We start from the raw sequence: 72,089 nt of genomic DNA on the forward strand, positions 1-72,089 counted from the left end.
TGTGGTTGTCTCCCTTTGAGCTTTCTTTATTGTTTCTATTTCCATTTTCAGATCCTGAATGTTTTTGTTTAATTCCTTCTTTGTGTCTTCTTGCAGTTCTTTAAGGGATTTCTGTGATTCCTCTTTTAGGTCTTCTACCTGTTTACTTGTACTCTCCTGTATTTCTTTAAAGCAGTTACTTATGTCCTTCTTATAATCCTCTATCATCATCATGAGAAGTGATTTTAATTCTGAATCCTGCTTTTCCGGTGTGATGGGGTGACCAGGGCTTGCTATATTGGGAGAACTGGGTACTGATGATGCCAAGAAACTTTGGTTTCTGTTGCTTATGATCTTCCGCTTGCCTTTCGCCATCTGGTTAACTCTAGTGATACCTGCCCTCACTGTGTAAGACTGGAGTCTGTATTTCCAGTTATCTTGCTTGTTGCAGAGCTCCTCAGAGTCTAGATGTCTCTGTGGTCTTATGATCCTAATCCCCTGAGTGGAAGAACTCTTGGGTCTCAGGCCACCTCTTGGATCTGGAAATCCTTCTGCTCTGGGTGCAGTGGTTCCTCTTGGATGGCTCAGGATATGATGTCTCCCAAGTGCAAACCACCTTGATGTCTGCTGCTCTGAGTGTAGTGGCTCCTCTAGGGTGGTTTAGGATTCAGTATCTCCACAGGAGCAGACCAACTCTGTGTCTGCCCCAGCCCAAAAGACCAGGCAGGGGCGGAAGGGAAGTTGAATTCCAGAGGGGCGGGATTTGGGTAGCTGGTGTGTCCTGAATGTCCCTGGCTCCCAGATGTATCTCTGGGGCTTAGGGAGTGAGATGGAATTCTTACCAGCTGCTCTGAGTGCAGTGGCTACTCTAGGATGGCTCAGGATTCAGTATCTCCACAGGAGCCGACCAATTCTGTGTCTGCCCCAGCCCAAAGGACCAGGCAGGGGCAGAAGGGAAGTGGAATTCCGGAGGGGTGGAATTTGGGTAGCTGGTGTGTCCTGAATGTCCCTGGCTCCAAGATGTATCTCTGGGGCTTAGGGAGTGAGATGGAATTCTTACCAGCTGCTCTGAGTGCTGTGGCTCCTCTAGGATGGCTCAGGATTCAGTATCTCCACAGGAGCGGACGAACTCTGTGTCTGCTCCAGCCCAAAAGGCTCCTTAGTATCTCTTAACATCAATGGACTCAATTCCATAATAAAAAGACACAGACTAATGGACTGGACACATAAACAGGACCCAGCATTTTGCTGCAAACAGGAAATGCCCCTCAGTGACAAAGACAGACAGTACCTCAGTGTAAAAGGCTGGAAAATAATTTTCCAAGCAAATGATCCAAAGAAATAAGCTGGAGTAGCCATTCTAATATCAAATAAAAGAGACTTTGAGTCAAAAGTTATCAAAACAGATAAGGAAGGACATTTCATACTCATCAAAGAAAAAATCTACCAAGATGAATTCTCAATTCTGAATATCTATGCTCCAAATACAAGGGCACCCACATTCATAACAGAAACTTTTCTAAAGCTCAAAACACACATTGCACCTCACACAATAATAGTTGGAGAATTCAATACCCTACTCTCATCAATGGGCAGATCATGGAAACAGAAACAAACAGAGACACAGTGAAACTAAGAGAAGTAATGAACCAAAAAGATTTAAGAGATATCTATAGAACATTTCATCCAAAAATCAAAAGAATATATCTTCTTCTCAGTACCTCATGGTACGTTCTATAAAATTGACCGTATAATTGGTCACAAAACAGGCCTCGACAGATACAAGAATGAAATAATCCTATGCATCCTATCAGATCCACAGATTAAGGCTGGTCTTCAGTAACAACAAAAACAACAGAAAGCCCACATACATATGGAAACTAAATAAAGCTTGACTGAATGATAATTTGGTCAAGGAAAAAAATTAATTAATTAAAGACTTTTTAGAACTCAATGGAAATGAGTGCATATCATAACAAAACTTATGGGACACAATGAAACCAGGGCTAAAAGGAAACTCATGGCTCTAGTTGCCTAAAAAAAGAAACTGGAGAGAGCAAACACTAGCAGCTTGACAGCACACCTGAAAGCTCTAGAACAAAAAGAAGCAAATTCAGCCAAGAGGAGAAGACAGCAGAAAATATTCAAACTCGGGGCTTAAATCAACCCAGTAGAAACAAAAAGAACTATACAAAGAATCAACAAAACCAGGAGCTGATTCTTTGAGAAAAACAAAATGATAGATAAACCCTTAGTCAGACTAACCAGAGAGCACAGAGACAGCATACAAATTAATAAAATCATAACTGAAAAGAAAGACATAACAGAAACAGGAAATTCAAAAAATCATCAGATCCTACTACAAAAGCCTATACTCAACCAAACTGGAAAATCTGGAGGAAATGGACAATTTTCTAGACAGATATCAGTTACCAATGTTAAATCAAGATCAGATTTACCACCTAAACCGTCCCATAACACCTAAAGAAATAGCAGCACTCATTAAAAATCTCCCCACCAAAAAAAAAAAAAAAAAGCCCAGGACTAGATGGATTTAGTACAGAATTCTATCAGACCTTCCAAGAAGACCTAATACCAATACTCTTCAAACTATTCCACAAAATAGAAACAGAAGGAATACTACCCAATTCATTCTATGACGCCACAATTACACTCTTACCTAAGCCACACAAAGACCAAACAAAGAAAGAGTGCTTCAGAAAAATCTCCTTTATGAATATCAATGCAAAAATATTCATTAAAATAATCGCAAACCTCATCTAAGATCATATAAAATCAAACATTCATCAAGATCAAGTAGGCTTCATCCCAGGAATGCAGGGATGGTACAGTATATGGAAATCCATCTATGTAGTTCACTATTCAATCACACTCAAAGAGAAAAAAACACATGGTCATCTCACTAGGTGGTGAGAAAATATTTGACAAAATTCAACATCCCTTCATGGTAAAGTCTTGGAAAGATCAGGAATTCAAGTCCCATACCGAAACACAGTAAAAGCAATGCACAGCAAACCTGTAGTCACCATCAAACTAAATGGAGAGAAACTTGAAGCAATTTCACTAAAATCAGGGACTAGGCAAGGTTGTCTGTGGGATCCTGAAGGATAGCTTGGTTCCTGGTTGAGCACAGGCCTCGAACCCTGGAGCCTAATGGGACGGTGGTAGGTGTTTGGCCTTACTCCCAGATCCCAGACTCCTGACACATGATCTAAGACCTCCATTGGTCAGGGCCTTTCAGTCATATAGGGCAACACCCCTACCAGCCCCTCCACAGGTAGAGGGAATGACTACAAACCTCATTCTTGAGAGATTTCCATATTAATGAGATACTTAAAGGCCAGAGGGCTTAGACAATTAAGCATTCCTTCTTAGACCCTCCTCCCTCCTCCCTCCCTGTTTAACTCAGGTCTGCCCTGAGTTTGGGGGGGGGGCTACAACAAGATATACTTTATGCCATGACAATAAACCTTATAAAACCATAGACATCCTCATGTCTTTGGGGCCTGTAGTGGAGAAACGTGGAGGGGGCCTTAGACTACTGAGCCTCTGTTTAATCTCCCGCTGAGGACTTCTCTATGTTCCCACCACGGAGGCCACCAATGCAACCAAGCTAGCCAAGCCAGCCAAGCGAGTGCCGCTGTAACCAAGAGTCTCTACCTACAGGGTGCTGCCTTTCCTCACGGTTGTGAGTTGGTCCAGCCCGTATGCCTCATGTCTCAGTTCTTCTGTGACTCCCAACAGCATCTGGGAGTCCAAGAACAAAGATTACCTGTCTCCCCAGTCAGCCACATCAGCACAGAGACCCTCACTCAGGAGGCTTGCCCCCGTGGGACTTCAGGCTGAGACCTCTCCACACCCGGGTGAAGCCCAAGTGTCTTTTCAGCCCAGCATCTGCCCAGTGATGCATGTAGTGAACTGAATCAAATTCCCGTGCTTCTGCCTCCCTAAGCCACGGCAGACACATGGGATCGACAACACTGCCCAATAGCCCATGCCCATGCGCGAGCTAACAGTCCCCCAGCTGTCCACTTTCTCACTACCTAGTCAATATAGTACTTAACATCCTAGCTAGAGCAATTCAACAACAAAAGGAAGTCAAAAGGATATAAATTGGAAAAGGAGAAGTCAAAATATCACTATTTGCAGATGATATGATAACATATTTAAGTGACCCCAAAACTTCCACCAGAGAACTCCTAAATCTGATAAACAACTTCAGCAAAGTGACTGGATATAAAATTAACTCAAACAAATCAATAACCTTCCTGTACTCAAAGGATAAACAGGCTGAGAAAGAAATTAGGTAAATAACCCCCTTCACAATAGTCACAAGTAATATAAAGTACCATGGTGTGCATCTAACCAAGCTAATGAAATAAATGTATGACAAGAACTTCACACCTCTGAATAAAGAAATTGAACAAGACCAGATGAAAAGATCTCCCATGCTCATAGATTGGCATGATTAATAGAGTGAAAATAGCTATCTTCCCGAAAGAAATCTACAGATTCAATGTAATCCCCATGAAAATTCCAACTCAATTCTTCATAGAGTTAGAAAGAGCAGGTTGCAAATTCATGTGGAATAACAAAAAAAAAAAACAGGATAGCAAAAACTATTCTCAACAATAAAACAACTTCTGGGTTAATCACCATCCCTGATCTCAAGCTGTATTACAGAGCAATAGTGAAAAAACTACATAGTATTTATACAGAGATAGGCAGGAAGATCAATGCAATAGAATTTAAGACCCAGAAATGAACCCACATATCCATGGTCACTGATCTTTGAAAAATGAACTAAAACCATTCAGTGGAAAAAAGACAGGATTTTCAACGAATGGTGCTGTTCAACTGGAGGTCAGCATGTAGAAGAATGCCAATCAATCCATTCTTATCTTCTTGTAGAAAGCTCAAGTCCAAGTGTATCAAGGACCTCCACATGAAACCAGAAACACTAAAACTAATAGAAGAGTAAGTGGGGAAGAACCTCGAACACATGGGCACAGGGGAAAAGTTTCTGAGGACAGCCAGGGCTATACAGAGAAACCCTGTCTCAAAAAAAAAAAAAAGAATTGACAAATAGGACCTCATGAAATTGTAAAGTTTTTGTAAGACAAAGGACACTGTCAATGACAGCCAACAGATTGGGAAATTATCTTTACAAATTCTACATCTGATAAAGGGCTAATATCCACTATATACAAAGAACTCAGACATTAGATTCCAGAGAATCAAATAACTCTATTAACAATGGGTTACAGAGCTAAATGAAGAATTCTCAACTGAGGAAACTCAAATGATCAAAAAGAACCTAAGAAAATGTTCAACATCTTTAGTCATCAGGGAAATGCAAATTAAAACAACCCTGAGATTCCACCTCACAACAGTCAGAATGGCTAAGATCAAAAACACAGGTGATAGCAGATGCTGGTGAGGATGTGGAGAAAGAGGAACACTCATCCATTGTTGGTATGACTGCAAGCTGCTACAATCACTCTGGAAATCTGTCTGGCAGTTCCCCAGAAAATTGGACATAGTATTACCTTAGGACCCAGTTATGCCACTACTGGGCAAATACCCAAAAGATGCTCCAACATATAACAAGGACACATGCTCTACTATGTTCATAGCAGCCTTATTTATAATAACCAGAAGCTTAAAATAATCCATATGCCCTTCAGCAGAGGAATGGATACAGAAAATATGGTACATTTAGACAATGGAATACTATTCAGCTATTAAAAACAATGACTTCATGAAATTCTTTGGCAAATGGATGGAGCTGGAAAATATCATCTTGAGTAAGGTGACCCAATCACAAAAGAACATACATGGCATACACTCACTGATAAGTGGATATTAGCACAAAAACTCAGAATACTCAAGATACAACTCACAGATAACATGAAGCACAAGAAGAAGGAAGATCAAAATGTGGGTTCTTCAGTCCAAGGACATTTTTATGGATGTCAGGAAATGTATACTGACAGGAGTCTGATATTCCAGTATCCTGAGAGTCTCTGCCAGCATCTGACATACACAGATGTGGATGCTCACAGCTAACTGATCATGGGGTCCTCAATGGAGGAGATAGAGAGAAGACTGAAGGAGCTGAAGGGGCTTGTGGCTCCAGGGGGAGAACAACAATACAATCAGAGCTCCCAGTGTCTAAACCACCAGCCTGGCAACATGCATGGAGGGACCAATGGCTTCAACTGTATATGTAGTGGAAGATGGCCTTGTTGGGAGAGGAGAGTCTTGGTCCTTTGAAGGCTGGTTGCCCCAGTGTAGGGGAATTCAAGGGCAGGGAGGACAGAATTGGTAGATGGGTAGGGGCACACCCTCATTGAAGTAGGAAGAGGTTGGATGGGATAAGGGGTTTTGGGCAAGGGGAGCAGAATGGGGAAATGGATAACATCTTAAAGGTAAATAAATAAAACATCCAATAATAATAATAATAATAATAATAATAATAATAATAATAACAGATAGATAATGGAACTGGCTATTACAGTCGAACATTTGAGACGTTTTGTCAACAATTTAATATTACCCATATTACTGGGATTCCTTATAATCCTCCAGGACAAGGTATTGCGGAAGGGGCCCATGGAACTTTAAAACAATATCTTCATAAATTAAAAAAGGAGGAGGCATATCCCTGCGCACTACAAATTTATTTAAATCGCATTCATTTTATTTTAATTTTTTTAAAAAAATTAGATGCCAAGGAACTTTCTGCTGAGTGTCTATGTCACTCTACAACTAGGCATACTTATGCCTAGGTGAAAAGGAAGGATCCACTTACTGTCATATGGCATGATCGCAATCAGGTATCTAATAAGGGGAAGAGGGCATGTTTATGTTTTTTTCTTCAGGATGCTGAAGGAACATGGTTGCTGCCAGAGTGATTGGTGAGACATGCTGATGCTGGGACAAAGAATGATACTGAACAAGTAAGCTTACTCTATGACCTGGCAAAGGTGACTGGGAAACTGTATTGGACATATGTACCTGACCCACCTTTGCTTGCCTGTATCCAGATGGGACGAGCTGCCTTGCCTCAAGTGACATTGTGGCACAGAGAATCCAAAAGAGAAGTTATAATGACTCTTGTATTTTCCTTAAATATGGCCAGTTACTCAGACTCAATCATGAACTTGTCTGGAAATCAATCCAATATTGGAAATAACAGTCTTCATTTGGAAGGATGGATCTGGACATTTTCAGAGCATATTTTGGAGTTAGCTGCAGTTCTCTATGATGTTATGTTAGCAAGAAAAAAATTTGGGGCAGGATCTGGATTTCAAACAAGTGTTACTGCATGTGTTAAGTCTCTTTTAATTGTCAAGTTAAAATTACTTTTGTTCCTTCTACACTATTTAATGTAAGTTGCACTGATTGTACACTTTCTAATTGTGTTATTGTGTTGAAACCTGGCATGTCTGTTACAGGGGTCTATCAATCAGCTTTTATTTTATTGTCCTGAGTAATCCAGAATCTTGGTTTTCTGAAAGAAGTTTGCAAATACTGGAATAAGTGTGAGTTAGGCTTTAAGCAGAAGCAAAAGGGTAGTGGGCATGATTATTACTGTTATAACAGCTCTAATTATGTTAATTGCTAGCATCAATGCTTCTGCAATTAGTGTGACACAAGAAGTTAGAACAGTTACTTTTGTTAATCATTTAGCAAAAAATGTTACTAATGTGTTGAGTATACAAGAGGATTTAGATAGGTATTTGTAACATTAGATTGATGCTCTTTATCTTATTCAAATTATTGGAAGAACGTTCAGAGTTTAAGAGTAAGAAGTCATCTAGAGTGTCATCCCAAATATTATTGAATTCCTGTTAGTTCTAAAATTTACAGTGGTAGTCATTATAATTAGAAAAAATTTTAAAGACACGTGCAGAGTATTTGGCATAATTCTAACATGTTTCTGGATATTCTAACTTTGCATAGTGAGCTTATGAATTTCAAGAATGCTGCTCTGCTGAGCTTGATGGGGCAGATACTGCTGATAAAATTACCCATGGCACGAGGTCAGTATTTCTATTTTGGTCAAGCTTCAAGAATGGCATCTATAGCTTGATCAGGCTAGCCCTTTTTGTCCTGGGAATACTTTTAATCCTGCCCATCATGCTAAAGCTTGTGTTTAACAACATCAACATGTTGGCAGCCAAAGTACATGGCTTGAAACTGAAAATGGACTCCCAGACAGAGTTATTAATTTAACAGCCTGGCAAGCCAAGGATGTGTAAGAGTCTGCACAGAGCCTTACCATCCTAAGTGCATTGCTTTTGATAATGCATATTCCACGATGGGTAAGAAAGGCATTCCTGGCAGAATGACCTAAGACAGGCTCATTCTTATTTATGAAATAAAAAATGGGGGGAGATGTGGAGAGCTTTTAGGGCTGCTTGGCAGGAATTTGACATTGGCCAATGACAAGAAAATGAGCTTCAGGCAGGAATCTGACATTAGGCTAGAATAAAGAAGTAATATCAGGCAGTAATATAAATCTTAGGCTAGAACAAAGAAGTAATTTCAGGCAGAAATCTAAATCTTATGCTAGAACCAAGAAGTGGGCTTCAGGCATGAAAATAACTTTGGACTAGGACAGAAAAGTAGGCTCAGATATTTTGGTCATCCTGATAAGCCCTTAGACACAGTAATCACGGGAGTGACCGTGGAACTTTATTGCCTTGCTTGTTCTTTGACTATTTGTGTTTATTGTCTTGCTTGTTCCATGACTATTTGAATCTATTGAATTGCTAGTTCCTCAACCTAGAATTGCCCTAATACTTGTATATAATTAAAATGGTATAAATGCAAAAAGGAGAAGGGGGGATGGGATAACGGGATTCTGCGTTGGGGGAATGGGCAAAGGGGATAACATCTGAAATGTAAATAAATAAAATGTCAAAAACAAGAAATTCTAATAAAATGAAAAAGGTCATTCTGTCGTTGATTTTCACAATTTTCACAGGTTTTTAAAAACAATAATCTGAATTCTGTTGTTCATATAACCATTTTCTATTCTCTTTCTACTGTTTTTACAACACTGACACATGCTGGAGATAACCATTTGTTTCAGTCCACATAGATTTAAAATGTAAAGATAATACTTTTTTAGGTAGTTTACAATTTGAATGATGAATACTTTTCCTATATGTATTCCTTTTTAAGCATGAAAATTATATATTTTTATGTTTAACTGGTCTCTCTGCTTTATTTGTGCACTATATGGTTTTCACAGATAACTGTAGTCTAATTGGCTTAAATCAGGAAACTGACACAAATATGCAAATACAGTCAGAATAGAAAATATTTCTACATTAATTCATTTATCCACAATTGATTAAAATATAACCTCTTAAAAATAAATCTTTGGAACTAATCACTTCAAATAGTTTATAATTACATCCACTCTCTACATTCACAGTCATCTACAGTCATCTACATTCAGAAACATGACACTAACAAAGAAGAATGAGTAACCAAGTACATTTATTCAGGACACTAACAACTATATAAAAACATTAAGCTTGTCATTATTTGTATTTGGTAGCACAATATCAGCATGTCGCTCAATAAAACTGTTGATAAAGATGTACTGTTAGATGACCAAATTCTATGCTTTTAGTCTAATGTTACATTACATTCTTGGTAAAGTTTTTATTTTTAAAGAAACTGTTCAATAATTGTAGAACAAATTTTCTTTCCATTTATGTGGCTTTTTTTCTATTTGGTTTTTACAGAAAACCAAATGCCATTGTATTAATTAAGATCTCTAGCTGATTTCATCCCTAAGTTATTTTCTATTATTTTTTCTGTCTGACCTTCCACAATCTGTTCACATTAAATATGAGGTGGACCATGTCATCAGTGAACATATTTTTAGTTGAAAGATTGCCAGTAAAGCCTTCTGGTGTTCCTTTGATTAGCTTAAAAGTATTGATGACACACTACTCTTCTCTCTTTTTTCTTTCTTTGCTTTTACATAGTTAATGCCTTTCATGAATTGTGAATTATTCTTCATCATTCTCAAATTTAATCTCTAAAGTTCCCCTTTCACTGTGAACTATACCTATTATATATTTTAAAACATTTTGCTTGATACTAACCTCAGAGTCTAATTTTCACACACAGACACACACTCACACAGACACCCAGACACACAAACACACATACACATTATCTCTATCTCTCTCCCTCTCTCTTTCTGTCTCTCATAAAGCATGATGAAAGTGAAAATTTTAATAAATGCATTTTCTTCATTCATGTGCCTCTCCAAAATACATAGTGCAAGGACAGATATATACAGTGTAGTTAATCAAATGCAGGCTGTTAGTCTGGTATAAACACAGAATGTTGAAAAATAATGCATCCTATAAGCCAATTTCCCCCTCCCAAAAAACTGCATGATCTCTGGCTACTATAGCTGTACTAGAGGATATTTTCCTTAGGAAACTGAGATATCATTGAAAAAGCAATCTTCTAGTAGTCAGCTAATTGACTTGTTCATAATTATGGAATTATTATATTGTGTCTAGAATTTCAAAAACAAAATTATAGCTTGCAAAGTCTTGCTGGCTACCTTTATTCTTCATATTGATGAACATGTAAAGCACCTACTAATTTAATTTGAAAGAGTCCTCTGGTGAACAATAAGGTCAGTGAATTTATTCTTTATTTAAAATTAGTCCAACAATGGAGCACAAAGATCAGCATAGTCTGAAAGCAAATAAGTAAAATACATTACTTGAGTTAATTGCTTCAATGTTTTTAGTGATGTTGGGAGGATATGGTAACATGGTTTTGATAATATTAATTGATTATAATGGCTGTGAGTTGTTATACAATCTAAAGAGCAAAAATTATCCCACTATTAAGGTCTAGATGTCTTTTTCTCTTTGAGGAAAGTACAGCATTTTTTTTTTCTTTCAGAGAACTGAAAAAATCTGCCAATATTTTTTGTTAACAATGAATCCCTTCTTAATTTTACTTTTTATCTAGGCATTTTTCTCTAAGGTTGGTAATTCTTTCCAAGACAAGAATTCAATAATCAAGATAAAATAAGAATACTGAAAATGTTTCTAAAAAATAAGGTTTCTTTTTATTTTCTGCTTAGAAAATTGACATTATTGAGATGTAATTTTTTCTATAACTTTTTTATTTATTCATTGATGTGAGCATCTCACTACTTCACTACTCACAAATAGTTATGTACACACTGAAACATGTGCATACAGATGTCACAATATATATCTGAGGCATTCACTCCTTTTGAACTGGTTGAGAATCCGATCAGTAGAAGCTGAATTAATGTTATTTGACACAAAATCCAGATGGAGGAGTAGGCAAAGGTTTTGTGTACTGATCCTACATACAGGGGATAATCTTTCTTCCTTCCTTCCTTCCTTCCTTCCTTTCTTTCTTTCTTTCTTTCTTTCTTTCTTTCTTTCTTTCTTTCTTTCTTCCTTTTCCTTTCTTTTCTTTTCTTTTTTGTTTGTTTTTTGCCAAGATACACTTTGATATCTCACTGGGTAATCTGATGAAATTCTGAATCTTCACATTCCAGCTGAGACTTGCACATCTGTGACTTACCTTCAGGCCAAGATTCACTTGTGTTTTTTATCCTAGTCAGAGAAAAATTATGTAGGTTCCTTCTTCCTCTGGGACATGTTTTTACACTAAGTCTGTCCCTTGACAATATTCTATGTACTGCTTTTCATTAAGAAAGCAAAATGAATGTAACTATTTCTTTACCTAAAAGAAACCATTGCCACAATGGCAAATGATATGTTTGTAAAATGTAACCCAGGAAGTATGTCATGCATAGCATACATAAACATAAAGACCCCCATGCAGACCATAGCTAATTGGTGTGAATTATAAACTATTGTTCATAAGTAACTGAAAGGAAAAAATGGAAAATAGAAATGAATGTAAAACATTAAATGCTGCATTATAAATCAATGAATACTTGTAATAATGACTTTCCAATCAAATATAAGTATTTCTAAGATATCTAATGCATTTTCAATATTTATTGAAATGTTTACAAATTACCACAATGAAGTATGTGCTACATTGTTCTTGATGTTTGTTGCTGTTACTATTATTATTATCATGGAAACAATATCAACAGATAGTATTATCCAAATACTGGGAATGGAGGTTTGTTACCCATTTGTAAGGCTAGTGAGCAATCCACTTTACGGACCCGTTCTAAAACTCTATTATCACAAAGTTCAACAGCTCCCCAAGACTAAAGAATATTTCATAATTAAGAGAATGCAGATGGATGTGATTTTTAACTAACAAATACTGTTAACATTCATCAAATCAAAATTTGCTAGGTATTTTCAAGTCATTACTATGAATATTGGCAAAATTAAAGTGTAATGAGGCCACCAGGTGAGAATACTTATCTCAATATTTCCAAAACCATTTAGTCCAGTAACTACCAAATAATGAGCAAGTAGAAAATTTAGGGTAGATTATGAAAAAAAAACCACATTATTTAGCTATTGTGTTGTTTCTTATTAGGAATTGTATTTTTGTGTATATGTATCTATGTATACATGTTCATGTCTATGTGCTCATGCATGAGGTGAGGTGGGGGCAAGAGGGTAATACCAGGTGTCTTCCGCAATTGTTATCCAACTTATTTTTGAGACAAGGTCTTTTCCTGAACCAAGAGCTCACCACTTAAGCTAGATTGATACCACAACATCTCCTACAGGTGTGCCCTACCACATGCAGCTTTTATATGGGTGTACTGAGACAAAACTCAGGTTCTCACACTTAAACAAGTTTCTTACTGATTGAGTCATCTTCCCAGTCCCAAGAATTGTGTTGTTGTTAAAAAATATTTTTGATTGCATCAGTGTTTGCTTAAAATTTTCAATTTATATTGAGAGACAAAGAAATTGATATAATTTTTCTGTATATAACACTTATATTCTGATTCATTAATAAGAAAATGTCAGAAATTCTTATTTCAAAGTTATTTTAATAATACTTTTTATGGTCTTTATGATGTCACATGTCATTAATGTCCCAACCAAAAATATTTGTTCCTAAAGATAGCATTTCTATTTTTTAAAAATACCATAGTTATTAACTCACACAGACATTAATTATTAGGCCATGAACATGGTATGTAATTAAGGAGGACATTAAACAAAAGATTTTGTCAGTGAAGAGGAGAGCAGGATTAATTTTGATATAATAATTAGAGAGTACTTGACAGAAGCCACATTTGAATTGAACTTTACATCATGACTCAATTCATTCATAGTAAAGAAAGTACCTGAGGAAATTGTGTTAATTCCAATTTCTTATTTGTTTCTCCTGTATAGTGCAATCTGGGATCATACTAATCAAATAACTTGTCACTAGTCTCTGCCTTAATCATACAGTTTACTCATCCCAGATTCAGTTACCTGACAGCTAGAACAGACTTTGTACCTCACAGAGCAGTAAAATTACTCACTCTACTGCTTCATAAGCATGTTTAAACCATTTTCTTCTTTCCTGCACAAAATACATTTTTTAAAAAGACTTTTTACCTACATTTTTCCTCTGAGGTGGATTGACTGAGAATGGCCTCCATAGGCTCATATATTTGAATGAGTGATACCCAGTCAGTGGCGCTGCTGAGGAAGAATTGAGAATTGTGGTATTGTTAAAGAAGGTATGACCATGTTGGAAGAAGTTTATCATAGGAGGAGGAAGTTGAAATGGACTTTGAGGTTTCAAAAAGCTCATGTCAGGCCCAGTCTTGTTCTGTCTGACTGAATACCAGCCTGGATATGGATCAAGATGTAAGTTCTTAGCATCATGCCTGCCACTATGCTTAATGCCATGATAATCATGGACTAACACTGAAATTTTAAGTAAGCCAACAATGAAATGTTATCTTTAAGTTCTTGATCATGGTGTCTCATCACAACAACAAAACAGGAACTAAGACATTCCCTGCTGCCTATGTCTTTTGACTGACACTGGCATACTACTCATGTGTCCTGCATAATGAAATTAACATGCCTCCCACTTCTTGAAAAATGTTAGTAAAACCTTCTCCTATAGTGGTAGTCACATGTATGGGTCCTACCATACCTAACAGAAATCATCCTCTGCATATTTCAATATACATGGGCATCATCAGAACCCAGTTCTCCCACCACAGCAAGCCCTGAGTACACCAACATATCTGAAATTCAGGAAGCTGATCTAAAATCCTATCTCATGAAGATAATATAGTCCTTTAAGGAGGATATAAATAACTCACTAAAAGAAATACAGGAAAACACAGGTAAACAGGTAGAAGCCCTTAAAGAGGAAACAAATAAATCCCTTGAAGAAATACAGGATAACACAATCAAACATGTGAAGTAATTGAATAAATCGGTACAAGACCTAAAAGTGAAAGTAAAAACAATAAAGAAGACACAAATAGAGGCAAACCTGGAAATGGAAAATCTAGGAAAGAGGTCAGGAATTGCAGATGTAAGTATCACAAACAGAATACAACAGATAGAAGAGAGAATCTCAGGTTTAGAAGATACCATAGAAGATATTGACACATCTGACAAAGAAAATTTAAAACATAAAAATCTCCTAACCGAAAGAATCAAGGAAATTCAGTATATAATGAAAAGACCAAATCTAAGAAAAATCAGAATAGAGGAGAATAAAGATCCACAGCTCAAAGGACCTGAAAATGTCTTCAACAAAATCATAGAAGAAAACATCCCCAACCTAAAGAGATGACCATAAAGGTATAAGAAACCTATGGAACATCAAATAAATGGGACCAGAAAAGAAAATCTTCTCATCACATAATAATTAAAACACTAAATGCACAGAACAAGGAAAGAATATTAAAAGCTTCAAGGGAAAAGGGCCAAGTAACATACAATGGTAGACATATCAGAATTACACCAGACTTCTCATCAGAGACTATGAAAGCTAGAAGAGTTGGTCAGAGGTCATGAAGACTCTAAGAGAACACAAATGGCAGCCCAGGCTACTATACCCAGAAACACGTTCTTAGATGGAGAAAACAAATTATTTCAGGACAAAATCAAATTCAAACAGTATCTATCTGCCAATCCAGCACTACAGAGGATTCTAGAAAAGAAAATTCCAAGACAAGGAAGGCACCTACAGCAAAGAAAAGATATTAAGCATCTCACAACAAAGCCAAAAGGAGAAAACCACAAGCACATAATGACACCTACAAAAACAAACATATCAAGAACCAGCAATCATCTATCTTTAATATCTCTCAATATTAATGGACTCAATTCACCTATAAAAATACATAAGCTAACAGACTGGATATGCAGACAAGTTCCAGCATCTTGCTGCATACAAGAAATACCCCTCAATAACAAAGACAGGAACTATCTCAGAGTAAAAGGATAGAAAAAGATCTTCCAAACGATGGTCCCAGAAAACAAGTTGCCCTCCTAATATCCAGTAAAAAAGACTTTCAACCAAAAGTTATCAAATGTGATGAGGAAAGACAGATACTTCATACTCATAAAAGGGAAAATCCATCAAGAGAAAGTCTCAATTCTAAACATATATGCTCCAAGTGTAAGGGCACCCACATTCACAAAACAAACTTTACTAAACTCAAAACACACATTGAACATCATTAAATAATAGTGGGAGATTTCAACATCCCACTCTTGTCAATGGGCAGGTCATTGAAACAGAAACTAAACAGAGACACTGTGGAACTAATAGAGGTTATGAACCAAATGGATTTAACAGATAACTACAGAACATTTCACCCTAAAACAAAAGAACATACCTTCTTCTCAGAACCTCATGGTTCCTTCTCCAAAATTGACCATATAATTGGTCACAAAACAACCCTCAGCCAATACAAGCAGATTCAAATAATCCTATGCATCCTATCAGATCACCATGGCCTAAGACTGGTCTTCAATAACAAAAAAAAAACCAGAAAGCCCACATACACATGGAAACTGAATAAATTTCTCTCTACTCAATGATAACTTTCTCAGGGAAGAAATAAATTAAAGACTTCCTGAAATTTAATGAAAATGTTGACACATCATAACAAAACTTATGGGACACAATGAAAGCAGTATTGAGAGGAAAATTTATAGTACTAAGTGCCCTGGTTAAAAAGAAAGAAAGAAAGAAAGAAAGAAAGAAAGAAAGAAAGAAAGAAAGAAAGAAAGAAAGAAAGAAAGAAAGAAAGAAAGAGAGAGAGAGAGAAAGGAAGAGAAAGGAAGGAAGAAAGAAAGAAAGAGAGAAAGAAAGAAAGAAAGAAAGAAAGAAAGAAAGAAAGAAAGAAAGAGAGAAAGAAAGAAGCAACTTAACAGTGCATCTGAGAGCTTTAGAAGAAAAAGAAGCAAACGCACCAAAGAGGAGTAGACCACAGGAAATAGTTAAACTCAGGGCCAAAATTAATCAAATAAATACAAAGAGAACAATACAAAGCATCAACAAAATCAAAAGGTAGTTCTTTGAGAGACTCAATAAGATAGATAAACCCCTAGCCAAACTAAGTAAAGTGCCCAGAGGCAGTATCCAAGTTAATAAAATCAGAAATGAAAAGAGAGACACAACAACAGAAACAGAGGAAATTCAAATAATCATCAGATCCTACTACAAAAGCCTATACTCAACCAAACTGGAAAATCAATTGCTGGTTTCATAGACAGATACCACATACCAAAGTTAAAATAAAGCAGGTAAACTTTCTAAACAGGCCCATATCCCTTAAGGAAATAGAAGTCATTAAAAATCTCCCAACCAAATGCCAGGGCCAGATGGATTTAGTGCAGAATTCTACCAGACATTTCAGAGAAGACCTGATACCAATATTCTTCCAACTATTTCATAAAACAGAAACAGAAGGAACACTACCTAATTCTTTCTATGAAGCCACAATTACTCTGAAACCTAAACCATACAAGGATCCAACCAAAAAAAAGGAACTTCAGACCAATCTCTCTTATGAATATTGATTAAAAAAACACTCAATAAAATTCTTGCAAATCAAATCTAAGTGCACAACAAAACCATCATTCACCACAATCAAATAGGCTTCATCCAGGGATGCAAGGTTGGTTTACTATAAGAAAATCCACTAACATAATCCACTACATAAACAAACTCAAAGAAAAAAAAAGTCACATAATCAACCCCTTAGATGCCAAAAAAGCATTTGACAAAATCCAATACCCCCTCATGTTAAACGTATTGGAGAGATCAGGAATTCAAGGCCCATACCTAAACATAATAAAAGCAATATACAGCAAACCAACAACCAATATTAAATTAAATGAAGAGATACTTGAAACAATCTCACTAAAAATGGGAACAAGACAAGGATGCCCAGTCTCCTTATATCTATTTAATATAGTACTCTAGGTGCTAGCTGTAACAATAAGACAACAGAAAGAGATACAAATTGGCAAAGAAGAAATAAATGTATCATTATTTGCAGATGATAAGATAGTATATATAAGCAACCCCAAAAACTCTAATAGAAAACTTCGACAGCTGATAAACAACTTCAGCAAAGTGGCTGGATATAAAATTAACTCAAACAAATCAGTAGCCTTCCTATATAAAAATGATAAACAGGCTGAAAAAGAATTTAGGGAAACAACTCCCTTCATAATAGTCACAAACAATACAAAATATCTTGGGGCAACTCTAACCAAACAAGTGAAAAAACTATAGGACAATAGTCAAGCCTCTCAAGAAAGAAATTGAAGAAGGTCTCAGAAAATGGACAGATCTCCCATGCAAACGGTCCAAGAAACAAGCTGGATTAGACATTCTAATTTCGAATAAAATTGACTTTCAACAAAAGTTTTCAAAAAAGATAAGGAAGGACACTTCATACTGATCAAAGGAAAAATATACCAACATAAACTCTCAATTCTGAACATCTATGCTCCAAATGCAAGGGTACCCACATTCATAAAAGAAACTTTACTAAAGCTCAAAGCACAAAATGCACCTCACACAATAATTGTGGAAGATTTTAACACCCCATTCTCAGTAATGGACAGATCATGGAAACAGAAACTAAACAGAGACACAGTGGAATTAATGTAAGTTATGAACTAAATGGATTTAACAGACATGTATAGAACATTTCACCCAAAAACAAAAGAATATACCTTTTTCTCAGGCCCTCATTGTACCTTTTACAAAATATACCATATAATTAGTCACAAAGCAGGCCTCAACAGATACAAAAATATTGAAATAACCCCAAGAATCCTATTAGATCACTATGGATTAAGGCCGGTCATCAATAATAACAAAGACAATGGAAAGCCCACATATGCATGGAAACTGAACAATGATGATACTCAATGACGACTTGATCAAGGAAGACATAAAGAAAGAAATTAAAGACTTTCTAGAATTTAATGAAAATGACGGCACATCATACCAAAACTTATGGAACACAATGAAAGCAGTGCTAAGGGAAAACTTGTAGCTCTAAGTGTTTACAAAACGAAATTGGAGAGAGTATACACTATCAACTTGACAACACAACTGAAAGCTCTAGAACAAAAAGAAGCAAATACATCCAAGAGGAGTAGACATCAGGAAATAATCCAACTCAGGTCTGAAATCAACCAAATAGAAACAAATAGAACTATACAAAGTATCAACATAACAAGGAGCTGGTTCCTTGAGAAAATCAACAAAAGAGATAAACCCTTAGCCAGACTAATCAAAGGGCAAAGAGAGAGCATTCAAATTAATAAAATCATAACTTGAAAAGGGAGACATAACAACAGAAACTGAGAAAATTCAAAAAGACATCAGATCCTACTACAAAAACTTATATTCAACAAAACTGGAAAAGCTGGATGAAATGGCCAATTTTCTAGACAGATACCAGGTACCAAAGTTAAAACAGTTCAGAAAAACTATCTAAGCAGTCCCATAACCTCTAAAGAAATAGGAGAAGTGATTAAACATCTCCCCACCAAAAAAAGCGTAGGACCAGATGGCTTTAGTGCAGAATTCTTTCAGACCTTCAAGGAAGACCTAATACCAATTTTCTTCAAACTATTACACAAAATAGAAACAGAAGGAACACTACCCAATTTGTTCTATGAAGCCACAATCATGCTCATACCTAAACCTCACAAAGACCCAACAAAGAAAGAGAACTTCAGACCAATCTCCTGTAGCAGAAAATTTTCCCCGTAAGTTGGGAGAAGTTAAGGTGGGAGGAGAAAGGAGAGGAAGGGGAGGAGTAAGGAGAGGAAGAAGAAAGAAGGAAAAGGGAGAGGGAGATACGAGAGGGGAAAATTGAAGCAGATGTGTGCCTGTCACTAGCAGTCAAAGGTATTTGATATATCTAAGATGGGGATTGGGTTATTGAGCATTACCAAACATATAAAGCCTTTGGATAATCTAAGCATTAGAGTCTAATTCGTGCCAAGCCCGCATGGATGGCAGGATGGTCTGGGCTAAGTCCAGCCTTGTAGAGACAGCATGGAAGATTGGCAGAATCATCTCCTATGCTGGCGTCTCTTGGGGGGCAGGGCCAGTATCTCCGACTGCCTAAGTACACTGCCTGAGCTGCACAGAGATAGTATGACATCTCCACTCCTGGCCACAGGACTAGGTTAGTCGGGAACATGGCAGCTGATTAAGAAAAGCCAGATTGAGTGCTGCCATTTTAAATATCTCCCGCAACAATCTCCCTTATGAATATCAATGCAAAAATACTCAATAAAATTCTCACAAACCAAATCCAAAAACACATCAAAACAATCATCCATCATGATCAAGTAGGCTTTATCCCAGGAATGCAGGGTTGGTTCAATATTCAGAAATACATCAATGCAATTCACTATATAAAAAAATTCAAAGAAAAAAACCACATGATCATCTTACTAGATGCTTAGAAAGCATTTGACAAAATTCAACATCCCTTCATGGTAAAAGTCTTGGAAAGATCATGAATTCAAGGCCCATACCTAAACATAGTAAAAGCAATATACAGCAAACCAGCAGCCAACATCAAACTAAATGGAAAAAACCTTGAAGCAATCCCACTAAAATCAGGGACTAGACAAGGATGCCAACTCTTTCCCTACCTATACAATATAGTAATAGAAGTCCTAGCTAGAGGAATTAGACAAAAAACGGAAGTCAAAGGGATATAAATGGGAAAGGAAGAAGTCAAATATCACGATTTGCATAAGATATGATAGTATACTTAAGTAACCCCATAACTTTGACCAGAGAACTCCTAAACCTGATAAACAACATCAACAAAGTGGCTGGCTGTAAAATAAACTCAAACAAATCAGTAGCCTTCTTCTACATGAAAGATAAACAGGTTGAGACAGAAATTAGGGAAATAACACCCACCACAATAGTGACAAATAAAATAAAATACCATGGTTTGAATCTAACCAAGCAAATGAAAGATCTGGATGACAAGAACTTCAAGTCTCTGAAGAAAAAATCAAAGAAGATCTCAGAAGATGGAAAGATCTTCCATGGTCATGGATTGGCAGTATTAATACAGCAAAAATGGCCATCTTGCCAAATGCAATCTACAGATTCAATGCAGTTCCCATTAAAATCCCAACTCAATTCTTCACAGAGTTAGAAAGAGAAATTCTCAAATTCATTTGAAATAACAAAAAACCCAGAATAGCAAAAACTATTCTCAACAATAAAAGAACTTCTGGAGGAATCACCATCCCTTACCTAAAGCTGTACTACAGAGCAATAGTAATAAAAACTGCATGATATTGATACAGAGACAGGCAGGAAGATCAATGGAATAGAATTGAAGATCCAGAAATGAACCCACACACCTATGGTCCCTTGATCTTTGACAAAGGAGCTAAAACCATCCAGTAGAAAAGGGACACCATTTTCAATAAATGGTGCTGGTTCAACTGGAGGACAAAATGTAGAAGAATGCAAATTGATCCACTCTTATCTCCTTGTAAAAAGCTCAAGTCCAAGTGGATAAAGGATCTTCACATAAAACCATATACACTGAAATAGAAGAGAATGTGGGGAAGAACCTTGAATACATGGGCACAGAGGAAAAGATTCTAAACAGAACACCAATGGCTTATGGTCTAAGATCAAGAATTGACAAATGGGACCTCATAAAATTGCAATGTTTCTGTAAGGCAAAGAATACTGTCAATAGGACAAAATGGCAACCAACAGATTGGGAAAAGATCTTTAACAATCCCATATCCGATAGAGGGCTATATCTAATATATACAAAGAACTCAAGAAATTAGACTCCAGACAATCAAATAACCCCATTGAAAATGGGGTAGAGAGCTAAACAAAGAATTCTCAACTAAGGAAACTTGAATGGCCCAGAAGCACCTAAAGAAATGTTCAGTGTCCTTAATCATCAGGGAAATGCAAATCAAAACAACCCTGAGATTCCACCTCACACTAATCAGAATGGCTAAGATCAAAAACTCAGGTGATCGTAGATGCTGGTGAGGATGTGGAGAAAGAGGAACATTCCTCTATTGTTGGTGGGATTGCAAATTAGTGTAACCACTCTGGAAATTAGTCTGTCAGTTCCTCAGAAAATTGGACATAGCATTACCTGAGGACCCTGCTACACCACTCCTGAGCATATACTCAAAAGATGCTCCAACATATAACAAGGACATATGCTCCACTATGTTCATAGCAGCCTTATTTATAATAGCCAGAAGCTGGAAAGAACCCAGATGTCCTTCAACAGAGGAATGGATACAAAAAAATGTGGTACATTTACACAATGGAGTATTATACAGCTATTAAAAACAATGAGTTTGAAAAATTCTTAGGTAAATAGATGGAAGTAGAAAATATCATCCTGAGTGAGGTAGCCCAATTACAAAAGAACACACATGGCAATCACTCACTGATAATTGGATATTAGCCCAGAAGCTGGCAATACCCAAGATTCAAGTCACAGACTATATGAAGCTCATGAAGAAGAAAGACTAAGTGTGGGTGCTTCGGTTCTTTTTAGAAGGAGTCTCGAAATACTCAAGGGAACAAATAATGGAGACAAAGTGTAGGACAGAAACTGAAGGAGTGTAGTGAGAGATATTTAAATCTCCAACCCAAATGACTGACAATGAAAACACAACTCAGTAATTATAAATATATTCTGTAAGCCTAGATTGGGCAGATACTCCTACACTACTCTGTTGCCCAGCTATGAGACCCTTAGAACTTGAGGATTTTCCATACCCTGCATCTGTCGTTATACCTCCTGCATTCCAGTCGTCCTCTCCTTCATCATCTTCCTCCTCCATTGTCTTCCTCCAGTCCTCCCCTCTGCTCTCCTCCACCTACCTTTTTTCTCTACCTCCCCTTCTTCTGCCAAATTACTGGCTCCAGCCTTTATTTTATAAATTAAGATGGGCAGAAGATTTAATAGAATTCACCTGTGTAATGACTCACACCTCCTCTGCATCCCTTCACAGGAAAGGGGAATTAGTACCAAAATACAAGGCCACAGCTATGCAAAACAAAGGAGGGGCCAACTGGAGACCATTCCATCTGGATATCCATCCCATTGGTAGTCACCAAAGGTAGATGCTGATGTGGATGTCAGGAAGTGCATGCTGACAAGAGCCTGATGTAGCTGTCTTCTTAGAGGTCTGCCAGAGTCTGACATATACAGAGGCAGATGCTCACAGCTAACCATTGAACTAACCAAGGGGTTCCCAATGGAGAAGTTAGAGAGAAGGCGCTGAAGGAGCTGAAAGGGTTTGTGGCCTCATGAGGAGAGAAACAATACCAACAAACCAGAGCTCCCAGGGTCTAAATCCACCAGCCTGGGAGCACGTAGGGAGAGACCCATGGCTCCAGCTCTAAATGTAATGGAGGATGGCCTTGTCGAGCATAGGTAGGAGAGGAATTCCTTGGTCCCATGAAGGCTAGATGTCAAGTGTGGGGGAATTTGAGGATGGGGAGGTGGGAGTAGGGAGGTGGGGGGCACATCTTCATAGAAGCAGGAGGAGGGGGATAGGATAGGGTGTTCTGGATGGGGGGGGAAGGGGATAATATCTGAAATGTAAATAAAATATCCAATAAAACAAAAGAAACAAATGAACATATGTACAAAAGAATATAGGATGTGCTTTCATGTGTGTAGTATATATATGTGATATATAGAGATAAGTAAAATGAAGTGTACAAAACAATTTAAAGCTTTTCATATGTATTGATTTGATCATATAGATAACTGCATAATACATGGCTATAATGTATCTACCTGGATTGTGTATGTACATTTATCTATAGTTTTAAAGTTTCTACAATAATTATGGAAGTCCTTTATAACAAGATATTAGATTCTTACAGATTTTCTATGGCTGTTGACCATCTGCCCATTTGTTTGTTTTTCCTTTTATTACTCACATAGACATTACTGGAACATAAATACTGAATTTACTGTAAATGTGGCTGAATTGGGGCTGTTTTATGCACTGAGGGGTGACCATTGGATAAGGTAAAGCAAACTAGTGAATTGGAACTGAGCATTCTACCTTCTGGATATTATCTATGATAATAGAAGATGACAATAAGCTGCAAAAAATAAGCTTATTGCCTAGAGAATTAAAACTTTAATTCTCATGATAAATGTTAATATGCTTTTGATAGAATAGAGTTTAAATGAACATTATTAAGTCATGAAGTAAAGTGGATATTAGTAATAGTACAATAAGACATGAATGCTTAAAGCTTTGTGACAGGATTTTGAACACAAACAATAAATAGAATTAAGGAGTAGACCTAGAGTTACTTTATTCCCTTAGTACATTCTCACAGTCACATCTTCACTCAACCATTCTAATCTCATTTACCACATGAATGTATTTTATTAATGTCCAAGTCATGAGTCAACTTCAAAATGAAAAAATTTGTTGTTTTGGTCTTCTCTATACTGAGTAGTATTCTTCAAATACTGAAATATTTTTATGTTTATAAAAACTAGTAGAAGCTGATAGATATGATGATACAGGTCTATAATCCTAATATTCTGAAGATTGAATCAGGAATATTGCTACAAATTTTAGGCCAGCTTTGTCTATATAGCCAACACTGGCTACATAGTGAAATCTTACCTAAAAACAAAAGGAAGAGGGAGGGAATCCAATAAAATGTGTCCTATCTACGGCTGAGCACTCACAGTCATTTATTCTCCATACTTTGAATACATGTAAATCTCTGCGATAACCATTACCCACTGCAAAAGAAACTTACCTGCCTATGGTTGACTGTATCAAAAACCTATGGATATAAACATACGTATTTAAGAGGCAATTTGGCATGAACATTTAGAGTAACATCAATTGTTTCTTCCCTAACACCAATGACTTTCATAGCTATAGGCTTTGGGTTCAGGGTAGCAGGCTTAAATTTACTCCTATGAAAAAGGCCTCATGTCCAATCAAGAAAGTAATCTGTTATCCCATGAACAATCTTGCTACTATTCTACTATTGGGCACATCTTTCCTGGAAGATTGTAGTTACAATATGCATGTTCCATCTCTGAGGAAGACCACTTGTGTAGTTTCTAACCAAGCTACCTTTCTTCACTATGTAAAAGGGAGAAGGAGAGGGGAAGGGGGAGAGAAAGACTAGAAGAGGAAGAGGGGGAGAGGGAAAAGGGGAGAGGGGGAGAGGGAGAGGTTTTCAACAGCAGAGTCTTATCATCTAGGTATGGTGGACAACCAAGTACAAAGATGTTGAGGGCCATCAGCCGCAGTCGACCGGGTTCACCTGAAACAGAGGCTGGGAATGGGAGGAGGGTGGGAAGAGATGAAGCCAGGACAAAGGTTTCTGATCAAGGTTCAATGCTTTAATGTTCAGCTTTCAATTTAAAGGGGATAGCCCACCCCCACCCCCAGAGTTCCTTCTTGCTTCAGCTGGCTGGAGGTGAGTGCTGGGGGTGAGAGGGAACCATCCTGCTGGAGGTGAGAGGAATCCATAGGTAATTGAGGGCTGGAGATGTCTCAAAGCAAGCTCAGCAAGAAGTCTACTCTTCTCAGCTTGTGTACCAGGCTACAGGCAGCCAGAAAGGCGCCAAGGCCAAAGCAAGCACTGCCTCCACCAAGGGCAGGAAGTGCCTCCAGGCCATACCTCTAGAGTCCTATTGTTTGGTCTATTGTGGTAAACGAGGTCTCATCTCTTAGGCATGCTCAAGGCTGGGGGAAGGGCACACAAAGGCAATAGTTTTCTGTATTGTTTTATGTATCTCTGAAGTTTGCCTGACTGATAACTAATAAAAAGTTACCCTGTGCCTTGCTCTGACATTTTAATCATAGATGAAACTATTAGCAGCCACTTGGGAAGAAAAGGGTATGACAAAATCCAATGGAACAATAAAGTGAACCACAAGATTTTTTTCTTATATTGTTGCTTAGAATATGTTTACTCCACAGTTAATTTGTGAATGCAAACTAAGGCACAATTCTTTGCTGGCATATATTAGATATGATAGACTGATATTTGTGCTAGAGCTAATGACTTATGGATTCTGAGTTTGAATTAGACAATGTAATTTTGAAGCATCACTTTTAATAAAAGGAATGTAAACTCTGGACTCAAAGACAGTCCAATCTGTGTTCAAACCTTAAATATTTCTTGTGAACTTGCTCATATTGCTCTTCATCTATCACTATATTTTTAATATGTAAAAAGTATAACTAACCCATTCCTCAAACACATTGTGAGTTTTTGAGTTGAAAATAACAAATCTTGGTTTTAGTAAATAGCAGCTAAAACTGAGTATCATGCTCAAAACAATATTTATGTGTATTGTTGTGATTCATTTAAGAGAATTATTCAAACTTTAAGGCTAAATGTACTATTTCTTATTAAGAGAAAAAAAACAACCCATATTGTATTTCAAACATGATAAGGCATGATTGGACACTCCTCTGAATAGTGAACAAAAGCAAAAGAAAGGAAGACCAACCAAAATAATGAGAAAGTATTCTTCAGTGCTTTAAATTGGTTTAACAGTATTTTACAAGCCTCAAAAGTTATTTTTTAAATGAGTATCTTAACATAATACTATTACTGTACTTCATTGCAGATGTTGCTTTGGTTACTAAAGGAACATGCTATGAACAACTAGCTTGTCCCTACCATTCATCCAAAAATTGTCAAGATCACATGAGATTTTTGAAAAAGGCATATTTACATTTTCATTGGAATTACAGTTACTAGAAGCCTTGTTGAATGGGAAATTTGAGGCCTAAGTAAGGGAAACAAATTTTAATTATGTAGCAAGGTGTAAGGATGTTAGAAAGCCAGGGCAGAGGGGAAGACTTTCAAATACTTGGGCACAGGGAAAAAGTTCCTGAACACAACACCAATGGCTTATGCTCTAAGATCAAGAACTGACAAATGGGACCTCATATAATTGCAAAGTTTCTGTAAGGCAAAGAACACTGTCAATAGGACAAAATGGCAATGAACAAATTGGGAAAAAATCTTTAACAATACACGTCTGATAGAGGACTAATATCCAATATATAAAAAGAACTCAAGAAATTAGACTCCAGACAACTAAATAACCCTATTAAAAAATGGGGTAGAGAGCTAAACAAAGAATTCTCAACTGAGGAAACTCAAATGGCCAAGAAGCACCTAAAGAAATGTTCAGCATCCTTAATCATCAGGGAAATGCAAATCAAAACAACCCTGAGATTCCACCTCACACCAATCAGAATGACTAAGATCAAAAACTCAGGTGACAGTAGATGCTGCTGAGGATGTGGAGAAAGAGGAACACTCCTCCATTGTTGGTGGGATTGAAAGCAGGTACAAACACTCTGGAAATCAGTCTGGCGGTTCCTGAGAAAATTGGACATAGCATTACCTGAGGACCTAGCTATAATACACCTGGGCATACACCCAGAAGATGTTTCAACATATAACAAGCACATATGTTCCACTATGTTCATAGCAACTTTATTTATAATAGCCAGAAGCTGGAAAGAACCCAGATGTCCTTCAACAGAGGAATGGATACAAAAAATGTGGTACATTTACACAATGGAGCATTACTAAGCTATTACAAACAATGAATTTCAGAAATTCTTAGGTAAACAGAACTAGAAAATATCATCCTGAGTGAGGTAACCCAATCACAAAAGAACACACATGGTATTCACTCAATGATTATTGGATATTAGCCCAGAAGCTTGAAATACCCAAGATTCAACTCACAGACCACATGAAGCTCATGAAGAAGGAAAACCAAGTGTGGGTGCTTCGGTCCTCCTTAGAAGGAGTAACAAAATATCAAGGGAGCAAATATGGAGACAAAGTGAGGGACAGAAACTGAAGGAGCAGCCATCTGGAGACCATTCCACCTGGGTATCCATCCCATGTGCAGTCACCAAAGGTAGACACTGATGTGTATGTCTGGAAGTGCATGCTGACAGGAGCCTGACATAGCTGTCTCCTTAGAGGTCTGCAAGATTCTGACATATTCAGAGGCAGATGCTCACAGCTAACCATTGAACTGATCAAGGGATTCCCAATGGAGGAGTTAGAGTGCAGACTGAAGGAGCTGAAAGGGTTTGTGGCCTCATGAGGACAGCAACAATACCAACAAACCAGGGCTCCCAGGATCTAAACCCACCAGCCTGGGAGCACATAGGGAGGGACCCATGGCTCCAGCTCTATATGTAGGGGAGGATGGCCTTGTTGGGCATAGGTGGGAGAGTAGATCCTTGGTCCCATGAAGGCTGGATGCTGAGTGTAGTGGGATTCAAGGATGGGGAGGTGGGAGTGGGGAGGTTGGGGGCACATCCTCATAGAAGCAGTAGGAGGGGCAATGGGATTGGGGGTTCCTGGGTGGGTGAGGGAATGGGGTAAGGGGATAACATCTGAAATGTAAATAAAATATCCAATAGAAAAAGAAAGCAGAACACAGACATAAAGCATGGATTTTCTTTCTAACATTAAGAAAGTAAATGAAGTTGAGATGAGAAACAGAGTTTATTCACTAGAAAAAAAAATCTGTGTATCCTTACCGTTTCCCACGGGTAATTCATAAAATAAATATGTATCCGTGATTTAAGTGGTGCTGTACTAAATTAATGAATCAAACCAACACACAGACTTCATGGAGCTTATAGACAATAGAAGTAAGGACAATAAAACATTTATTTGTGTCATTATTTTATTAAATTATGATGCTGTAATTGGATTAATGTGGTACATAAAGCTAAGGGAACAGATGAGGACAAAATAAACAAAATTATGTAATATAGTATGAATTATTAAATTATATTTTTAACCATTTTATTTTTTCATTAAAATTTTTTCGTTCATATAATGGATTCTGATCAGTTTCCCATCACCCAGCCTGCCCCAAGATACTCCCAAGCTTCACTGCCTTTATAATACACACACTTTTGGCCTCTTATTAGGCAAAAACAGGGATTTGAAGAACAATAATAAAATAACATACAAAATGAGAGGAAAGAAGAAAAAGAGTCACATAAAAAGCATGAGATACACAGACTCAAAGACACAGAAATCTACTAAAAACAAACAACAAAAAGCTATATTATATACAGAAAGGATCTTTTAGATTAAAAAAAAAAAACCAGCCCTGTCAAAAGCTTATGAGACATAGAACCTCCAACCTCCAAAGATGCCTTGGATTTATTTTGTGTTGGCCAGGTCTCGGCATGTCTGTGCCCAATAAGGTCCTTGAACTAAGGAAAGTGTATACAAGTTCTCATCCATAACCCAGAAGCTATGTCCAATTGATAAAAAAGAAAAAATTCAATAGTTTTTCTAACCAAGTCTCCTTGGAGATACAAACCACTCTTAATTTTAAAAAATTCAACAGCACTTCTATTCAGGAAAACAATTCTCATAACAATAGAAATATGTATATAACATAAGTTGGTAACTATTTACTCATATCCTTCGCAAAATAATGATCTTATAATAAAGTCTGCAAAGAATTGCATAATTTGACTGGCAATTCATTATATAATATTTACTACACAAATGAAAAAAGCATTCTCATCTTTAGAGTGCTTATGTTCGCTAGGGTCTGATCTGGGAATGTCTATTCACTAGGGGTTGTTCAGGGCTAGAGTTATTGAAAAAGTACCTCTAATCTAGATCATAAGGTATAGTCAAATAAGGACTATAGAAAATCTAGATTTTACATAATGCTTAAAATCATGGTATTTTTTAAAATCTGCAACACTGGATGGTAGAAGAATCTTACTACAATATTTAAAAAAAAAAAAACCTCAAAAGGGAGTATGTACGAATTAGTAAAAAATAGATATGTAATCAGTTTGGCTAAAATACTGAACAATGGAATGATTTACATAGGATGTAAGATTACAAGAATTGTTTATTTTAAAATTTTTGAGTCTTAAAACTGTTAGCCTAAGTTTTCTTCTTCTTTTTGGTTAAAAATAGGGATGCCTACCAACAATGAAAGAGAACTTCAGACCAGTCTCGCTTATGAATATCAATGCAAAAATACTCAATAAAATTCTCACAAATCAAATCCAAAAACAAATCAAAACAATCATCCATCATGATCAAGTAGGCTTTATTCCAGGAATGCAGAGATGGTTCACTATTCAGAAATACAGCAATGTAATCCACTATATAAATAAACAAACTCAAAGGGAAAAAAAAACACATAATCATCTCATTAGATGCTGAAAAAGCATTTGACAAAATTCAACATCCCTTCATGATAAAAGTCTTTGAAAGAACAGGAATCCAAGGCCCCTACCTAATCATAGTAAAAAAACAATATACAGCAAACCAGTAGCCAACATCAAACTAAATGGAGAGTAACTTGAAACAATCCCACTAAAATCGGGGACTACACAAGGATGCCCACTCTCTCCCTACCTTTTCAAGATAGTACTGGAAGTCCTAGCCAGAGCAATTAGACAACAAAAGGAGTTCAAAAGGTTACAAATTGAAAAGGAAGAAGTCAAAATATCACTATTTGCAGATGATAAGATAGTATACTTAAGTGACCACAAAACTTTCACCAGAAAACTCCTAAACCGGATAAACAATTACAGCAAAGTGGATGGATACAAAATTAAATCAAACAAATCAGTAGCCTTCCTCTACTCAAAGGATAAATTTTTTTCTCAGATGCTGAGAAAGAAATTAAGGAAATGACACCCTTAACAATAGTCATAAATAATATAAAATACCTTGGTGTGAATCTAACCAAGCAAGTGAAAGATCTGTATGAAAAGAACTTCAAGTCTCTGAAGAAAGAAACTGAAGAAGAGCTCAGAAGATAGAAAGATCTCTCATGCTCATAAATTGGCAGGATTAATATAGTAAAAATGGTTATCTCACCAAGAGCAATCTACAGATTTAATGCAATCCCCATTAAAATTTCAACTCAATTCTTCACAGAGATAGAAAGAAAAAATCTCAAATTCATTTGGAATAACAAAAAACCCAGGATAGAGAAAACTATTTTCAACAATAAAAGAAAATCTGGGGAAATCACCATCCCTGACCTCAAGCTGTACTACAGAGCAGTAGTAATAAAAACTGAAAGGTACTGATACAGAGATCGGCAAAAAGATCAATGGAGTAGAATCAAAGACCCAGAAATGAACCCACACACCTATGGTCACTTGATGTTTGACAATGGAGCTAAAACCATTCAGCAGAAAAAAAGACAGCATTTTCAACAGTTGGTGCTGGTTCAACTGGAGGTCAGCATGTAGAAGAATGCAAATCTCTCCATTCTTATCTCCTTGTACAAAACTCAAGTTCAAGTGGATCAAGGACCTCCACATAAAACCAGAAACACTGAAACTAATAGAAGAGAAATGGGGAAGAGCCTCAAGAACATGGACACAGAGGAATAGTTCTTGAAGAGGACACCAATGGCCTATGCTCTAATATCAAGAGTTGACAAATGGGACTTCATGAAATTGCAAAGCTTCTGTAAGGCAAAAGAAACTGTCAATAGGACAAAATAGCAACCAACAGATTGGGGAAAGATCTTTAACAATCCCACATCTGATAGAGGGCTAATATCCAAATATATATACAAAGAACTCAAGAAATTAGACTCCAGACAACAAAATAACCCTATAAAAAATGGGGTATATTGCTCAACAAAGAATTTTCAACTGAGGAATATCAAATGGCTGAGAAGCATCTAAAGAAATGTTCAGCATCCTTAGTCATCAGGGAAATGCAAATCAAAACAACCCTGAGATTCCACCTCACACCAGTCAGAATCGCTAAGATTAAAAACTCAGATGACAGGAGATGCTGGCAGGGGTGTCAAGAAAGAGGAACACTCCTCCAATCTTTGTGGGATTGCAAATTGGTGCAACCACTTTGGAAATCAGTCTGGCAGTTCCTCAGAAAATTGGACGTAATTAAAAGGATTTCCATGGCGCAGCTTGTAACGGATTTCACGTGCAGTTTGGACAGATCACAACAGGCCAAGATGGTTCCATGAGGGGAGGTTTATTAAGAGAGTGGGAGAGCAAGAGGAGAGAGAGAGAAGTAGAGAGGAGTAGAGGCCGGCCATGACCACGTGGAGAGAGGGGGAAGGGAAGGAGGGAGGTGAGACAACCACCTGCAGGTGTGCCGGTCGAGAAGCAAGAGAGAGAGGAGGGGCCAAGCAGCCCCTTTTATAGTGGGCAGGGTTACCTGCCTGTTGCCAGATAACTCTGAGGCAGAGCATACCTGGCTGTTGTCAGGTGACTCTGGAGGTGGAGTTTAACAGATTACTAACATTCCCACGTTTTGGTTTAATTAAAAAGAAAAATTAGAAAGAGGTGACGGCGAAGTAGGAATAGGGTCATCGTGAAATCTGGCTACTTCCTGCTGGCATTGGGGGCGACGTGTCTCTAGGGGGAACCTAGAAGAATGGATATGGGAGATGTTTGTCTGGTCTTAGAAGAGCTGGCTGTTTTCTGATGTCCAGGGTCAGGTCCAGTAGAAGCAGTTGTGTGTGTGGCAGGAGATGGAGCATCTGGAGGTTGCTTCTTTGGAGCTGTATTGGATGCACCTGGACTTGACAAGGTGTAGGAAATAAGATTAAGAACACTTGGAGAAAGATTTTTTCTAAGATGTACATTTGAAACCCAGAGGGATCCCATCCTTTGTTATAGGTAGTGAGTGGGAATTTTAGGCAGATGTACTTATCTGGATGGCATCCATGAGAGGTAGATCTGAGTGGGATTCCTGTAGCTTATAAGTTTACAAAAGAGATAACAGCATGAGTTAACAACACAAGTAGTCTTTCAACTGAGTTTAGGTAATGAGGTAACAGATAATATCTTTGAAAACTTAGCTGTCAATGTAATCAGAAGTCTGGTAAAGAGTAAACAACAATCTACCAGTTATATATATGTATATATATATTTTTTTAAAAAATGACAGAGTCTACTAGCCAACAGTTCCCGTGGTTTCCATAGTCTCTTGGGTGAAGTCAGTTTGGCTTTTAAGCGCAGAAGCCGCAGGACTTTTTTCTGTGGAATGGATACACGTGACATGAGAAATGACTTAACTTGTTTTAGCCAAGTCATTTGACTCAGGGTATCCAGTTGTGTTTGTCCACATACAATCCAAGCTGTATGTTCTAGGAGTCTGGCATCCAGGTCTTCTGAAACCATCTTGGGTTAACTGTTAGAGGCTTTGGGCATTCTGTCGGCCATAAACTTAAAATATATAATTAGCAGACTTCTGACAAGATTGAGAGCCATAAGGATTGGTTGTAACTGAATAGAATAATAGCAGTAGTAAAATTCTCTCAAGACACGTTAGGAAAGAGTCTTAAGTAACTTTGGTAGGTTGCATAGGAAGAGAAAAGCACATTTTTGTATTAGCAAAGAAGCATTTTGGTTAAGACAAGAATAAGAAAGCTGGCAATAGTGGCATAAGGTACAGCTGGCGGGCTGGAGTTGTGAGCCACTGGTGCTGTGGGCGGCAGTGACAGGGCGGGACTTCCTGTTAGCATGAGGAAGCCGCTGCCCAGTGTCTCTGGCAGCAGTGAGTAAAGAAAAGCAAGCATGTCCCGTATAACCCCAACATTTACAGGTCCCAGGCGGCAGGATGTAAGGGGAAAACCCAGAGCAGAGCTAAGAACCACAGAGGGAAGGGACCAGGCGAATCGGCTGACCGATTGCAGAGGAGGCGAGGGGAACTAGCTGGGCCCTGGACCCACTAGCTTTCCAGGCAAGGCGCTGGAACTGAGATTCCAGTCGACCTGCAAATGACGAAGGAGTGGGACGGGGGAAAAGGGCGCGAAAGATTGGCCCTTGGAAGAGACACCTGGGGACTATGTTTGGAGCCAGTGCTCCTGAGGCAAAGAAAACAGTCTGTCCAGGCCTGGCCTGGGGTACTCAGCGGCGAGAAACTGTCTCGAGAGGAAGAGGGGAAGTGTCTCATCCAAGGGGAGCCATCCTAGAGAGGTTCAGGGAAGGACAGCGTCCAGGGAAGGACATTCTAGCTCAAGGAATCTTCCCTGGGACCATGTGGAGGGTTACTCTGGCCAGTGGGGAAAGCTTACCAGTTCTAGGCTAGTGTGTGTGGAACCTGCAGACATCTGCTAGAGTCACAGTAATTCCCCCATTTTGGTTTAATTAAAAAGAAAAATTAGAAAAAGGTATGGGGAGCAGGCAGAACACATGGAAAGGGGTATAGGGAATTTTTCCAGTTATCAGACTGCTGGCAGTATGTGTCTGTGGGTACGGACGAAGACAATGTATTGCCTATTGGGTGATGGTTGTTACAGGCTATCAGCCAGCATCCTGAATGATAAGCCAGTAACAAAGCAATCAGGCACTGCTTATAATAATCGGGCCATTGCGCGATCAAATAAGGGCCTCGACTGGGCTAGCCCACCAGAAGTTAGACAGTCAGGATATAGCTCGCCTGGTACCAGTTTTTCTGTGGAGCTGCAAGAGCTGAGGAGGGGTTACAAGCTATTTCCGAGAGGGGAAAGACTACCCAATGGGCCAATGTCCTAAGTGGCAGATCAGCTAGAGGCCATATGGACTGGGGCCATGAAAACCCAAACCCTTAGTCCAGGAAGCACTGGCCAGATGTTAACCCGGTGTTTATGGTCCCTCAAGCCGAATGGAAACTCCTTACCAATTAATCGATGTCTGTGAGTTTGTGCAGTCTGATATCAGGAAATGGTACCCAGCCCACATGGCAGAGTACCACCTGGGCGGCCACAGCGGCTCAGCTCACATGGTGGAAGTTTGGCGAGCCTCGCAGCAGCAGCAGCAGCAGCAGCAGCAGCAGCAGCAGCAGCAGCAGAAGCACAGGAAGGGGGTTGTAGCAGCAGATGTTAATTCACCTGCTTGGTGGTGGCGGGTAGCAGCAGATGAAGTCCGAGTGGTCGTTGTGTCCATCTTGTACAGTGCAGCAGCTGAGGTCCCTGAAGTCTTTGTATCCGAGTCTCGGCACCAATAAAAGGTCACACGCAGCTTGTATGGATCACAACAGGCCAAGATGGTTCCACGAGGGAGAATTTATTAAGAGAGTGGGAGAGAGAGAAGAGAGAGAGAAGTAGGGAGGAGTAGAGGCCGGCCATGACCGCGTGGAGAGAGGGGGAAGGGAAGGGGAGAGGTGAGACAACCACCTGCAGGTGTGCGGGTCCAGAAGCATACCTGGCTGTTGTCAGGTGACTCTGGAGGTGGAGTTTAACAGATTACTAACAGTAATATTACCTGAGGACTCAACTATACCACTCCTGGGCATATACTCAAAAGATGCTCCAACATATAACAAGGACACATGCACCAGTATGATCATAGCAGCCTTATTTATAATAGCCAGGAGATGGAAACCACCCAGATGTCTTTCAACAGAAGAATGGATACAGATAATGTGGTACATTTACACAATGGAGTACTACTCAGCTTAAAACCAATGAGTTCATGAAATTCTTAAGCAAATGGATGGAACTAGAAAATATTCTCCTGAGTGAGGTAACCCAATCACAAATCAGCACACATGGTATGCACTCATTGTTAAGTGGATATTAGCCCAAAATATCACAATACCCAAGACATAACACACACCACAAGAAGCCCAAGAAGAAGAAAGACCAAAGTGTGAGTGCTTTGATCCTTCTTAGAAGGAGTAATGAAATACTCACATTAGCAAATATGAGACAATGTGTGGGCCAGTAACTGGAGGAGGGACCATCCAGAGACCACCACATCTGGAGATCCCTCCCAGATGCAATCACAATATGCAAACACTGTTGTGGATGTCTGGAAGTGCATGCTGACAGGAGCCTGATATAGCTGTCTCCTGAGAGGCATTGCCAGAGCCTGACATATACAGAGGCAGATGCTCACAGCTAACCATCAAACTGATCACAGGGTCCCCAGTGGATGAGTTAGAGAGAAGACTGTAAGAGTTGAAGGGCTTGCTATTCCATGGCGAGAGTGACAATACCAACCAACCAGAGCTCTCAAGGTCTAAACAGCTAGCCTGGGAACACGCATGAAGGAACCCATGCCTCCAGCTGTATATGTAGAGGAGGAAGGGATTGTTGGGCATCAGTGGGAGATGAGGGCATTGGTCCCTTAAAGGCTTGATGCCCCAGAGAGGGGGAATTTGAGGGCAGGGAGATAGGAGAGGGTGGATCGGTGGGGGCGCACTCTCATAGAAATACGGGGAGGGAAGATGGGTTAAGGGGTTTCTAGGCATGGGAAATGGGGAAAGGGGATAACATCTGAAAAGTAGATTAAAAAGTATCCATTAAAAAAGAAAGAAAGAAAAACAAACAAAAAACCAGATAATGGTACTGGCTATGGCAGTCAAACATTTGAGACATTTTAGCAGCAATTTAACATTATCTATATTACATGGATTCACTATAATTGTCAAGGACAAGAAACTGTGGAAAGGGCCCATGGAACTTTAAATCAATAACTTCATAAAATAAAAAAGGGAGAGATATATACCTGTATACCACAAATTTATTTAAATCATGTTCTTTTTATTTTTTTATTTTAAATTCTTTTTTAAAAAAAAATGGATGACAAGGAAATTTCTGCTGAATGTCTATGGCACTCTACATCTAGGCATACTTATACATAGGTGAAAGGTAAGAATCCATTTACTGGCATAAGACATGATCCCGATCAGATATTAAATAAGGGGATGAGGGCATGTTTGTGTTTTTTCTGCAGGATGCTGAAGGAGCATGGTGGCCACCAGAGCTACAGGTGAGACATGCTGATGCTGGGACAAAGAATGATGCTGACCTGTGAGCTTGCTGAGTGCCATGACAATGGTGATTGGGAAGCTGTATTGGACATATATTCCTGACTCACCATTACTTATCTATACCCCTGATGAGACAAGTTGCTTTGCCTCAAATTTTTAGACCTTGTGGAACAGAGAATCAAAAAGATAAATTATAATGACTCTTGTATTCTTCTTCAACAAGACCAGTTATTCAGACTCAATCATGGACTGGTCTAGAAATCAATCCAATATTGGAAATAACAGTCTTCATTTGGAATTATGGTTCTGTATGTTTTCAGAGACATATATGGAAATTAGCTGCAGTTCTCTATGATGTTACATTAGCAAGAGACAAAGTTGGGGCTGGATCTGGATTTCAAACAGGTGTTAGCACATGTGTTAAGGCTCTTTTAATTGTCAAGTTAAAAATAGTTTTGTTTCTTCTACAGTATTTAATGTAAGTTGCATTGCTTGTATAACTTTTAATTGTGTTTGTGTTTTGAAATCCCACATGTCAGTTATGGAGGTCTATCAACAGCTTTTGTTTTAGTGCCCTGAGTGCCACAGAACCTTGGTATTCTAAAAATAGCTTGTAAGTACTGGAAGAAATGAGGCAGGCTTTAAGCGGAAGCAAGAGAGTAGTGGGCTTAATTATTGCTGGAATAACAGCTTTAATTTTGTTAATTGCTAGCACCACTGCTGCTGCAATTGCTGTGACACAAGAAGTTTAGACAGCTACTTTTGTTAATCATTTAAGTTGTTGAATATACCAGAGGATACAGACATTAGGAAGAACAAATTGATGTTCTTTATTCTATTCAAATTATTGGAAGGAGCTTCCAAACTTTAAGGATAAGGAGCCATCTCAAGTGTCATGCCAAATACCATTGGATTCATCTTAGTTCTACAATTTACAGTGGTAGTCATTATAATTAGGAAGAAGTTTAAAGACATATGCAGTATATTTGGCATAATTCTAACACCTCTTGGGATGTTTTAAAGATACATAGTGAGCTTATGAATTTCAAGAATGCTGCTCTGCTGAGCATTGATGTGTTAGATAAGGCAGATAAAATTACCCATGACCTGAGGTCAGTATTTTTATTTTGGTCAAGCTTCAAGAATAGCATATATAGCTTGATCATGCTAGCCCATTTTGTCCTGGGAATACTTTTATTTCTACCCATTGTGTTAAAGCTTGTCTTTAACAACATCAACATGTTGTCAGTCAACATACATGCCTTGAACGTGAAAATGGACCCCCAGACAGAGTTATTAATTTAACAGTATGGCAATCCAAGGATGTGTAATATTCTGCACAGAGCCTTACCAATCTAAGAGAGAAGTGTATTGCTTTTAATAATGTATACTCCATGAAGGGTAAAGGAAGGCATCCTCGTCAGAATGACCTAAGATAGGCTCAGTCTTTTTAATGAAATAAAAAAAAAATGGGGAGAGGCAGAGAGGTTTTGTGGCTGATTGGCAAGAATCTGACATAGGTCTAGGACAAGGAAATGGGCTGCTTGGTAGGAATATGATATTGGCCAAGGACAAGGAAGTAGGGTTCAGGCAGGAATCAGACATTAGGCTAGAATAAAGAAGTAATTTCAGGCAGGAATCTAAATTTTAGGATAGAACAAGGAAGTAGGCTTCAGACTTGAAAATGACCTTGGTCTAGGCCAGGGAAGTAGGCTCAGATATTTTGGCCATCCTGTTAAGCCCTTAGAAACAGTGAGCATCGGAGTGTTCACTAACTGTGTTTAACGCCTTGCTTGTTCTTTGACTATTTGTGCTTGTTCCTTGACTATATGCATCTATTGTTTTGCTAGACCCTCAACCTAGAACTGACCTTAATAAACGTGATATTAAAGTGCTATAAAAGCAAAATGAGGAGGGGGATTGGATATGGGGTTCTAGGGTGGGGAAATGGGGAAAGGGGATGACATCTGAAATGTAAATATATAAAATATCCAATAAAAAGTAGCAATGTCTGAAGGGAATGTAACCAGAAGATAGAATATTTTAATATAAGGAAATCATGCAAGTCATACAATGAAACAAAGACTAGAAAGAATTCTGAGTTGAAGTTTGTACCTGCTCTGTTTATTATAAGTTTAATGAATCTGTATGTTATTTAGATGAAATGTAAGATGACAAATGGGAGCATGACAACAAACAAGGGCTGCCTCACCAAAACTCGTGGTGAAAAAACCCCTGAGGTGCACAATGTCTCAGATTAGCACAGAAGAATAAAAGCACAGGGAAAATGAAATGGGCATTTGGAGTCTTGTTAGCATTATGATGTAGGATCTTGATGAAGCAATGGATAAGACAGGCAAAAAAATGTTACAATTTGACAGAATGATTTTGATGATGAGGAAACCAATCAATGTGAGAAGATGCTGACAATTTTCACATACTGTAGAGAGGTAAGTGCTGACAATAAATAATAAAATGCAGTGATCAGAATGTTACTTGCTATGATTATTAGAGACATAGATAATACTTAGCTCAATAAATTTAGTAGCCATGGAATGGACAGCATAGATGATAATCTGTAGGGAATTTTGATCAGATATGTCAACTTCTGTAACTGGCTTCCTACCATTTTGTCTAAAGCAAATTAAGGAAACTAATAATATGAGATGGTTTACCTAATACAATGTGAGTGTAAATGTAAAATAAAATAATGTATTGGTGTAATACTGGGAACAAATTATTTTTAAACACCTATCTTATATTGTTTACTATAATAAATGATATAAAGACAATGACATCTCTACCTTTCTGAGATACATGGATAAAGTCTCAGATTTTCTTAGAGTACAGAAACAGTAAAATAATATTGGTTGTCTTCAAAATGTCATAAGCTTCTGGATTTTTTAATAATGATGGAGTCCAATTTCTGCTTTTTATTCACTGATTTTCTAAAATACTAAGACCAGTTTTGAAACTCAAGGCAAATAAATAAGTTAATATGTACGATTGTAACACTGTATTACTCCTTCATTTCCATGCTTCAGATTTTGTATTTGTAATTTTTTATGTGTTTTAACATGTTTTGAACTGAAATATAATTATATCAATTTCCTCACTTCTGTTTCTTCCCTCTAATTCTTCCCAGTGACTTTCCCTTGAACCTCTCTCCTAAAGCTCTCTCCACTCTCAACTTGGCAACCTATTTGTATTTTATTATTATTGTTGCATACATATTATATAGGAGCAGCTAAGGTGAGAGGAATAAGGAGAAGAAGAGAAGGAGCTAGGAGAGTGGAACGAGAGAAAGGGGAACATGGAGGTAGATGTTCACATATCTGTAGCAGTCAAAGGTAGTTGGTATATCTAGGTTGGATACTGGGTTATACTTCTGATTGTATGGGCATCTTGTTACTGATCATTACCAAATATATAAGCTTTTGGATAATTTAAGCATTAGAGTTTCATTTTTCTGCTGGGCCCACATGGATGGTGGAGACAGAATGGAAGATTGGCAGAGCCATCTCCCATGCTGACATTCCATGGGTGGCAGGGCTGGTGTTTCTGGCTGTGGCACTCACGTGGCCTCTGGCCGAGAAACATGGTGGCTGAGCTAGGCAGAGCCATCGTTGCTTAGACAGCAGATTCAACCAGTGCCCGATGTTAAAATATCTCCCACAACATATATATGCATGGATGCATACGTACAAATATAGAACATAAATATATAATTATATTTATATAATAAAACCAACTGGATGAATCCATTTTGTGTTTGTGCATATGATGAACAGTTATGATGTGCTTATGTTGTTGGTTTTGCTCACTAATAATTACTCTACATTCAGGTTTGGAACATATTTGTGATGGAAGAAGCCAAGGCTCAGTGTTGTGAAACTACTTCCAAAGACACACAGTTAACATGAATAACAGGGGATTTGAAGCTACATCTCTCAACCCCTAAAAATTTGTTGCTTGCCTTATGTTTATTACATGAGTCACAATAATAGGTAAAGGAAAAATTAAAAAAAAACAAAAAGCATTAAAGAGATTTAACATACAGGAACAGCACTCCCCTAGCATGCGCAAGACAGCAATTTCTATTTCAGAACTGCAACAAACAAATAAATAATAGAAATAAAACAAGCAGTGCACTTGAAAAAAGTTAAGAGTTTCAAATGACAGTACACATAGGGTGAAGTTATGAGTATACAAATCATAAAATATCTTCTGCCTGTAGATACAAATGATCTTTCAGTGCAGAATATTGTTTGATCTAGGTTGGTTTACATGACCCTTGCTGTTGATATTTTTGTTGAAATTTTATTACATAAATATTTTTAATGAATCATTGGCTACCACTTAAATTCAGTCTTTACCACACTTGATGTCTTTTGTGTCCATGTTATAACTGTTTAATCACAAGGTGAGTCTTTATGGCTTGATCAGCTTGTCTCTGAAGTTACCTGTTTAATATAAAGTCTCACTATGAGTCAGTTAATGAACATAAACTATCAAATATGGTCTAAGGGCCTTCCCATGAATAATGAAGGCACTTTTACCATTGAAGCAATTCTAAAGTTTTAGAAGCAAATAACTTATTATATAACACTCATGAATGTGAAGAAAAAGCCATCACCATACTGAAGTTGCTTCTTTTTTGAGAGAAAGTGATATTTGGAGTGGCTTATACTGGCAATTAAATATGGTGATCCAGATCTGTTATGTTATTTCTGCTCACAACTCTTTATTTTAAACTAGCCACATGATTCTGCCATGCCACAAGGGGGCCACAAAGTGCAATCTTTCTATGGTAAAGGAGGAAAGAATTAAAAAGCATCTGGAGCCCCATTCATTTATGATTTAACTCATGATAGATGATCATTTTCTTAGTATAGTCATACTTTTACCAATATATTCATTCACAAATTAAGTTATGTGTATGAATGTGGTCTTTAAACCTAACTAAGGAGCTAAAGGAATAATAATCTTATTGGGAATTCAGGATTTCTTATAGAGATTTAAGACAGAGTCTCAGGAATAAAATAGTTTACATATGTAATTCTGTATTTAGATTTTTAGTTCCATCAATCGCCTAAATTTTAAATTATGTATTGAAAATAAAAATCATGTGGAACATAAAACTTGGCATTTTACATATTTTCTCTTATTTCATGTGAAAGCATTTCAACAAAAAATAATTTCAATAGTAAAATATAATCACTGTTAAATTGAATTAAAATTTGGCCGTGAGAACGAAATATTTTTTTATTTGTTAAGTAATCTAGATTCCTATCTAGTTTATTTTGCTTTCACCAATCCTAAGAACAGTAACTCAGTCCTAAACTTTTAGTCACAATATTATGCGATCACATAAATAAGCAATTATTAATATGATTTCAGAAGGTAATGTATTTTTTCTTCAAAAAATAAAAACTTATAGTTTAAATACATTAATAAACTCAAAAGCAGTATTCAAGGGCATTCATCTAACATACAGTAATCAGTATATATAGCTGTTTCTGGATGATGTCAAGTATATCACATCAATGGAAAAGAATGAAGAAAATTGAGAAAGGGAAAGATGATTATTTTAGAAAACAGAGTTTCTTTTGTTTAGAGACAGAATAGTTCAAGTTCTTGTACTTCACCATGTCCTAGACCTATATGAATAATTTCTCATCTATCATTATCTAATGAAATAGCACTTCTGGGATCTTCCTGAAATTACATCATTCTCCATGACCCCCATCACCTCCCTCCACTAGGAATTCAAATAAGGAAATGCCTAACTGGTCAGGCAACAAAAAATTTACAATTAATTTTGGAAAGGATTTTATAGTTATCAAATTTTTTCTGAAGAAGCTCCATTAGAAAAATAAAAAAAAAAAGTTGTTACAAGTTACTAGACTGTTCCAAGTCAAGGGATATCATATAAGACAGTAAAACACAGTAAATTGAACAGCAAAGATAAAAATTTCAATTGGACTCTTAACCAGTTGTTCTCAGCAGCAATAGATTTCTGCATGTTAAATGGTTAATGTGTGTAATTCATATTTGTTATTTCCAGCATTTGAAATAACTTTCAAAGTTCTTCAACTTAAAAAGAGGACACAGAATCTTCAAATAGTTAATTAATTAAATTTTCCTGTCTAGATCTGATGGAAGGCCATATCCATAAGATGCAAGTCTCAAGCATTTCTTCTGATTTTCAGATACATTTTCATTAGAGGTAGACTCCATTAGCATGGAGAAATCAACTCTTATATTTTGGTATTTGTATGTTTGTACGCATGCATATTTTTGTGTGTGCAAATATGGAGATGTGTGCTTACACTACTGTATAAGTAAGTACATTCACATACATATGTGAGAAAAGTGTGTGTGTGTGTGTGTGTGTGTGTGTGTGTGTGTGTGTGTGTGTGCCTGCCTAGTGATCAATTTCAGGTGTTTTTCCCTCAGGCAGAACCTAACTTCTCTTGTTTGCCCTTGTATTTTGGATTTATTGAATTTTCTTCTCTTATTGGTCCATACAATCTAGACATGAATCCTTTGAGACACAGTCACTACACTGGATGGCCAGTAAACTCCAGTGATCTGTCTGTCTCTACCTACCCAGTGTTGGGATTAGAAGTGAACATCATCACACAGAGCTACTTCTTTTAGAAATGGGTTCTAGGCACATAACTTATATTGTCATGCTTTTAAGGCAAGCACTTTTCTGACTGGGCTTTCTTGCCAGCCCAATTCTGCAAGGTATTTATTAAACACAAAAGCAATTTAAATTAAAGTAATATTGTACATAAAATAAATTATGTCAAAATGGGTAATTTATTATGTCTATTTTATTGTATTTTATTATTTTTGCATTTAAGTATGTCATGCCTGTAACCATGTTGTTAATAGCCCACAAAATGTGTGAAATAGCCTTTTAGACTTTATTAATATCATCTTTTCTATAATAAACACACTCCTTGTACAAAAAGAGTGAATTTTGAATCTTTATGTGATACTTTCATCTCATTTCTTTTTTTCTTTCTTTTATTTTTGTTTTTTTTTTTTGTTTTTCGTTTTCTGTTTTTTTGAGACATGGGTTCTCTGTGTAGCCCTGGCTGTCCTGGAACTCACTCTGTAGACCAGGCTAGCCTCGAACTCTCTAACTCAGAAATCCGCCTGCCTCTGCCTCCCAAGTGCTGGGATTAAAGGTGTGCGCCACCACCGTCCAGCTCATCTCATTTCTTAACACTGATGAAAATACCAAGTAGTACTTAAATGCCAAAATGGTAATTCACCATTTGTTCTAAGAATTAAAAAAAGGCCTATTGATTACTGTAAAAGTATGGAGGTTTTCTATGCCCTCCTTTGTTCTAAATAATGACACAGAGATCTTTGTGTTTTGTAATAAGTTTAAGCACTAGAGCTGCTTAAGACTAAGACATTTCAGAAAAACCAACAAATTAAATCTCTGAGAATAACAACTCCATATATATATATATATATATATATATATATATATATATGTACGCACATCATTTGTTTAGTGCTGCTTAGATGTATGATAGAATTTCACAACCTTCTATAATATAGTATTGTCAAGATTTAATGAAACTACTTTTTCCTAAGTAATTTGTTAGGGGATAGTTTTGTGCACTTTACATTCAGATGCAAATTTCTGTACCCCAGAGACTTGCTTGCAGTCCAAGCCTTTGTCTTTATTATTGAATCATCTCCTGTCCCAATGTTGTGTAAAAGTTGTTCTCTTTCACCTTTTATTCAGGCATTGTCATTATTATTGAAGCATCTCTGTAGGAGGATTAGCCATAGAGGCAACTTCCTCATGAGGGCCAAACTGAAGTCTGCCTCAAAGTCTAGAGATTGATGACTCAGACAATGATAGCCAATAGGTAACTGCCACTTGGAGGACATACTTGCTTGGTACCAATGGGATGGGGTGGGGGTGTGGAGGGTATAATGGTGCTCCCTGAGAATTAATAAAGGAGCTTGCTGCAGTTTTCTCTCCTGCTCATTCTGCCACACCTAATCACCAACCCCCAAGGGCAAGTTCTGTCAGAGGTGAGCATTCTAGGACTTAAAGCCACACATCTCCTGTCTCAATGTTGTGTAAAATTGTTGGCCTTCATCTCTGTTTGGTTACTAAAGAGCTGATAAGCCTATAGCTAGACAGGAGAAGTTAAAATGACCTTCAGTTCCAAGGGACTGTCCCAGGCAGAGAAAGGAGACAGTAAAGAGAGAGAGAGAGAGAGAGAGAGAGAGACAACACCATAAGGGTGGCCAGAAGAGTCACCATGAGCAGGTAGCAAGGAAAGAGTTGACATGAGGACATGGATAGAGAAGGAAGAGCCAGGGCAAGACTAAGATGGTGGCTAATGGGGCAAATTGCTCGGAATTATTCAGCATAGTTGGGTTATAATAGATGAGTATGTGTCCAGGTCTAGTGCTTAAACTTATTACAAAACACAAAGATCTCCGTCTCATTATTTAGAACAAAGGAGGGCATAGAAAACCTCCATACTTCTACAGTAAACAATAAACCTTGTTTTTTAGTATTTTTCCCCCTCAGGATAAAATATGATCATACCACCCAAATTTGAGGGTAGGGATTGCCATGGCACCAGCAAATAATTGAGTAAAACAATAGAGATGTATCCTGGTATATGATAATGGAGATGTTAATAAACTCTAGAAGAATGAGGATGAGAAGAGTCATAAGGTTCATACCTGAGAGTCCACCCATTACATAGTTCCCTGTCCTCCCCAACTTCAAGAGGTCTTTTGAGATTCTAGAGAATGTAAGAAATAAAAGGATAACTAAAAGAGGGGCTCCTTAAGGCAAAGTCTGTGAAGTCAATATCCATGATGGGATGGGACTTTACAATGAGTGGATGTTTAAGAAATCCTTCTCCATGCTTTAGAAGTAAGCTCAATTGTTTACCTACATTGTACCTTGGTAGAATCTAGAATGGAACTTTGATTTGTCATTGGCAGCCTATCTGGAATGCCTGGAGTTCAGGCTTCTCAGGAAAAGATAATGCAGTGGCATTCTACTTGTTATATGTATTAGGAATATACATATACTTACATATATAAAAAGAACTTGTCAAGTCTCTAAAATGTTACTTGTTTTCAAGGATGACCACAGGAATGCCTTCTCACTGAGGATTAGCTTCAATAATACTGGGAGGCACCATGCAAGTTTCCAAGGGAAGGAAGCAACTAATAAGTTTACCCAGCTGATAAATATGAATTAAATCAACAACCATCCTGCCATGGTATCCTTAAGGGTACAATAATGATACACATTTCTCTTTAAATTTTATTTTTTTCCTATCATTTGACACCTGAGTAAATTACTTTTCTTTTCCTTTCTTTTTTTTTCTTGAGGAAATTACTCTTAGATTTGTAGACCTTGTCTATGATTTCATCATAGTTCAAAAGTAAGTTTTATTCTTTGAAATGTATACATCCTAAACGATAGTGTAAGACTCTAGGGAACAGAGCCTTAGTTTACCGGAGACCCCCTGAGTAAACCATGTGGAGACATGAGATTGCTGCAAAATGCAAGATGTTAATGTTAATGTTTTTAATGTTCCAGCATGCTGGAGCCATCCTGCGTCCCAAAAGGAAGAGGCAACTTGGAATGCTGTGTGTTCAGCAGACATTTATACAATTTCTAGGGGTGGCAGACATTAGGCACAATGTGATTGGCAGAACAATGACTTTTTAAACTGATTGGTCTTTAGGGAATGAGGTGGCAAAGACCTCCCTTGTCTGTGTGTGGCCAGTGCTCCATTGTTCATGGACTCTGGGCCCTCTCCCCAGCAGCAGATCAGTCCCCACCCCCTGTAGTCTAAGGAATGTTAATTAGCCTCTGCCTTCTGGAGGGGAGAGGTGTCTAAGCATTCTATGAACTTTCTTTTCCAGGTGGGGAGAGATCTGGTGTAATTTTCTTCTTCAATAGTATTCCAAATGTTTTGCAATTAAGCCTGTTTTATAAAAGAATTTACTCTTTAGACAATGTGAGTACAGGTTTCTTACTGCAATTTGTGGCTTTATGACATCCAGTTATATTCCCCTCACATGAATATATCTGAGTTGAGCATAGGTAAATGTGTAGATCATTCATTAACAGGATAACAATTATCACAGACAAAACTCTTATTAAACTTAGTGGTCAGATCCTTTGCTGCAAACTAGGTTCAGCCACCATTTCAATATTCAATTAAAAGAATCAAATCAATAGTGGAAAGCAGAAACAATGTATTTGTTCAATGTGGTCACATTGGAAAGAACCAGGTTAAAGAAGCCCCAAAGTTCTGCTTACATGGGGCCTGAGCTATGAATAAATTTATGTAGAAAGCCAACTATATGTATATCAAAGAAGTATGCTCTAGGTGTGGTCCTGCCAACCATTAAACTCTCTCCTTGTCTGGGCTTATATCACATTGTGTAAGAGGGCCTGACAAGTTGTTAGCACTGTGTAAAATCTCTTTCCAAGTGACAATTTCTCCCTCTGGATGGGGCCTTTTCCTTCTCCAGCAGTAAAATTCTATAAATAATACCTTTTCTTTGGGGTCCTTTGTTTCAATATTTTGGTAGATTGAGAGACACACATGTCTTTTTACAACATCTCTATTTCTGTCAGACCTATTATAAAGTCAAATGTATCTTTTTTACAGTTTCAAAATTGCATCATGACTCCTCATAAATGAGATTGCAGCAATTGTAAGAAGAGAAACAGGAAGATCTTTCTTTCTACTCCAGATGAGAACACAGACCAATAATATTTCCCAAGAAAGTCTTAACTTCTTGACACTTTGATTTGAACATAACCCTCCAGAACCAACAGAAATAAATGTAAGTAATTTCAATACATTGCAATTTCTTATAACAGCCTAAAGTAACTAAAGTAGTTTATAATTTTAATATGCTTGAAATTATTCTTAAATGTGTTTTTAAGGGTTTATGAGTTTTCTCAGCAGGTATCTGCCACCAAGCCTGACTTAGATAATTGCATGGTATGAGGTTGAGTTCTTCTCCAGTTCCCTGAATAGCAGAAGGAGTGAATTGATTCATGTAAATTGTGCTCTGAGCTCTACACATACACACACACACACACACACACACATATGCACACACCCCCACATACGCATACACACACTAACTATATAACAACAAATCTTTGAATCCAATGGAAAACAAACTATAATATATGAATTATTATATAATCATATTATAACATTTCATCAACAAAATAAATGAATTTTTTCAGTATTTAACATGCTTAATATATATATTATAATATGATTATATATTATATACTATAAGATGCTTAATATATATTATTAATATGATATATTACATTAGGAAAATGTACTTTATTGTGTTATATTTTTCATGATAAATATATTTGCTATTTAGCATTAAGTATTAATAAAATTACAAAGACAACTGTGAGAAATAAATAGGAAACTATAAATAATGCTTGTATCACTGGAAAGGTAGAAACAAAAAATGAAAACAAGGCTAATTTGAAGAAAGTTCAGATGCCTTTGAGTCTATAAATGCTCTATTCTTTATCTAGTTTATGAGAACACATGTATTCATGACGTTGCAATTTTTTAAATTTTGTTATAACTTAAAATTTCATAATGAGAAAAAATTCTGAATACACTTCAAAATAAAGCCATAATTCATTAGATGTACCCAGTAGTAAATTTACATGTAAGTGTTTTTATTTTTATAATCAGTATCTATAAAAAGTCTGTTTATAGAAATAAAAAACATGTGGGGAATAATATGTATAATACATACTATTCATTGGTCCAAACCATTGGTTTTATAATTCTAGGCAGCAGTAGAAAGTTAAGTACTTGAATGATTGATTCTTATTAGCAGCTTCTGTCTGTGCAATAGCTCCTTATATAGACACTCCAGCTACCCCTGACATTTTCTTTTCAGTTGATTTTGCCTTTAAAGTGTCTATTATTTCCACTGATAGATTAATATTTCTTCAATGCTGAAACAGGGTTTTCTCTTGACTAAGGTGACCTTTTTACAACTTAGTATTAGCCTTTGAAATTTAGACTTGATTGAGAGTTTCAATAATCACAAGTCACTTTGAGAGAAGTTTTTACTAGAATTACAGATTACCTAAAACCTTAGTTGACTACATGGCACATCATTTGAATACATTTTTGATACTAATGATTGCCAGAAGTACTTTTGGATCTTGCTACTAAAGACCCAGATTTAAAATATGGGAAACTCTAGGATATTCTGAGATTTTTATTTATTTTTATCTTACTGCAACATCTCTAACTCTTATCTCATTTGACTCCTCAAATATGGGTTTTAATGATGCCTGGACATTTTTATTTTTCTTTAGAATGACAGAGAAGAAGGAGGAGGAGTGAGGGGATAGGGGGTTCCTTGGTGGGTGGGGGATGGTGTAAGGGGACAACATATGAAATGTAAATAAAACATCCAATAAAAAAATTTTAAAAAAAGGAAAAAAAGAATGTAGTATTAATATATGTGTTAACCCACTTTTCATAACTATATTAGAATTATATGCAATTACATTTAAAGTTGAACATTATCATAAATAGGATAGATAAATTTAGCGTAAAATATATGATCCAAGATAATGAACTACATCTGTGATAGCTTTAAAGCTGAGAGTCTTATGGCATTACAAAAAGTATGGTATGTCAAAAATAAGGAAACTGATATCTATGCATATAGCCTCTGCTATATCCTCAGATCTTTTTCTATAAATCTACCAAGGTTGGTGATGTAACCTATGATATTATGATCATATTCAATATTAATCATCACCACATTTTTCAAACTGTAGTTGTTACAGTTCAACTCCAGTATATCCTGACACCTTCTCTATCAGGCTCCCTTCTTTACTATGTGGCCAGACTATATAAGAGGCCCACTTCCCTTATGGTTGTGTTCTAACCAACCCTGAACTTTCTCTTCAAGACAACCAGAATTTCCTTAAGGTCAGAGATGGAATAAGGCCCTAATCTCCCTTAGATTTCCCTCCTACACCTCAAAACTCTCATAAGTCACCCTCAAGTTACCTTTGTGACTTTCATGTCACCCACCTCAGCACCCTGCCTTAGGACTACCTTCAGTGAGCCATGTGGCCAATGTAATAGAAAACAATTCATTTCAGATCAGGCTCAAAGGATGTTTCCAAGCCATCCAGCTTGCCACCTGCCCTCAGTAATATGTACTGGATATGATACACACACACACATACACATACACACACACACACACACACACACACACACACAAAGAGAGAGAGAGAGAGAGAGAGAGAGAGAGAGAGGGAGAGAGACTATATATACATACATATATGCATATACATACACATACACATCCAAGCCAGATACCATTGCAAAAACACAATACAGAACACCAATACAACATGGTCCACTTTACTAATACCATAGTAATTATCTCCAATGAAGACAACTTGAATAAAATTAAAGACACAAATCTCATAAAAGAAATTATAAACATGTTCAAAGAGCTCAAAATTTCAAATAACATACACAATTATCTAAATAAACTTAAAGGGGATATGAATATATCCCTGACCAACTACAAAATATATATATATAAAATGATTAACTAAAATAGTTTGATCCATTATATGAAAATTTAATTCAATAAAGAAATATAAATGCTCTCTAGGAGGGGGATAATGACTGGAATGTAAAAAAAAAAAAAGATTAAAGATAATCCTTTAAAAAAAAGAGAGCGAGAGAATGAATCCCCTGTTAGAGAATTCAGTGAATCTAAACCAAGCAGGTATGTGCAGGTCAGCTTAAATACCTGGTTATAATAACATGAATATAATTATATGCTACTTAATTATAAGAAAACAAAATATTTTCTTTTAAAATTCCCCATCCCTTAAATGCTCTTTGGTTGCTGGCTCAATCTCTGAAAGTTCCCAGGGTTCCAAGTTAGTTGACTCTGTTGGTCTTCCTGGAGCTGGGGGGAGGACTCTGTGAGGGGAAACAGGGAGAGAGGGCACCTTTTGAAATGGAAAGAATGAAAAAAGGAAGGAAGGAAGGAAGGAAGGAAGGAAGGAAGGAAGGAAGGAAGGAAGGAAGACAAAAAGAAAGAAAAAAGTTCCCATCTGTGATGAAACATAAAAAAACAGAAAAGAAAGAAGAATGCTAAAGAAAACTCAAACTGAAATGAAGTTGAAAATGAAATTTTTAATGAATGATAAGAAGCTCAGTGAAATGCCTAAAAATGAGAATGAATAATGTAGAAATTAGAATAGCAGAGCTTGAAGATAAGATAGAGTGATAGAATCATTCAAAGAATATCATTTTTTGCGAAACTCACAAGCAAATTATGCAAAAAGTTTGGAAACCACAAAACACCAACTATGAAGGTGACTTCCAGGTCAAAGGCAAAGAAAATATTTTGATAAAATCATGAAAGATTAAAATTTTCAGAAATAATTTAAAGAAACAAATAGACAAAAATATATTACATTTCCCAAATCCAGGGCAAGAAATTCCCATTCAGCTACAAGAGAACAAAACAAAACAAATAGGGTCAGTAAAGAAACTCATCACACAGTATCATAACACAAGAACTAAATATATGAAAGAGAAAAGGATATTGAAAAGTGTAATAGAGAAGTCATATTTAAAAAGATAGGCACATCATTATAATAGTCAATTGCTCAATGGAAATGATAAAATTATGAGGGAAAATGCTTCAAGTTCAGAAAGACCACATATGCTAACCTAGACTAATTTACCTGGCAAAACTACTCACCATAGTTGAAGGAGAAAGAAAAAACTTCCATGATAAACAGAGGCTGAATGACTTTATGATCATCAAGCCAGCCATACAGAGACGACTGAATGGAGTATTGCACATTGAAAAGAAGAATAATCACATCCAAGAGACAACAGGAAACTAGCAAATAATGCTAGTACAGATGTTATGCAAAATAGGACTGAGAAAGCAAACATAAGATCAAAACAGACAGTAATTAGTATGCACATATTAATAATAAATCTGAATGTGAATGACCTTAATTATACAATCAAAATACACAGGGTAGCTCATTGGATTAAAAGATAGGGATTTTCTTTTTATTCTCTACGACAAACAAACTCTACCATTGAGGAAAGACACTATCTTGTAGTGAAGTTTCTAACAAAATAGAATTCACGTGAAAATAATATGAAATAAAAGGTTACATCTTTTATATGAAAGGGATGATCCACCAAAAAGATATTACAATCTTAAACATGTATAGAACAAACTTGATTCAGATAATTTTATAAATCAGATAGTACAAGGCAGTAAGCCATAAATTACCCACAATAGAGTAATGGTAGGTAAATTCAATACCACACTTTCATTAAGCAGACAAAAATTGAACAAAGGAAAATGAGAAAATGGTATCATTGTACAAATAGATCTAACAGATATTTTCAGAAGACTTCTCTCAAGTATCACAGAATATAAATTTTTCTCAGCACTGCACATAATTTTAGCATAATAGATCACACCCAGGATTACAAAGCAAACACCAGCAAATTTAGAAAAATCAAAATGAATTCAAGTAGTCTATCTGACTAAAATGGAATTTAACAGGGAAAATAGAAACAATAAATAATATCAGGACAGCAAATCAAAAGAAAGGGAGAAATTATATCACAACAAAAAATTATAGAAACAACAAATGTTGTTCAAATATAACTTTCAACATCAGTGGTCTCAATAATCCAATAAAATGCTATAGACTGAAGGAATGCATACAATAACAAGATACTTTCTTCTATATCCAAGAAACACATCTTACCATTAAGGGTAGAAAATAGTTTGAGTAAAAGTACAAAAAAAAAAACATATTCCACATAAAACAACCTAAAAGAAATGTGGCGTAGCAATTTTAATATGTTACAAAATAGACTTCACAACAAAACTAATCAAGAGAGATAGGGAAAGACACTACATTCTAATCAAGGTCAAAAAACCACTAAGAGGGCATTGCATTCTTAACATCTATGCTACAAACAAAAGGAGACAAAAATTCATCAAAGAAATACCATTGCAGGTTAAATCAATAGCACATATCACACAGTGATAGTGAGTGGCTTCAATTCCTGAACCTCATCAATAGACAGGTCATCCAGACAAAAACAATACAAAGAAATGTAGCTATAAGATATCACAAATCAAATGGCCCTAATAGATATTTAGAGACCAAGTCATTCAAACAAACTGAAGAAAAAAAAAACACACTACTGACTTATAAACAAGTCAAGATAGAAATTATAAAAGAAACTAAAATCTTCTAGAACTGATTGACTTGAAAATATAACAAATTGAAACTTATAGAACCCAATGACATGGCTCTAATGAAGAAGTTCATATTGAAGCTATCTCATTGCTAACTTAACAGCACACTAGAAAGCGCTAGAACAACAACAAAAGAAGAAATAGCACCCAACAGGAGTAAATCTCAAGGAATAACCAAATTCAGGGCTGAAATCAATACAGTGGAAACAAACAAACAACGCAAAGTTGGTGAAACAAATAGCAGGCTGTTTGAATGAAATCAAAAAGATTGACAATTCCTTAGATATTTTCACTAAAAGGTAGAAACAGGAGATCGAAATGAAAAACACTGCAGATGAAAAGGCATCACCAACCCAGACACAGAGGAAACGCACGTACTCATAAGAACATGTTTCAAAATCCTCTACTCCACCAAGTTGAAATATCTTAAAGAAATGAATAATTATCTCAGTATATTACACATATCAAGGTATGCACAGCCCTAAAAAACTTAACCAAGAAAGCCCTACAACTGGTAAACAATTTCCCAAAGTATCAGAATAAAAATTAACACACAGAATTCTGGCCTGGGCCCAAGCATAGAGCAGATCCCAGGCAGCAGCTCTGTACCCAAACTCACAAAACCCAGAAGAAGAGGGCCTCCCAGGAGCTTTAACTCAGGCAATATCTCAGAGAACTCCTAAACCTGAAAAACAACTTTAGCAAAGTGGCTGGATATAAAATTAACTCAAGCAAATCAGTAGCCTTCCTCTATTCAAAAGCTAAACTGGCTGAGAAAGAAATTACGGAAATGACACCCTTCACAATAGTCACAGATAATATAAAATACCTTGGTGTGAATCTAACCAAGCAAGTAAAACAAGACCTGTATGGAAAGTACTTCAAGCCCCTGAAGAAAAAAATCGAAACAGATCTCAGAAGATGGAAAGATCTCCCATGCTCATGGATTAGGACTAATATAGTAAAAAGGCTATGTTGCCAAAAGCCATCTACAGATTTAATGCAATCCCCATCAGAATGCCCACTCAATTCTTCACAGAGATAGAGAGAGCAATCTTAAAATTCATTTGGAATAACAAAAAACCCAGGACAGCAAAAACTACTCTCAGCAATAAAAGAACTTCTGGCAGAATCACCATCCCTGACTTCAAGCTGTACTACAAAGCAATAGTGATAAAAATTGTATGGTATTCGTACAGAGACAGGCAGGAGGATCAATGGAATAGAAGAGAAGACCCAGAAATGAACCCCATACCTATGATCATTTGATTTTGACAAAGGAGCTAAAACCATCCAGTGGAATAAAGACAGCATTTTCAACAAACGGTGCTGGTCCAACTGGAGGTCAGTATGTAAAAGAATGCAAATTGATCCATACTTATCTCCTTGTAAAAAGCTCAATTCCAAGTGGATCAAGGACCTCCACATAAAACCAGACACACTAAAACTAATAGAAGAGAAATTGGGGAAAAGCATTGAACACATGGACACAGGAGAAAAGTTCCTGAACAGAACACCAATGGCTTGTGCTTTAAGGCCAAGAATTGACAAATGGGACCTCATAAAACTCCAAAGCTTCTGTAAAGCAAAGGACACAGTCAATAGGACAAAGTGGCAACCAGCAGATTGGGAAAAGATCTTCACCAACCCTACATCTGATAAAGGGCTAATATCCAAGGTATACAAAGAACTGAAGAAATTAGACTCTAGACAATCAAAGAACCTTATTAAAAAATGGAGCATAGAGCTGAACAAAGAATTCTCAACTGAGGAAGCACGAACAGTTGAGAAGCACCTAAAGAAGTGTTCAGCATCCCTAGTCATCAGGGAAATGCAAATGAAAACAATACTGAGATTCCACCTCACATCAGTCAGATTGGCTAAGATCAAAAACACAGGTGACAGCAGATGTTGGTGAGGATGTGGAGAAAGAGGAACACTCCTCCACTCTTGGTGGGATTGTAAGCTGGTACAACCACTATGGAAAGCAGTCTGGCACTATCTCAGAAAATGAACATAGTGTTACCTGAGGACCCAGCTATACCACTCCTGGGCGTATATCCAAAAGATGTTTCAGCATACAACAGGGACACATGCTCCACTATGTTCATAGCAGCCTTATAATAGCCAGAAGTTAGAAATAACCCAGATGTCCTTCAACAGAAGAATGGATGCAGAAAATGTGGTACATTTATACAATGGAGTACTACTCAGCTATTAAAAACAATGAGTTCATGAAATTCTTAGGCAAATGGATAGAGCTGGAAAATATCATCCTGAGTGAGGTGACCCAATCTCAAAAGAACATACATGGTATGCACTCACTGATAAGTGGATATTAGCCTCAAAGCTCACAAAACTTAAGACACAATGCATAGACCACATGAAACTCAAGAAGAAGAAGGAAGACCAAAGTGTGGGTGCTTTGGTCCTTTTTAGAAGGAGTATCAAAAGATTCTACCAGAGCTCCCAAAGTCTAAACCTCCAGCCTGAGAGCATAAAGGGAGGGGCTCATGTCTCCACCTGTATAGGTAATTGAGGATGGCCTTGTCAGACATCAGTGGAAGTGTAGGGCCACAAAACAGAAGTAATCTCACAAAAAGTAGAAGAAGCTATTATTAATCGATATATTATATAGTCTGATTAGTTGTCGGCTGTACTATAACAGTCCTTTGATAAAGAGATTATTAATATAGATTTATATTTCTTTAAATAGTGTCTTCATGAGTCTCTGAGTGTGGAAGGAGCAGCTGTTGATGCTTCTGCCCTGATTTAACAAGAACTCTGAAAAATTGGCTTTAAAAACAAAAGAGGAGGACCGGTACCCCGCCCCCCCCCCCCCCCCGCCGAGAAGGAGTCTCCCTGAAATACTCTCCATCATGCCTTGTTCACTTTTAACTCTCTAAAACTGAAACTCATGGCAAATCTGCTGCTGACTGCCTCTGGCATCACCGAGACCAATAAAAACTATGCCACAGCTATGTGGAAGGACCCTATTACCCTTAAAGGGAATGGCCCAGACCCAGTTCTCTTATGGGGCTGAGGATTGATATGCCTGTTTGATACCACAGAAGGCTCAGGTAACTGGTTACCAAAAAGAATAATGAGATAAATAGATACCCCCACAAAGCCAGGCCCAACCATAAATAAGATGAATAACAATTGACATCCAGGGAAGAGAAATCTCCCTGAGAATTCCCTTCTTTTTCCTTTTCAGGTCAAAATGAATCACCCATGATGTCTGCTGTTAGAAGTTCTAACCCAGATGCTGGCCTCCGAACTTATACTACTCAGACCTTCGATGGGCCATCACAGAACATCAAACAGCTAGAGATTGATATCACTAATCTGAAGAAATCCCTCACTTCGCTGTCTGAAGAGACCGCCAAAAATTGCAAAGATCCTTATTGGACTTGATTTACTCTTTTACAATAGAAAAGGCTGTGTACAGCTCTTGACTGTGTGCTGCCCTTAAAGAAGAATGTTACCTTTACATAGATAAGACAGGGATGGTTAAAGAGAGCATGAAAAAGGTTAGAGAAGGCCCTGAGAAAAGTCAGAGAAAGAAAGAGAAAGATGAGTGCTGGTACAAGAATTGGTTTTCAGCCTCTCCATGGTTGTCAACCCTGCTTCTTCCCATCTTGGGACCATTAATTGGGTTCTTTTTGCTTATTTCTTCTGGTCAGTGGGCCTTAAATAGACTGACTAACTCTGTGAAACAACAGATAAATAATTTGGTAGCAAAACCTATTCAGATACATTATCATAAGTTAGTTATAGAGGACTACGAGAATCAAGATGAGGTTGTTACTCTATCTAGGGTGTTCCCAAAACTTATCTCCATGCAACCTAAAAGATGGACTTCTACCCCTAGACCAAGCAGAGAGGGGTCACCCAGAACTCCCTTTGACTGGCGATCTGAATTCTTGCTTAGGCTGCGGGGATAAGTACCGCAAGGGAATATAAATAAAAGTTAAAAATATCTCTCTGGGTTCCCTGAGGGACAAGCCTGACTGCATAGGGGTTGATGTCAAAAGTATCCCCTCTCCAGGAAAAAGACATCAGGATGGGTATGGCCCTCATGCCTCACTGGACAATGACAGGAGGACCGGAGTCATTACAAGGTCCCCTTCAATTATTGGAGGTCAGGCCTCTATCCCCACCTTAGGAAGATTAGAATTGCCACAGCCCTTCTATACTTAGAGAAGGGAGGAGATGTCAGGGGAGCCCTGCTTATACACTGAAGGCCTAAAATCAGCCATAGGCCTAAAATCAGCAATAGGCCTGTCATACATGTATACTAACACCAAATCTTGGGTCTCTGTAGAAAAACATTGGAACAGATGGCTATAACCTTTTGTACACATGCAGCTTCTGTGGAAATTTACCAGCCTGAGTAGTAAGACCTTGTAAATAGGTAGCCTTGGCAAATAATACCAACTTAGATAAGGACAAGTGAATCATAGGCAGAGTCATAGTGACCTGTCCCCTGAACCTTCACCCAGCCAATATCCTGTTCTGAAAGGTATCTGTATTCCCCATGAACACCAACACTCCAGTGTTATCCCCTTCCCCACATCCTGCCTTTTTGTGTTTATAATCCCTGTGTGAATAAGTAAAAATTACGATTTGAAAAAAAAAATAAAATAAAGAAAAATTAGCACACAAAATGACAGACCAAAAAAAAAAAAATCAGAGAAACAACACCTATCACAATAGCTTCAAATAATAGAAAATACCTTGGGGTAACAGTAACCAAGCATGTTAAGGAACTATATGGAAAAAAAGCCTGTAAGACACTAAAGTGAAAAATTGAAGAACATATCAGAAAATGAAAGGATCTCACCTGCTCATTGATCAACAGGACTGATATAGTAAAACTGGGTTTCCTACTAAAAAGCAATCTACAGATTCAAAATTCAAAATTCTAATTCAAAATTCAAATTCATATACAAGTTTTCACTTAACTTGAAGTCAGTTTTCAGGATCATATAAACATACAAACACACACACCTCTCTCTATCTATCTATTTATCTATCTATCTATCTATCTATCTATCTATCTATCTCTCCAGGATACATTCCTGAATAATAAAAGAACTACTGGAGGACTCACTATCTTCAATCTCAAATTATAATACAGAGATACAGTAATAAAAACATCATGGTATTGGTATAAGGAGAATGGAATTTATTAATGAAATAGAATTCAAAACCCATAATAATTTCATATACTCATGGACATTGGATTTTTGTAAATAAGCCAAAAATGTGGAAGAAAGGCAACATCTTCAACCAGAGAGCTGTTCAAATTGGATGGCTGCATTTAGAAGCATTTAACAATATACATATTTGTAACTTTACTGAGCCACATCTCCAAATAGTTCTAAGACATCAACATATGGTCAGATACAACCCTGATAGAAAAGAAAATGAACATTAGCCATTGCATTGGCATAGAAAAAGTCTTTCTGCACAGAATACCAATAGCTCAAGGTGCGGGTCAAATCTTGTGCGGGGGGGTGGGGTGGGGGGGGAGCTCGGGCGGCAGTGCAGGCACTAGCTGGAGCAGGCCGGGGGCTTCCCGGGAGAGTGGTAGGGGGCAGACTGAAGAGTCTGCTTCTGCCCCTGCCTCCAAGCTGAGTCTCGGGGGTCCGAGGAGGCGAGTGTTACAGCTCTTTAGTTTCCTCTCTCTGTGGGCAGCCCGGGAGTGCCTCAGCTCAGAGGAGAAGGAGAAAAATGTTACAGCTCTTTGAAGTAACCGCGACAAAAGCTCCCAGACAACAGACAGCTGGAAGGGTCTCTCACACGTTTACTTTTGAGCTTGGCCAATATATATAGTTTTGGGGGTGGCGGCAGGTAACCCCTATTGGCTTGATCTGAGATCTTGGGAATGCCTTATCTGCATGAAGGTGCTACTCCTACGTGATCACTGGCCATGGACCTCTCCGTGGGAGGGGCTGTGGGGAGCAGAAGCTAAGAGAGCCAGATGATTTTGGGAAGCTCGAAGAGGCCTACCGTCCTAATGGCCTTCTTCAGACCAAGGTCCAGGGCTTCCAGAGCTTTCTACCAAGCTTTCTGGCCTTTTCTCATAGCCCACTGCCCCACAACATGGAATAAAAATTAATAAATGTGCCAGGCGGTGGTGGTACATGCCTTTAATCCCAGCACTTGGGAGGCAGAGGCGGGAGGATTTCTGAGTTCAAGAGTTCGAGGCTAGCCTGGTCTACGGAGTGAGTTCCAGGACAGCCAGGGCTACACAGAGAAACCCTGTCTCAAAAAAACCAAACCAAACCAAAAAAAAAAAAAATTAATGAATGTGACCTCATAATACTTACTGAAAAGTGTTTGTTTGACAAAGCACACCATTATTTGGACAAAGTGGCAGGCTACACAATTAAAAAATATTTACATCAATTATACTTCCCAAATAAGGATAATATCCAAAATATATAAAGAACAAAAAAAATACTAGATTTTATGAAATAAACTAAATTTAAAATGATGTAAGTACCTTAACAGAGAATTCTGAGAATAAGAAACTGTACTTAGAAGAACTTAGAAATATTCAACATTCTAAGTCATCAGGGAAATGCAAATCAAAATTGTTGAGAGGTTTCATTTAACACCTATCAGAATGGCTAAGATCAAGGAAAGAAAGGCTAGCTCATACTGGGAAGGGTGTGGAGTAAGGGGAGCATCCTCCATTGTTGGTGAGAAGGAAAACTTGTACAGCCATTATGTAAATCAGTGTATTGTAGTTCCCTGGCAAGATGGGAACAGATCTACCTCAAGATCCAGCTATACATATCTTGGGCATATAGCCAAAAGACATTTTATGCTACTACAGAGACACTTGCCCAACCATGTTCATTGCTGCGCTATTACCAAAGCCAAAAAAATTGGAAACAATGCAGTTGCACATCAATAGAAAAAGGGATAATGAAAATCTGGTACATTTACACAATAGAATACTAATCGTCAATTAACAAAATGAAATTCACAAGTAAATAGGGAGAACTAGAAAAAAATAATCCCATGTGCAGTAACTCAGACTAAGAAAGACAAATATTGTTGGATTCACTTATACATGGATGCTAGATGTTAAGTCACTGGCAAGCAAAATATAATCTATGTAACCACAGAGATTAGTTATAGACTAAAGAGTATGTTGGGGGGATGAATACCCCTAAGAAGAAATAGAATATATAGTTATAGATGGACAAGGGAAATGAAATTGAATGAGATGATCAAGTAGATAGGAGGAAGTAATACAGGGTCTGGGAGGATGTGTGAGAGGGACAGCTAAAAGTAAGGGTTATTTTAGATTTTACGGGTCATATAGAAATAATAAAGTAGATTCTTCCTATGATATATACACACATGGTAACAATCTAAATGAAATTGCCAAATAGTGGGAGAGACAGAGCCCCAACTGGGCATCTCTCATCACTTAATGAAGCTTACAGTATCAGAAATGATGACTTCTAACTGTGTTGTTGTTAGCCAAAGAGATTCCATGCGAAGTTCCAAACAACCTAGTCTGTTGCCAAGTCTATAGTTGGTTCTCCACAAACAGACAGTAACATCCCATGGCTGAGGAAAACACCTAGAGAACTCATAAAACAAAGAGAAGCTGAGATATACTTACTAGAGCTTTCACACCTACTGACTAGTATTCATAATACAAAACTTCACTCTACATGCTACCAAAGAATGGTAAATGTCAAACCAACTATAAACCCTTTGATCTACAAGTGTGACCTGCCTGCAAGATATGCTAGCACTAGTGGCACAAAGCTTGTGGGAGTAACCACCCCACATTCGAGTTGATTTAGGACCCATTACATTAGATGTAGTGAGTGGCCAAGAACTTGAGACTAGATATTCTATGGATCTAGGGAAGCATCAAATACTAGTTCTCCTAAAGGAACTTAGAAATAGAGTGACCCCGAGTTGCATTCCTCATAGATCAGTGCCTTGCTCAGTCATCATCAGGGAAGTTTCTTCCTATAGCAGATAGGAAAAAATACAGAAACCCACAGCCAGAAAATACGTAGAAAGTAGAGACCTTGGAAGACTTAAGCTAAATAGTTCCTCTCCATCAAATACTCTCAGGGATCAGAGAACCCTGTTGAAGAGAAGGTAGAAAAAGAGTAATAACCAGAGGGAATAGAAGTCACAAAGGAATCAATGTATGTATGTACATATGTATGTTTGCATGTGTATGTATGTGTGTATATGTATATGTGAAGTTGTTGGAGCTTATTGAAGCTTGATTAATCCACTCTGTGTCTGTGTGTGTGTGTCTGTGTGTGTGTGTCTGTGTGTGTGTGTGTGTGCTTGTGTGTGAGTGATTCCTTCCCCCATTTTTCCCAGAGAATCAAGCTTTGTTCCTCACCAGTCATTTCTACTTTAAATCTTCAAGGTAAACATTTAATCATAAAATCATATCAAGAAGCCAAAGGCAAAAGTAAGTACAAAAATGAAATCATCACCTTGATCATCAGCCCAGCTTTAGCAAGAAATGCATGTCATCTTTTTACTAGTCGGGCTGCCATTGTATAGGGTAAGATGGGGGAAGAATTATGGGAGGAGTTGACAAGGAGAAGAGCAGTGAACGGAATGTAAAGTGAATAATAAATAAATAAATAAATAAATAAATAAATAAATAAATAAACAAACAAAATTAAAAGAAAGAAAATGCTTCTTGCTGATGTTGCAGCCCAGATAGATGTCTTTGGTCTGTACTGTCATCAGAAACAATGTGGAAGTCTATGACCTTTGATCCCACTGAATGTAAAGGTGAGGAAGCTATTTGTGTAATGGCATAGATGACTGCAGACTTGCAGTTGAGAATCAGAGTCATAGAACCCCTGGGTATCCCCTCACCCTGGCATTTCAAGTCTCTGAAACAAAGCATTTTCTTAATTGAGATTTCTTCTTCCCAGATGAGTATAGCCTGAGTTTAGCTGAAACCAAACAAATGAATTTTAGAAATAGATAATTAGAAACCAATGGTCAGAGAGAGATGTCCTTAGTTAAACTCAGTGGGAAACAAAATAAAGCAAAAATAAATGAAAGTGAGAAAGAGAGCTTTTGAACGAGCATGTTGGCAGATATGGGAGAGACATAAACAGGAGTAAGAGGAATGGAAGTAACCATAATGTGCACCTGTCTAAAACTGTCAAATAACAAATTTAATTAAAAGTATGATTTTAAAAGTCACGTTATCCAATTAATAGGTATAAATTTTGTTTTGTGTATCAATTCAAGTTAAAGTATGCCCTAAAGATAATTATAATAAAGAAAAAAGTCAAAACATAAACTTTTGTGGAGATTTACACATGGTATCCAAATAATAACAACTTCCAGGTTAAATTCTTACACGCTTGCTAACCCATATTTTTATTTGGTGAGAGTATTATAGAAAGTATACTGTGGGGGCCCTGAGTTCCTGGGCTCTTCAATTTCTGTAGCTCTTCCAAGATAATCTCAGTTAAATCACCAGACTTCACATTGGCCTAATTGACAAACCTATATTTTTAGAAATGACTTCAGCCAAAAATTTGGCTGCTGCATCTCAACAGAGTTCATGGATATAAAAATTGAGATCTTTTCTAAAATATTTTTCATGGACAGATACATAATCGTCTTCAAAACAACTCTATCTGGAATCCACTCTGTTTCCAGAGTAACACTATGGGTGGCATTTAGTAATTTCTTTTCTTTCAGAACCCTAGCTAGTAATTTATGGAATGCTAAAACAGAGTAATAAACAGATAAAAAAGGAACAATTTTAGTTTAATAGTTATAGATAGGGTTTAGGAAGACCAACTAACCACAAATAGTGTATCATTTTAAAGTAACAATAAGAAGTTTTATAATCCTTAAGCATAAGGCAAAGGAAGCATAGCTATTGAAACATAGTACATAGAATGCTTCTGGACACAGACTCAAACAGTGTGACACAATGGACTGGGAAATAGCTAACATAAGCCCTTTCCTCAATTTTTTTCTTATTTTTCATTTCTTTATATTTTCAGATTGTAAAGCTTGAAGGACTACCACTGCTATTGTCCACATAGATTAGTATACTGAGGCACAGATCTGTGAATTATAAAGGTGATTCTTAAGTAACCATAAAAGAGTTGATAGAATTTCAACAGAAGACAGCAAGAGTAGCACATATGACTGTATTCAGTATTTGGGTGGAATTCCTTTAACTTAGGATCACTGGATCCATTTGTTGAATGCCATATTCTGAACTACATGAATATTAACTGAGGTTGCAATGATAATTTCTGAAACTTAAGAAAAATTTGAATTGTGACTCCTTTTCTTAGTTAAGTTCCCAAAAAAGGCATTGTTTTAGGCTTTTATTAGTTTTGGAGTACATTGTCTATGGAAAGTAAACTGTTTAAAATGGCAACATCTATACAATGTCACACAATAAAACAGCAATTGCTAGAAGCCACTCCAATAATCAAGTCAATCATATGGTGACTTGGCCAGTTTTACTCCATCACATAGCTAGTTGATAAAATTCCTCATCTGCATCCATTTTTGTCACTAGTTGAATGTCGTCAAAGCTTAATCTCCAAATTTATATGTTGATAGTGTTTAGAGATGAAAGGTATTGTATGCCACTAGAAGCTGAATGTCTTTGGTTTGCAGGCTTTATGGGCAGAGTGGCTTCTAGCAATTACTGTTTTATTTATAAGTGAGAATTAGAAACAAGAGTTGAAAAATACTCATCTTCATATTTAAAAGCCTCCAAACCATGGGCCAAATAAGTTTTTGTATAAACTTCACTGTCTAGAATGTTTTATTACTACAATAGAAACAGACTGAGATAATGTGTAATCAGTGTGGCGGTTCCTCAGAAAATTGGACATAGCATTACCTGAGGATCCAGCTATACCACTCCTAGGCATATACCCAAAAGATGCTCAAACATATAACAAGGACATATGCTCCACTATGTTCATAGCAGCCTTATTTATAATAGCCAGAAGCTGGAAAGAACCTAGATGTCTTTCAACTGAGAAATGGATACAGAAAATGAGGTACATTTATACAATGGAGTATTGCTCAGTTATTAAAAACAATGAATTCGAGAAATTCTTAGGCAAATGGATGGAACTAGAAAATATCATCCCAAGTGAGCTAACCCAATCAAAAAAGAACATACATGGTATGCACTCACTGATAATTGGATATTAGCCCAAAAGCTCTCAATACCCAGAATATAACTCACAGACTGCATGAAGCTCATTAGCAAGGAAGAACAAAGTGTGGGTACTTCAGTCCTTCTTAGAAGGAGTAACAAAATAATCATGGGAGCAAAGCATGGGACAGAAACTGAAGGAGGGGTCTTCTGGAGACTGTCCCACCTGGGTATCCATCCCATGTCCAATCGCCAAAGGTAGATGCTGATGTGGCTGTCTGGAAGTGCATGCTGACAGGAGCCTGATGTAGCTATCTCCTTAGAGGTCTGCCAGAGTCTGACATATACAGAGGCAGATGCTCTCAGCTAACCATTGAACTGATCATGGGGTTCCCAATGGAGGAGTTAGAGAGAAGACTGAAGGAGATGAAAGGGTTTGTGGCCCCATGAAGAGAGCAACAATACCAACCAACCAGAGCTTCCAGGGTCTAAACCACCAGCCTGGGAGCACATAGGGAGGGACCCATGGCTCCAGCTGTATATGTAGGGGAGGATGGCATTGTTGGGAATAGGTGGGAGAGGAAGTCCTTGGTCCTTTGATGGCTGGATGCCCCAGTGTGGAGGAATTCGAGGGTGGGCAGCTGGGAGTGATTGGGTGGGTGGGGGCACATCCTCATAGAAGCAGGAGGAATGGGGGTGGGATAGGGGGTTCCTGGGTGAGGAGAAAATAGGGAAAGGAGAGATCACATCTGACATGTAAAAAAATATCCATTAAAAAAAAACCTGTTACTTGATAAACATTAGCAAATAGAGTATATTCTTGAAACTTTGCCTTGTGGAATTTAGCAACAGTCTTACAAATGCATGAAAGACCACATCACTATATAACACACACACACACACACACACACACACACACACACACACACATATATATATATATATGACTATCACTATATAACAAAACACCCTGAAATTTAACATCTAAGAACAGTCTTTTATATATTGGCTGGGCTGTTCTTCTGCTAAATGTGGTGAGGCTGACAGAGGCATTAGGGCAGCTGGAATGTCCAAAGTATCTTTATTCACATGACTGGCAGTAGACTGTGACAGATGTCTGGGAACACAGCTGGGGATGTTGGCAAAAATCATTTATCCTTTCCATCCATATATTTCTACACTGTGCTCTGGATTATCCCAGCTTTGCAGCTGGGTTCCAGGGAGTGCTGTTTTAGTAAGATATCATGTTGCTTAACATCGCAGAGAAATCTCCTATGAGAAAAAAACAACAGGGAAAGACAACAAGATATTATTTTAAATTAGCATGTTTTAAAAATCTAGAATATTACATGTGCAGTCCATAGAACAGGGAAACTAATACTATATAATTATATTAGTGAAGATACTAAAAAGATAATATGAAACCAGAACCTAAGAAGATAATGAAGTAAATCATTTCAGGTAGCAAACATTATAAACAATGAAAATATGTTAACAACAGGAAAAAGGCAGAATAAATACAAATGAGGAAAAATTGTCAAATTGTATTTTATAAAAAAAATAAAAAGGAAATAAGAATATGGGATAGAAATTGAATAGAAAATATTGATTGGTATAATATCAAAAAGAGAGAAAAGTAATTCACAGGCAAATGGATGAAACAAGAAAATATCATCCTGAGTGAGGTAACCCAGGCACAAAAGGACACACATGATATCTGCTGACTGATAAGTGAATATTAGCCAAAAATCTCAGAATACCCACGATACAATTCACAGACCACATGAAGCTCAAGAAGAAGGAAGAACAAAGTGTGGATGCTTCAGTCCTACTTATAAAGGGGAATAAAATACTCACGAGAGGAAGAGGCAAGAAAGGACCTGAGAGGGAGAAAGAAGAGGGAGGCAAAGTAGGGCAGGATCAGGTGTGTGAGGAGACTGAGGAGGGGAGAAATACAGAGGGTCAGGAAATTGAACAGAGGTGTGTAGCAATGGGGAGCTGGAGAGCTGGGAGTAACAACCAGAAAGTCCCAGATGCCAGGAAAGCAAGAGGCTCTCAGAACCCAACAGGGATAACATTAGCTGAAATACCCAACAAAGGGGAGGTAGAACCTGTAGGGACCATATCCAGAGTTTAGGCATGCCCCAGGTTGAGGGATGGGGCCATCCACCCATCTCAAAAATATTAACCCAGAATTGCTCCTGTGTCAAGGAAATACAGGGACAAAGTATGGAGCAGAGACTGAAAGAAAGATCATGCAGAAACTGCTCCACTTGGGGATCCATCCAATCTGCAGATACCATACCCAGACACTATTGCTGATGCCAAGAAGCACTTGCTGACGTGTTGTAGCTGTCTCCTGAGAAGCTCTACCAGAGCCTGATCAATACATATTAGGATGCTCACAGCCAAACATCAGACTGAGCACAGGGTCCCCAATGGAGGAGTTAGGGCAAGGACTGAAGGAGCTGTAGAAAGAACAATTTCAACCAACCAGAACCCTCCAGCTCCCAGGGACTAAACCACTATCAAAAAATATATACAGAGGGACCATGGCTCCAGCCACATATGTTGCAAAGGATGGCCTTATCTAGCATCAATGGGAGGAGGAACCCTTCCTTGATCCTGTGAAGTCTTGATGCCCCAGTGTAGGGGATTGCTAGGGTGGAGAGGCAGGAATGTGTGTGTAGGAACATCCTCATAGAAGCAGGGGGATGGGATAGGGGGTTTGTGGAGGGGAAACTATGAAGGGGGTAACATTTGAAATGTAAATAAATAAAATAACCAATAATTTTTTTTCAAAAAGGAAAGTAAGTGTAGAGTCACTTTCAGCTGTCCATGGATCTGCCTGATTGTCAACACTAAGTGTTTCAAGTATAGAAAAATGGAAAATAAAATGGGGGAAAGCAAACAAGCAGGTATCTACTATAGGATGGTAGGATGGTATGGAAAGGAGCTGGAAGAGACATTGAGGGGAAGGACAGTAGGCAAAAAGAAAAAAGAAAAAGAAATAAAGCATGCTATTTTCTATTACCCTGTATACAGGTACATATTTTCTACTATATATCTAACATTATCTCACCATTATGTAGGTGTTTAATTTCTAAATCCACACTTTTTGTGAACTTAATTTCTTTTATAATAATGAACCTTCAGATATCAGCTTCTTCCTTATAAAGACAGGAAAATCTTCCACTTGCAATTTGTTCCTTTACATTTGTTTCCTCTCTTTGTTTAGTTCCCTGGCCATTTTTTTTTAATTTTGTCATTTGAGGTATGTATTTGAAATTATGTACTGTTTTCTCTATTCTATCTTTTTTGTGAGATTAGCTTTGAATTTTTGCTTAGCTAGAAATAACTAAATATGATAAGAGCTCTTATCATATTTAGTCTGCTATATGGCTGAAAACAAAATCATACACATTTATTTGCCATTTTAGCTTATGGTCTTCCAATACAAATCAAAGACAGACATATTTTCCTATAGATTAGTTTAAGTATATAACCTATATAATTATAAATGTATTTAAATTTATATTGTGGATTATGAATATTCTAAAATTAAATGTAAACAAATACATTTTAAAAATTAAAATATCAACATTTATCTATAAGCACATGATGCTTAGTGATTCACGTTTAATCTATTCCTTGCCTTCTTGATATCTTCTAGACTTTGTCATGTATAATGTACAGTTTCTGCCTCTGGCAGAGCTAGAAACATAAACCAATTGGGATTTTCAATGCTATGACAGTGAATCAAATCACTCTGTCATCTGGACTAGAAAGTGAACAATAAACTTGGTGACAGTTAAGAAAGCCAAAGACTTGACAGACTATAATATCCTGTCCTCCCCCTCAGTACATGGAGATTGCAGCAGAGGTCTTAAATGTCAAAACCCATTGCCAGGGATGTGTAAGGTAAACACATGGCTGACTTTCAGTCTGTCAGTAGAATATCTGCAAGAAAAGTTTACCTGATGTTTTTGATGTGTTGTCTTATTATTTGCAGAAAAATATCTCTTGGGTTTTATGGCATCAAAGTTATCCTAGACTAATAATAGTTCACAATGAAGAGCAACTAATATTTCACTCATTTAATACTTTTTTCTTTCCTTTAAGAACATGAATTGTCTAACTAGCAAAACCCTTCCTGAAGTCAATATAATTCAGTCATTTCTTTCCATATCATCATACCTCAGCCTAGGAGTCTATAATGTCTTGTTTGTGATCTGTGTCTCTGCAGCTGTCTTTTCGATTTTTTTTTATTTTCACATCAGAATGGTAAATAAATGACAACTGAAAGAGAAGAAATGAAAAATAAATGCTTCCCATTTTTGATCTTACAAAAAAAATCTCATGGATTTACATTAAGGAAAATAAGAATATTTTTCATGTACAACAAGATAAAGCCTATTCATATGGAGGGTATTTGGGTATTCATAGACTTCACATAAATATCCTGAGTTTTTCAATATAAAACATGCTTTGTAATGCTAACTTCAAAAATGTGGCAATAGAATTATCTGGTATTTTTAATTTATTGATTTTGAATCAGAAAATAATACTTCACATATGTCATAATATATTTACTTCTGGATGTAGTAGAAAAGGCCATCTTATGTATACTGAAGTTAGTTAGCACAAAAATATTCCCTGACTTATGTTTCCTACTGATCTATTGCTCAGAGTCAAATTGACTACAGATTTTTTTGATCAATTACAAATATACTTACTTTATCGCTTATCTCTACATTAAGTACTTTGCTTTCCATAGGGGGAAATATGTCCTTACACTTAATCTTTGATATTATATTTTTGCTGGAAATAGTATGCATTTAATAAATGCAGAATTGTACTAAATCTACCTAAACTTGTACCTTCAACATCACTTTGTTTCATGAAATATAATTTCAGATTAACTTGGCAGAACATATGTAGTTCCAGCACTTTGTGAGGCTGATATGGAAGGGTTGGTAATTCTTAGATTGCACAGTGAGAACCTGTATCCTTTCTCAATAAAAAGAAGCAGAATCAAATGGAGGAATATTATAAGGTGTAAAGAGCACATAGAAAACTAGTGAGTCCACTCACCTCACTTTACTGTTTAAGGTCTTATATCTCCTATTCTTGTTTTGGCACATATGAAGCGAAATGGTAGATGTGAATTTTCAAGGGTAAGACACATTAATACCCTAATGCAATTGATTTATACACGGCTGCAGTAAGCCAACATTCTGGCACTGATTCAGAATTTCTTCATTTATCTCAGAACATATAAAATGCTCCCACAGAGTATTAAACACTCTTGCTCATAGAAAACAAAGAGAAAAGAGGGTCAGACTTATCTTTTTGAAAGCCTTGACAGAATTTAAAGCTTAATTATGTAACATCAATGACATTTTGTAGTCATTTATGTTACCAGATGAGCTTCATATCCCATAAGGAAAAGCATATATCTCTTTTGCCAGTTCTCTCTCTCTCTCTCTCTCTCTCTCTCTCTCTCTCTCTCTCTCTCTTTCTCTCTGTGGGTGTGTGTGTTCATGTATACTCTTGTAAATTTCAAGTAAATTGATCTGTCTGTTTACACATTCACATTTCCTGTTCCTTTATGATACTTTTATTTTAGCTATTCTATGTAATACAGAACATGATTATTAGAATGTAAATAATATACAAAATTCTATAACCTATTGAAACAAATGAGTACCATTATTAAGAAAAATATCCCTTTTCCTGAAATCCAAATAAAATCTTTATTTGGCCTTAATTTTCTTAGATTTCCATTATCATTTTTATTGTTGTTTGAAAGCTATTACTTTGTAATTTTATTAAGGAAGGAAATATAGTCTGATACTTTGGACAGGATTTTTAAACATTTATGGAATTGTGTCTACCACCAGATAATCCCTAAAGGAATAGGAAACCTAAGCTATATCTACATGTAACTAGTTTTTGTGGCTTTTTCTACAATTCAGGAAGTTTGTGGCAAGGAAATAAAGGCCATCATTTGTGCATTAAAAGGCAAGATATTCATGCTATGCATGTAAGACATAATTAGTTATCTTTTTCTTATTTAGATTGTTTTAATACTTCTTTGATAAAGAATTTTTGATAATACTTAACCTCCAATTGCCTTTACTTATCTTCGTTCTACTACATCTGATACTTTTCTTCTTCCCAAATACACTCATAGTCCCTCTCTTATTTCTGTTTTTTATTCAGTCTTAGGTCATTTCCTGTGTTTTTATGACTGAATTTTCTTCTTTTCTCAATATCCAAATAATTAATTCTGTCCCTAATTTAAGTGCTATATTAATTATTTTAAGCTGTTATGTATTAGCGGCATAATTATTTATACTTTCCGATAAAGTAATACTTAGAGAATTAATTTTTTCATAGTAGAAAGCAAATTTCATACAGTCAAATAGAAAGCAACTCCTAATTTCAGATAAAATATTCTTAATTACTACTATTTTAGTATATCTGGGCTCAGTTACTAGCAATAACTTTTTGTTTGAAAAGTGTGTTAGTCTGAATGGGACATGTTTCCCCATTGGCTTGGGAAACTTTACACTTGGTTCTCAGTTGGTAACACTGCTTGTTGAGATTTACATGGTATTCCAGAATTGCTGGAGGAAATATGTCAGAAGGGGTGGGCTTTGAGATTATACTCTACTTGTGGTTTTCCCTCTCTGCTTTGTGCTAGCCTTTGAGGATGAGTGCTCAGCTTCTTGATCTTACTATCATTCACCACCATGAGGAATTCTTATTGTTCTGGAATTATAAGTCCAGTTCATTTTTTCCTTCTCTAATTTGCTTCTGGTCTTGTTGCTTCCCCAAAGCAACTGAAAGGTAACTATTATTAAAAGCATTCAAATAGCTTAATATAAAAGGAGCATGGTACTATCTTTATAGTAGAATAACCTTTAAGTCTTTGTTAAAGGGGATACCCTCTCGGAGACAGGGGGTAGAGGAAGAGGTGTGGGATGTAGGACAGTCAGAGGATGGACTGGGAGTGGGATAAAGTCTGGACTGTAAAAAAGACTAAAGAATAAAAAGAGAATATATTACAAAAGAATGCATTAGTAAAACAAAGAATCTAAGATTGTGATATTAAAGTATCTCTAAATCGGATTTTGTTTAACAAATTTATTCTAGTTAATGTATTTAAATTTCCCAGCCATCATAATAGATATGTAGACAGTCATTATTTACATAACTTAAATCTATGTTATATACAGTAGTGGTAAAACCATCCAAACTGATCCAAAATAAACCAATTCATTTCTAGCTCAAAATGTAACTTCTTCTGTATAGTCAGTCTAGTTTACCTCTCCCTCTTTTTTTCCAGTCTCTCTAGTAGGATGAAAATTTTTTTTTGTTATTAGAATCAAAGGAATTTGGAACACCAAGTCAGATTCTACCACTCTAAAGGAGGTGAAATCTGGGGTAATGGAGCTTAACAATGAGGCAGACTAAAGTTTCATTCAGTAGCCAAATTTATTCAAAACATCAGGCAATTTATATTTTGAGGGTTAAGGGGAGTCATGTGAGTAAATTGTACAATCATAAGGACAAGACACGAGTGTCAAAAACACATTTTCCCATAGAGGCATACAAATATATCATAATATCCAGTTGTTATAAATAATCTGACGTAAAATCCTGTTAACTTTTTCACCTGGGAGGAGCACTAAACACATTCCCAGAACATTTCCATGTCTTTGAAGAAATTGAGGTCACAAAACACTTGCCTTTTTTCATTGAAATTTTTTCACAAGCATTCAGGATGTCCCTTGCAGGACTGTATTCTTAGGCCATATTCTGACAAGTACTCACTATCATTCTGCAATGGCTGCCTTGGACATATACCTAAAATCTTTTGCTCTGTATGCCTGATGCATGTGGTCTTCCCATGGCCTCCAGTCACTCAGCTTGTGGGATTCTAAAAACCAGTTTTCAGTTGAATTTGTGAGACAAGCTTAAATATGTTGACTCAAGATCTACCCAAAGCCCTTGCTTCTCTAGAACTCTTAAAAATGCCAAGTTTTTCTGAGCAGGTACCCTTATTAGTCTGGATATTTTGGTCTGTGCTTAGGAACGACTGCAAATTTATACTCATATATTAGTTACTTTTCTTGTTGCTGTGATAAAATACCTGAATATAACACAAAGGACAGAAAGGCAGACTTAGCTGCCAGTTTAAGATGAAATAAAGTCTACCATGACAGGGAAGATGTAGCAAGAA

This window comes from Grammomys surdaster, unplaced genomic scaffold, assembly GCF_004785775.1.
Source record: "Grammomys surdaster isolate TR1022 unplaced genomic scaffold, NIH_TR_1.0 125749, whole genome shotgun sequence".
Lineage (NCBI taxonomy): Eukaryota > Metazoa > Chordata > Mammalia > Rodentia > Muridae > Grammomys > Grammomys surdaster.